The sequence below is a fragment of the Vicia villosa genome, linkage group LG2, assembly GCF_029867415.1.
Source record: "Vicia villosa cultivar HV-30 ecotype Madison, WI linkage group LG2, Vvil1.0, whole genome shotgun sequence".
Taxonomy (NCBI): Eukaryota; Viridiplantae; Streptophyta; class Magnoliopsida; order Fabales; family Fabaceae; genus Vicia; species Vicia villosa.
Window position 1 is genome coordinate 131,785,337 of NC_081181.1, and position 69,140 is coordinate 131,854,476.

General features: G+C 33.8%; 5 protein-coding genes across 5 annotated transcripts; all 5 read left to right on the forward strand.

Moving 5' to 3' along the window:
* The first annotated feature begins 17,100 nt into the window (after window positions 1–17,100).
* Window positions 17,101–18,773, forward strand: LOC131646820 (probable galacturonosyltransferase-like 1). Its single transcript, XM_058916775.1, has one exon. It carries the CDS (start codon window positions 17,252–17,254, stop codon window positions 18,314–18,316), a length of 1,065 nt encoding a protein of 354 aa, XP_058772758.1. The 5' UTR covers window positions 17,101–17,251; the 3' UTR covers window positions 18,317–18,773.
* Window positions 18,774–24,808: 6,035 nt separating this feature from the next.
* Window positions 24,809–25,678, forward strand: LOC131650037 (uncharacterized). Its single transcript, XM_058919778.1, has one exon. The coding sequence runs from the start codon at window positions 24,809–24,811 to the stop codon at window positions 25,676–25,678; it is 870 nt and encodes a 289-aa protein (XP_058775761.1).
* A 10,992-nt stretch (window positions 25,679–36,670) lies between these two features.
* LOC131650038 (uncharacterized) lies at window positions 36,671–37,540 on the forward strand. The gene has a single exon (XM_058919779.1). The coding sequence runs from the start codon at window positions 36,671–36,673 to the stop codon at window positions 37,538–37,540; it is 870 nt and encodes a 289-aa protein (XP_058775762.1).
* Window positions 37,541–42,745: 5,205 nt separating this feature from the next.
* On the forward strand, window positions 42,746–43,615 carry LOC131650039 (uncharacterized). Its single transcript, XM_058919780.1, has one exon. It carries the CDS (start codon window positions 42,746–42,748, stop codon window positions 43,613–43,615), a length of 870 nt encoding a protein of 289 aa, XP_058775763.1.
* Window positions 43,616–48,819: 5,204 nt separating this feature from the next.
* LOC131650040 (uncharacterized) lies at window positions 48,820–49,689 on the forward strand. The gene has a single exon (XM_058919781.1). It carries the CDS (start codon window positions 48,820–48,822, stop codon window positions 49,687–49,689), a length of 870 nt encoding a protein of 289 aa, XP_058775764.1.
* The last annotated feature ends 19,451 nt before the right edge of the window (window positions 49,690–69,140 follow it).

The window sequence follows — 69,140 nt, forward strand, 5'->3', positions numbered from 1 at the left end:
AAACTTGTCTAATAAATGAAATAATAAAAATTAGTTGAAAAAAAAAGTTCCAAATGAGTAGTAACGTTTAGTTAATCAATAAAATACTAAAAATTGAGAAAAAATCCATTAGCAAGAGTTGTACCCAAGTTTCACACTTCATAAAAGACTTGCTTACCCAGCTTGCACAGGTCAAAAATCGGCTCTGAATATAAATTTAGCAAAAGGAGAAATGTTTCTAACCTAGAACTGAAAATTGAAGACATATCATCACGTAAATCATGTGGGTTAAATATCTTGGGTTTGTAATACAAAACGAAGGAGAAATAGAAGAGGATGTAAATCATCGAATTCAAGCGGGATGGCTGGAATAGAGGAGAGTTACAGGGGTTTTAAGTGACACAAATGTACCGTTCAAGCTGAAGGGGGAATCTTATCGAACTATGGTAAAACCTTGATGTTGTACGAGATAAAATGTTGGACGGTTAAGAATCAACACGAGAATAAAGTAAGCTCAATAGATATGTGGATGTTGTGTTGAATGTATAGTAAGACTCGACATGATAAGATTAGAAATGTCAACATTAGAGAGAGTGTTAGGGTAGCACATATAATAGAAAAGATTGTGGAAAAAGACTTAGGTGATTTGCGCATGTAGAGAGAAAACATGTAAATTTTGTGATAAAAATAGTATATCAAATGGAGAGTAGTCAAATATTAAGAGGTGGGAGAATTATATTATATAATGACTATAATTGCATTTGGATGAGTATCGATCAATTAAAATAGTCATTCCTTCCCTATATCTTTCTTTTTAGGAGGTCTCCTTGTCCTTAAACTCAAGGAACTGTTATATCATTTGGCGTTTTCAACTAATCATTCCTCGTCCTCTCGTGGATTTCTTGACATTTGCTAACAAGACATTCCTAGTGTCATTTTATTTATTTATTTACTTTAAATTCACGTGGATTTTTTATTTTATTCTTTTAATTATTGTTTCTTTCAATTAAAAAAGTTTAAAAATAAAAAATTAAAAATCCACGTAATTTTTTTAAAAAATTAAATAAAATGACACTTGGACTACCACGTCAACAAATGTCAAGATTCTAGGTTGACTAGTCAACAAAGGAGCCTTATAAACAGAATTTAAATATTATAAAAGGAATCAAAAAAACTTACAAGAGATAAACTGAAACTCGCTAACATTGTAGGAGATATAGTATATTTAACCCTTAAATAAATTGATAAAGATATTGGTTTATTTATATTGTGATAACAATAATTAGAAAACCTTGGAACAATGATTTCTCACCAGGCTCGACCATGTGTAGGAGCAACAAGCTCTACAACACAGGGCCTCATATTTTGGAGGGCCCCCAAATCTTGAAAAGTTCAATTTTTTTTACATTAATACTAATAAACATAAAAAATATTATAAAAAAATCCAATAAATCAAAAAAATAATATGATAAAAAATCAATACGTTAAAAAAATGAGATTGATCAAAGTCAAAATAACTAAATTAAATATCTTTTATTGATATATAATTATATTTTTGATGTGTTATTTTTAATTATTACTAGTATATAACCCGCGCAACGCGCGGTTAATATTTATAGGATTTCTTTCTAATGAATTTATTTAAACAACTATTATTATGAGTTTATTATAAGATTTGAAAATATGTTGAATTTTACAGAATAATAAAAAATCAATTTAATTGTAAATAATTTAGAAATTACATTATATTTTATTGATTAGTTTGTATCTTAAAAATTTAATTATTTTAATGCGTAAATATCTTTAGATGATAATATTTTAATAACTTCCGACCACTATAAATTTACAATTAAATTAAATAAAATATATATAAACTTGAAGAGAGGGAAACCGAGATTGCCTTATGTGTCATCCTGAAAATGTTTATGATTTTTAAATTCATTTTTAATATTTATTTTATCACTTTATTTGTATTTATTTTAGTTCTCATTTTTAATATTGTATTTTAATATAATACATATATAGTTTATTTGACCAAACACAAAAAAGAGTCATGTATATTAATTAATAGTAATATCATATAATATATATAAAATAAAAGTTTAATTGAGAAAATCTCTTATATATCACTGAAAAAGATAAATGAAAAATAAAGATAAAAAAAAACATATTTGAAATTTCATATATTTTTTATTCTTTCAATTAATTATAGCAATGAAAAAGAGAACTCAAATAATATATTAGTCTCTTCACCCACCTCCTAACCTTCTTGCCCACCCCTGGTGAATTTACAACATTACCCTTTGTTTCGGAAGTTCATTTCCGAAACGGTACTTTTTTTTTGAAAAAAAGGTGTTTTCGGAAATGAACTTCCGAAAACGTGTTTTTTTTAATATAAAATATTGGTTTCGGAGATGCATCTCCGAAATAAAGTTACATTTTCAGAAAATGTGGTGTTTCGGAAGTTCATCTCCGAACGCACCCCCTTGGAGAATTCGGAAATGAACCTCCGAAAATATGTCTGGACAGAATAAAATGAAAAACAACAACAATTCGCTTTATTTAATCGGGTGAAGATTACAACGATAATATTACATAAAATTAAAGTTACATATTGTTGAACACGGGTAGGTGGGGATGAGAGAGTGGTGGGGAGAAAAAAAGGCTTCCAAATTTCAAAAGGTGTACTACTGTAAGTAACAAATGACGGAGGAGGTGTAACCGGGGCCGGAACATATGACGGAGGAGGTGGATGTCCGGAGGAAGAAGAACCGGAGGTACGTCCACCGCGAGACAAAGGAGCCAATCAATGTAAGCTATAATTTATCATTATCATCAGGGGACGTCATTACAAAAAATTGGGAAAAAAATCTTATTATTTTTAATCTTGATTTTTTAGAAATGACGTCCCCAGATGATAATGATAAACTATAGCTTACAATGATTGGCTCCTTTGTCTCGCGGTGGACGTACCTCCGGTTCTTCTTCCTCCGGACATCCACCTCCTCCGTCATATGTTCCGGCCCCGGTTACACCTCCTCCGTCATTTGTTACTTATAGTAGTACGTATTTTTATTAACATGATAAATCCAATACAAAAACATTGTGCGATACAATCTGAAATCCGAACAAAACAAAACAAAACACGTCAAACAAAACAAAAACATGTTATTCTGCCCGACGAGCGTTACAAAATACACATCAAACAAAATAAAAACACGTTATTCTTCTCGACGAGCGAACTCCTCCGAATGAAGATAATTATACCAATCTTCATCCCACTCAGAATCAGAACCATCAGCGTTGATCATGCCTGAAGGCTGAGCCTGCGCGTCCGAGCCATGGACTCCCAGGGGACGAGAAGCAGAACCAGTCAAAAGCTTCTTCTTCTCCTTCACCTCCTTCACCTCCTTCACCTCTTTCACCTCCTTCTTTGAAGAACCCTTTCTTCCCTTAGCGCCCTCTTTAGAAGACGCAGTCCTGCGTGCTTGTTGGTTGTCTGACATGTTCCTGTAAACAGTTGAAATCGATTAATATGCGAGACAAAATAAAAAACAAAAAAATTTGAACTTCTGATACAATTTGGAAGTTCATTTCCGAAAACTGGGAGGGAGGTGTTTTCGGAAATGAACTTCCGAAACACCCCTGCGATGCACTTTTCTGCAACTTCCATGGCAGACCCCTAAACCAAACTTCAAACCAAATCAAAATGCTTCTAAACAACCTAAATACTACTAACAACATAACCATATATCATTTATGCAATTAAAACCCTAAATAACATGCATTTGAATAATAGATCTAAAAATTTCAAAACTTACAAAGTGTTAGGATTGAGGGCTTTTGAATGTTGTTTAGCAGTGTGATTGGAGCCTTGATGCAGCTTTGGAATTCTGTTTGCACAAATTTTCGCCTTTGCCACTTTTTGTTTTGATTTAGGGTAAATGATTGGGGGAGGGGGAGTGTTTTGATAAATCTGCAGAAATCGCAGTATTTCGGAAGTTCACTTCCGAAATGATGTTTTCGGAAATGAACTTCCGAAATAAGTCAATTTTTTCAAAAAAAAAACGCTTTCGGAAATGAACTTCCGAAGCAGGGGTATTTTGGTATTTTCGCTGGGGGTGACCCCCATAGGGAGGTGGCCAAAGAAATTTTCTAGTCTAATTCTATGATACACGTTTTCAATCTAAAATTCATTCTTATAATCCAATGAGATTTATCAACTCACCTTTTTCTCATAAAAATGTGATTCAACCTAAAAATTCAAAAAATAATGAAATTATAATTATGATAAAAAAATGACTTTTATATATACATAAAAAATGAATAGAATAATCGTTAACTATCCTATCTTTTTCATATAAAATTTTCTCAATTTTATTACGATTAATGAAAGATTCCATCAAACACAATTTATTTTTTAATTAATCCCAAGCTTTGGCATGTTGTTTAAATATCATACAATTGAGCTTGTTTTAACTTTCATCATTTTGTAGTTGCTCCTCCACTTACTTCACATGGTGACGATCATCTACTTTACCTGTGTTATTTTAGAAACTACTTATATATTCATAAAAGTGTGATATATATTATTTACATCCCCAAATAAAATACAATGCTCAATAAAAACATACCTAAATTATCTATACTATCTAAATAAAACATAACACTTAATCAAGATTTTGACATTATATATAAATATATAAATTAGAATGGATAAGAGTTATAAATTATAATTATGAATGAGATACAAATCCATAATACGAATATATAATAAAAACAGAATTATAAATTACAACTATGAATGCGATACAAATGCATAATACAAATACAGAATAAGAATATTTTCTTCCACCTACAAAGTACAATCTCTTTGATCAAAACATTCTCATATAGGCGGAGATGTTAAAGAAAAGACATATTTATAGTCAATCATCATTTTTAATTTTGTTGGAATCGAAAAGTCTAATTTTTTGGTCATTACTAATGACATAAAAATGTAGGTTTCAATTTTTATTACAATTGATTATAGGAGTTATACAAAATAATTTTATACAATAATTATTATTTTAATTTTTTCATTATTATAATTGTATAATTTTTAACATTCTCTGTATTTTTAATATAAAATAACATGAAAATGTAGGTTTCAATTTTAATTACAATTTATTATAGGAGTTATACAAAGTAATTTTATGCAATAATTATTATTTTAATTTTGTGATTATTATAATTGTATAATGTTTAATTTTAATGTATTCTGAATATAAATTTTAGTTCTTAATTTTGAAAATTTATTCTTAACATAAGGAGTTACTTTTTACTATTAATATTCATATTTATTATTATTATTATTATTATTATTATTATTATTATTATTATTATTATTATTATTATACTTAATAATATTATTTATATTTAATGTAGTATCAAATCAAATTATATCATCATTTTTAATTTGATTGTAACAGAAAAGTCTAGTTTTTTGTCATTACTAATGGCATAAAAATGTAGGTTTTAATTTTTATTACAATTGATTATGGGAGTTATACATAATAATTTTATGCAATAACTATTATTTAAATGTTGTAATTATTATAATTGTATAATATATTCATTGTATTCTTAATATAAAATGACATAAAAAACATACTTTTCAATTTTAATTACAATTTATTATAGGAGTTATACATTGTAATTTAATGCATTAATTATTATTCTAATTTTGTTATTAATATAACTGTATAATATTTAATATTTATTTTTATAATTCATTTAAATTTTCGTTCTTGATATTTTTTAAATTTGAAAATTTATTCTTAACATATTTATTTATTATGATTTATATTTAATGTAGGATCAAATTAAAAAAGTTAAATTAGGGTTTGTATAAATTATATTATTTATACAAATAAAATAATTTTTATACAAATAATTTTAACACATAATTTTATAAGTATAAAAATATAAATAATTATATTAAATATACAAATAAAATCATTTGTATAAAAATAATTTTAACACATAAAATATTAAATAATAAAATATACACATAGAAAATACATACATATAAAATTTAAAAATATATACATATAAAAGTTTTTTTATCTAATATTTACTTTATAAGTAGATTATATTTGAGAGTTACAAAATATTAAATAATAAAATACTATTAAAAATATAAACATTAAAATACATACGTATAAAAGTGTTTCATCTAATATTTTTATATTTTATATTTGAAATATATTTGATAGTTACAAAACATTAAATTATAAAATATTGTTATTATCATTATATGAGTAATTTGGAAGAATTATAGTTGATGTAAAATTTAATTTGTTGTCCATTAAAAATTAAATATAATTCTTATTATTATTATTATTATTATTATTATTATTATTATTATTATTATATTTAATTGGTAAAATTTAAATATTTTTATTAAAGATATAAAAATAAAAATACATACATATAAAAGTTAAAAAATATATACATATAAAAGTATTTATATCTAATATTTTTATACTTTATAATTTTAAATTTATATGAGAGTTACAAAATATTAAATAATAAAATATTATTAAAACATAAACATAATTATATATATATATATAAATATATATATATATATATATATATATATATATATATATAAGTTTTTTATCTAATATATTTATACTTTATAATTGGAATATATTTGAGAGTAAAAAAATATTAAATAATAAAATATTATTATTATTATCATTAGATGAGTAATTTGGAAGAATTTGAGTTAGTGTAAAAATTAATTTGTTGTCCATAAAAAATTAAACATAATTCTTATTATTATATTTAATTGGTAGAATTTAAAAAATAAAATATTATTGAAAATACATACATATTAAAGTTAAAAATATATACATATAAAAGTTTTTATCTAATATTTGTATACTTTATAATTAGAATATATTTGAGAGTTATAAAATATTAAATAATAAAATATTATTAAAAGTATAAATATTAAAATACATACATATAAAAGTTTTTTATCTAATATTTTTATACTTTATAATTGAAATATATTTGAGAGTTACAAAATATTAAATAATAAAATATTGTTAGTAATTTGGATGAATTTGAGTTAATTTAAAAATTAATTTGTTGTCCATTAAAGATTAAATATAATTTTTATTATTATTATATTTAATTGGTAGAATTTTAGGAGATAGAATTTTGTAGAGAAGACACATAAGCATGAGGCTATGTGAAGATGACACATAAGCAAATGCTAGGGTTTTTGTCTAGGGTTGCCATCATAACAACCTTACATTTATATTAAGTAGATAATTGTATATATATATTTTTAGTTTAGGCTCATTATTTAAATTAGCATGGTAATTCTATTTTGATTGGGCCGACCCTATTTTCATTAAGTGTATTTTTATTATAAATGTCTCATTATTTTTTAGTATAGTCAAACATCCATCAAACACAAGTGTTCTCTTTTATTTTAATAAGAAACTAGTAACAAACCCGTGCATACGCATGGTTCTATTCGGTTATGCGAATTTGGATATATCATTTATTTTAAATAAAAATATTTAAAAAATTTAGATAATAATTGATTATTTCGTATATAAAAATATTTTGATCAATAATAGATTTTTTTCCGTATACCATTTTTGAATTAAAAATATTTAACCATAAATATCATTTTTTGTTTATAAAAATATTTAGATCAATAATATATTATTTCCGTATACAAACTTCATTTTTGTTTAGGTATCATTTACAAAAATATTTGGATCAATAGTAAATTTTGTATATAAAAATATTTAGATCAATAATAAATTTTTTCCCGTATATCATTTTTGAATAAAAAATATTTGGGTCATAAATACCATTTTTCGTTAATAATAGATTTTTTTCCGTATACAAATATTATTTTTGTTTAGGTATCATTTACAACAATATTTGGATCAATATTAAATTTTCGTATATTAAAATATTTAGATCAATATTATATTTTTTCCTGTATACCATTTTTGGATCAAAAATATTTGATCATAAATACCATTTCTCGTATATAAAAATATTTAGGTCAATAATAGATTTTTTTCCCGTATACAGACTTCATGTTTGTTTAGCTATCATTTACAAAAATATTATGATCAATAGTAAATTTCGTATATAAAAATATTTACATCAATAGTAGATTTTTTTCCCATATACCATTTTTGAATAAAAAATATTTGGATCATAAATAACATTTTTCGTAAATAATAATACAAATATTATTTTTATTTAGGTATCATTTACAAAAATATTTGGATCAATATTAAATTTTCGTATAAAAATATTTAGATCAATAATAGATTTTTTTTCCCGTATACCATTTTTGGATCAAAAATATTTGATCATAAATAGCATTTCTCGTATATAAAAATATGTAGATCAATAATAAATTTTTTTCCCGTATACAGACCTCACCTCATTTTTGTTTAGGTATCAGTTACAAAAATATTTGGATCAATAGTAAATTTCGTATATAAAAATATTTATATCAATAGTAGATTATTTTCCCGTATACTATTTTGAAATAAAAATATTTGGATCATAAATACAATTTTCCGTAAATAATAGATTTTTTCCATATATAAATATTATTTTTATTTATGTACCATTTACAAAAATATTTCGATCAATATTAAATTTTCGTATATAAAAAATCTTTAGATCAATAATAGATTTTTTGAATAAATTTTTCCCGTATATCATTTTTGACTAAAAAAATATTTCGATCATAAATACCATTTTTCGTATATAAAAAAATATATATCAATAATAGATTTTTTTTTATGGAAGAAAGAAGTGAAAAAGTGATGAAAGAGAAAAAATAAATAGAGAATGGAGAGAGATTTGATAAGTTTGATAAAATATAAGAGTTGCATTATTTTAATAATAAAATTAAGAACTTTATGGTGCAAAGACCAAAAAACCACAATTTTAATGTGGTGGCAAAAAATCAAATAAGGGTATTTTTGACTTTTCCACAACCATTAATTTTCTTATATTATAGATATATGTAAGACATTTTATCTATTCTCATAGATTGTATAACCAAACTTTCATATTTTTAATTTCATCATATTATTATGATATTAAGTAACTAATCATTGAAAAGAATGAAATTCAATAATACATATTTGGACTTCTAATTTTGATACTTCATCCACTTATGTCTTATTGTTTAGATAACACAATTCCTTGCCTCTTCCTTCAATTATCTACCAAAAAACCACAATTTTAATGTGGTGGCAAAAAATCAAATAAGGGTATTTTTGACTTTTCCACAACCATTAATTTTCTTATATTATAGATATCTGTAAGACATTTTATCTATCCTCATAGATTGTATAACCAAACTTTCATATTTTTAATTTCATCATATTATTATGATATTAAGTAACTAATCATTGAAAAGAATGAAATTCAATAATACATATTTGGACTTCTAATTTTGATACTTGATCCACTTATGTCTTATTGTTTAGATAACACAATTCCTTGCCTCTTCGTTCAATTATCTACTGTAATGCAAAAATCTGTGCAAGAGTGAGCAATGATAAGAATGGATCGTTCAATTATCTACTGTGATGCAAAAATCTGTGCAAGAGTGAGCAATGATAAGAATGGATTAATTTTATCTTACTCATTAGTAACAAGATTTATAAATATTTCTTACAAGACGTATATCAGAGTCCTCACTATCCCAAGATTGGGGACGCATATCACATGCTTGTTCTTGCTACCGCTTTTGGATTCTTCATATTTTTGTGTGCCCAATGATATCCCATATTTTTCAACACATTTTATTTGTATTTCTTACTAAACCATCTCATCTTTATGTCATATTGGACTCTGTTTACCTCACAACTTCATGAAATTCATCCAATGACTTCCATATGTGTTGTTCTCCAACTGAGTTATCCTACTTTGACTGAGATAACAAACTCAATGCCTTAGGTGAGCCTGAAGGTGTTTCTCCAATTGTTGAATAATGCATAGTCCAATATCCCTAGAGAACATGTGAGAGCTCTTTGACCTAGTTTCCTTTAGATCATTTGAGTTTTCTCTTCAATCCTCTCAGCAGTACCTTGTTGGAGCCTTCAGTTTTCTCGTTGTTCTAGGGGTGTTCTAGTTATGAGAAATAGGGCTTGAATTTGAGATCCTCAAAGATTCTATTTAGTTATTTTCGATAAATTGGGTCTTGATGTCGATGATAACAGATTGAGGAATTCTTTATCTTGCTAGGAAGCTCTTCATGAAGAATTTCTGAATATTGACCGTTGTGATCTTTGTTATGGCTCCCGCTTTAATCCATTTCGTAAAAGAGTCTACATAATAAAAAAATTTAGTCACCCTTAAGCCAATGGAAAAGGGCCAAGGATATCCATGCCCCATTAAGATAATGGCCATGGTGTAGTTAAGGTGCTGAGATCAGGTGTATGGACGATGTGAATGTCCCATGTTTCTAACATTGTTTGAACTCTTTAACATAATTTTGGGATCTTGAACCATCGAAGACCAATAGTATCCAACTTTGATTTTTTTTTTGCGAGGGCTCTTCCTCCTAAATTTTTTCCGAATATGCCTTCGTGGACTTAAGCAAAAACATACTTGATTTTATCTTCTTCCAAACATTTTAATAAAAGGGTGGACATGCCTCTTATGATAGCTTTCCTCCTATGACCAAATACAAACATGTTGTTCTGTTCATAAGGTTAGCCTTAACACATTCAGTCGGCAGGGTTTCGACCTTGATATATGTTATTACCAGTGTTTTCCATGAAAGGCACAAGGTACCGTTATTGAGAGTCACCACCAAAACTGATGTGACGAGGCTAGGTTTGTCTATTGTCTCATGAACGAAGGAACAAATGATGTATGTCCTTCTTGTGCTTGCAATCTTAGATATGAAATCCACCCTCGTATTTTGCTCTCAAGGTAAATGGGGGATCTCATATGATATAAATAAGGTCAAATTTTCTTTCATTATGGTAACGCACTTCTGCACTAATTGATCTATGGCTTGCGACTCCCCTTTGACTTAGGAGACAAATAACTATGAATCCGTGTGTATTTGGCTTCTTCGGCTCCCATATGCGATGCTAGAGTGAGGTCCGCGATGAACACTTCATACTCTTGATTGTTAATTGTAGGAAATTGGAAACATGAGGATACTCATATTACCAACCCTTTATTACACTCATGGATGAGCCCTTATTCATTTCCTCAACACTTTGACCACCCAATCAGGAAGACGATCCATTTTGACATGGTTCTGATGTGGCCAGTATCATTTCTACAATGAAATCTATGAAGAATTGAGCTCTTAGATATTACTTAGCTCCAAAGAGATATCAAACACTGATATCTAGATTGACCATTTTGTCATTCATCCTACTAAATTTATTCTATGGAGGACATGCCTAAGAAGTTTGTCTGTTCAAACTACTAAAGTGTTTGTCCCAAGAAGTAAAGTTGAAACTTCCTTAAAGCTATTACTAAGTCCAAAGTGATTTTCTTAATTTCCTAATAGCACATTTTGGGGCTGACTAGTACTTTTAATATGAAATATATCAGGCTCTACAAATTGCCCACCATTCTGATAAGGACTGCACTTACTATCATGATAAACTCTGCCAAGAAAAGGAACAAAGTATTTCCTACTAAGGGCCTAGACAAAACCAAAACAATAGATATGAAGATTTTTAGTATTGCAAAGGTATGCTCAGATTCTTGGGTCTAATAAAAGTATACTTCTTTCATCACTAGTTTGTAAAAGGAAAATGAGTTTTAGGATGATCTAGAAATGAACTTACTGAAAGCGGTGAGCATTTCATCGAACCTCGCTATCTTCTTCTTTATGGTTGATGTCTTAATCTTGATGATCACGTCACATTTGTTGGGGTTGACCTTGATACCTCTTTATATTAAATAGAATCTCAAGAACTTTTAGGACATAATGCAAAAGTTACACTTTCAAGGTAAAGTGCCACGTCATATTTCTAGATACGATTGAACACATTATTGAGATGGTCGTTATGCAATTGTTCTCTGCTCAATTTTGCGATCGTATCATCTGCATATACTTCTAATATCTCTCTAATTTCTTCTTTAAATATCTTAATCATCATTATTTGGTACATCACACCAACATTTTTCATGCCAAAGGGCATGATGTTATATTGATAATTATCGTTTTCCACCATGAAGGTGGTCTTGTCTATGTTTACTTAGTGCATGGGGATTTGATTGTATTTGGAATACGCCTTTATGAATGATAGTAGCTTGTACTTGACTGAATCATTTATTAGTTTATCAATACTAGGTAACATGTGTGAACCTTTAGGACATACTTTGTTGAGGTATGTGTAGTCAAACACACTTCCTCCAATTACATGTAGGCATGGCAACGGGTTAGGGCGGGTTTAAGCATACCCAGCCCCGCCCCGCCTCCGATCCTAAACCTGGTTGGGGCTAATAGTTAGTTCCCCGCCCTCGACCCCAACGATGAACGGGTTTCCGCGCCCCGCATATAATATATTTTTTCATTACCAATAAATATTAATAATTAAACTATATAATTGATTATTTTAAGAATAATCATAATGCTTGATATTTGTATTTAATTTATATTTTTAAAAAATAAATAATAATTCTAATAAACATAATATTTTAAAATTAAGAAAGAGTAAATGAGTAATAAAATCATTAAAAATAAAAATAATAAATTAAATTAGACAGGCAAGGGCGGGCGGGTACTAGCATCCCCTCCCTCGCCCCCGTAACTAAAAACTGGGTTTTCCCCATACTCGCCCCCAATTAAATCAGGTTTTGCCCGTTAAATTCAGGGCGGGTGGGGCGGGCGGGACCAGATTTATTTGCCATACCTAAATTACATGATGCTTTCTTAACTAGGATGACATTGGATAAAAACAAAATTTATAAAGATTCTCTGAACGATGTTCTTAATAGCCTTAGTTTTTTAAAGGATAATGTCTTCTCCTTTGGGCCGCATACCAGACAGAAGGGTAGGTGTTCGACTGATGACATGCTACGATGGGGTTGATTTCGAGAACGGGAAAAAGCAAAAATATTGGCATTAGCTTTAAGGCCCTTGATGATGTCTCTTTTCACGGAGTCGGGAAGGTCGACTCCTATCTTTACTATTATGGCTGAATTTTTGTCGACCTAGACGATAATGAATTTATCATCTGGAATTGGACTTGGGATCTTCATTCTTCCCTCGATTTGGAGGTCGTGCTTGTCAACCATCATGGTTTCATCCAAACACATACAAAAATCAATGATGTTGATGTCCAACCAGCTCTGATTGGAAAGGCCAAGCTTTTTCACTTTCCTTTATTACAAAAGGGTTATTTCAGTTGTATCTTTTAGTAGTGTGTCTTGTATCATTTAGGCTCTACCTAAGTCCACATGGATGATAATCGTTTTGTCATAAATGTTTTGGTATTTCATCTTTATGTGGATGGTAGAAGCGACAATTTCAAGGCTGTGGAGATGGGTCTTCGTAGGATATAATTGTAGACACTTTCATAGGGGATTGCCAAGAATTGCACGTCTACCATCCTCATGTCTCTTCCTTCTCCAAAAGAAACCTTCAACTCTATATTTCCCCAAGATTTTGTTACAAAGTCATAGAACACGTGTAGATCAGTGTCCTTGTAAGGTGATAATCTTCCCATTTTCAATCCCAATTTTTCGAAGAGACTGACATACACGATATCGCAAGTGTAACATCCCGATTTTTACTAGCTATTTTATTAATTATTTTATTTGTTATTTTTATTAATTTATTTAATTATTATGTGGTATTATAATTATTTAATTATTTAATCATATGTGTATTTGTGCTATTTAGGTTAATTTAATTATTGGAGAGAGATAACTAGTTGGGCCTAAATAGTGGTTTTGGTGGGTTAAGTCCAAAATAACATAATACTAAGTTAGAGTTTTATTGTAGTAAGAATAGAATATCATTTTGGAGAGAAAGAAGAGAAGAAAGGAAGAGAAGGGAAAAGAGGAAGTTTGGTACTAGAAGAAGAAAGAGATTCTTCAAGGTATGGGTTTGACTTCCCATTGTTATGATTCTTTGTGATTCTATGCAATGAATATGATACATGTTTAGAATTGGGTGTTCCAATTTATGGGGTTTTGGATAGTTTGAGTTTTGACATAAAATTTGGATTTGATGATGAAATAGGTGAAATCATGTGTTAGGTTTTGTACCCATAATGATCAATACATTAGGTTGTCACTGTATAATGGAATCTGGTGTTAACTTGGTGTATTTAGAACCTATAACATGTGAAAGTCGGATTGGGTTAGTGTTGGAGGTGCTGAGAAACGCACAGATTTTTCTGGTTCAGGTGCGAGCCGTCGGGCGAGCGTTTTGCTTCGCCGGGTGAGCGTTCACTTGTGATCCTTTGCCGGGAAAGACCAGCGGGCGAGAGGGGGTTTTTGGTGAACATGTTTCTGTAATAGAGCATCGAGAGAGCCATTTCCTTCGCCGGGCGAATAAGCCCTATTTTGCAAAAATTCTAAAATTCACAACTTTTGATCCGTAACTTCGTTTTATGTGCCATTCGAAGCATTAGGAAGCTAATGTAATTATCTTTGTGATAGATCTATAATTGTTAGCACTCAACGACTTAATTATGATGTTGTTGTGTGAATAATATGTAATTACGTGTATGACTTGTTGAGTTGTGATTAATATCATGTTGGTATATTGTATATGATTCATGATGTGTGCAATGAATATATGCTATTTGGATGCTCTTTGTTAAGAATGATTATTTGATGCATGTTATGCAAATTTTGGTGAATAATTCATACGAGTTGGATTATTGTGGTATGCGTATAATATTAAGATTGAGAGATGGTCTTAATTTGCATATGTTGTTGTTGAGTTGTACATGCATCATTTGTGTCAATAGGCAATAGGTGTTAGTTCTCGCGGAGAATAGTGACTTGTCCTAAGTTCAGAGAGGGGGCTTGAAAGCTTAGAGAACGGGCTTTTGCAAGTTATCTGTCTAGGAGATGGACCCGATATGTCCGTAAAGGATAACAAAGTTGGTACCACATGCATGAGTTGCATTATGTTGTTGTCGAGTCACATACATATAATTGCGTGAATGTTATGTGATGATGTGATTTGTGAATAATTGTGTGGATGATATGTTGAGCTTTGTTGCATATTTGAGTATGTGAAATAGACTTGAGAAATGCTATTTACATGACTATGCAAGGTGTGACTAATTCTTATATATGTATGTTATGCATTGCTTATTTTCACATATTTTTATGATGATGTGAATTTTCACCCTTCTGTTGGAATGATGTTCTATGCGACATCGATTAGGTACCAAAGATAGTGGTGCTTCGGAGGAGGCTTAGCTTGGAGGTTTAGATCTCTTGTAATGTGTCTTGACTAGGTAATCATATTGTACTCTGGTCAATGTAACACTTGGGATTTTGGGTTTAATATCTTTGAATTGATGTTATGAGATATTGTATTACTCATATGTAATTCCTATTTGGATATGTTATATTTTGATGTGTGGCCTTGAGCCAAGATATTGTGATACGGTGGATGATGTATGGGAATCATCCGAGTTTACCATTTTCTTGATGAGTTAATTATTCCGCTGTGATTTTGCATGTTCGTTTTTTTTAATCCTTAATTCCGTGTTACTTGTATGTGACCATAGCATGTTAGAGTGTTATTTTTGGTAAATGTGTGTAGTGCCCTCATGAGATGCATGCTTATTCACTCTAATGTATGCAAATATATGCTTTATTTGAGTAGTATAGATTTGGGGGTGTTACAGCAAGAACTTCCCCTGTGGATTCTTGACATTTAATAATTGGCTATCATGACTATTACCATTAATAGATTATTTTGTTAGGGATATCGCCTACCATTTCATTGTCTTGAAACACTAGAATGGGTCTTTCGTCTTCTGATCTCCCTTCTTCATATTTCATCTTCTGTCCTGAAGCCCGTCTCTTTGTGGCTTTCTTGGCTGATTCCTTCACAAAAGATAACCCTCTAATTATCAAAAAAAATGACGAGATGTGATTAAGTAAAAGAGGTTGGGTTGGTTTGGAAGCAACCATTGTCGACGGTTATGAAAGCACGGAGTGATGATATTGGTTAACAAAAACGATTGTGGTGGCACAATGGAAAAAATTGGATAAACTCGTTGCAAGATTTCTTGATAATCAAGAAAATATTTTCACAAATGATGTCATTATTCGGGCATGGAACATGAAATTTGGTGAGATGTTGCTGAAGGACGTCTTAGAAGCTCTATGATTTTGCGACAAGTGTCTCTAGTGGGTTGAGTGTACCTGCAAGGTTACAACTGCTCAAATCAATGAGGTCAGAGAGATACAAATTGCAAGAATAAAATGATCGTGTTTGAGTAATGATTGAAACTGTCCTCGACGAATGCTGCATAGAATAGGAGAGGTTGTTGGATTGATTCTAGGGAATATCATGAAAGTAGTGTTAGATTTTGGCATGCGGCCTCTTGATGAGCGTTTACTTATTCGTCATCTTTAAATATATGAAACTCAAATTGTACCTTTGAATTTGAACGATCTTATTGGGCTATTTGGCTGACCTGTATATGTTATTTTTCTTGTTAAAATTTTATATTATTTCTTAAATAAGTTTATTCATTGTTGAAAACTAGTTTACTTTTTTTATAGCATTTAATAGTATCAATTATAAAAAATTGTTCATCATATATTAAATAATTAAATTATGAGTATACACTGAACCAATTTTTAGAAGATCGCGTGTTCACCTTATTTTATTTCAATTAAAGTACATTCTCTATATATACATTGACTGAATGACTGTGATAATAAGGGGAGGGGGAAAGTATATGAATTTAAACTCCAAATAGTTAACCTAAAATAAAGGAGTAATAGTTATTAATTACGGATAATTGGCCTAAGCTCATAATTATCAATATTAAATAAAATAATCAGTACATCCTGTAATAATAATAAATTTCCGTGTGAACATTACACTGAACCAGGGACATCAACCAAAGAGAAAATATCATTGACTAATGACTCTGCCATAGAGTTTTTTCAAATAACCTTCTTCTCTTTCTCATCAAAAACCTCAAGTCCATTTCATATATAAATAATTAAGTCATCACTTATATTACCATAACCATAAACCATGGTAACACCCATGGTCATCACTATTTTTCTCTCATTCCTCTTCTCTATTCATCATCATCATCATGTCACATGCACCACATCAACCACCACAACCACCACCACTACTCAACGCTTCAAACAAGCACCTAAATTTTACAATTCCCCAAACTGCCCCTCACAACCCACCGACGGCACGTGCTCCGACGAAGCCGTCCACGTCGCAATGACACTCGACGTAAAATACCTCCGCGGCTCCATGGCCGCGATTCTCTCCGTTCTTCAACACTCTTCATGTCCGGAAAACATCATCTTCCATTTCGTCACCGCCGCATCGAAATCCAAAACCTCCACAGTTATTCTCAACACTACACTCACGAACTCGTTTCCTTATTTAAAATTCCAAATATACCCCTTCGATGATGCTACTGTTGCCGGTTTAATCTCAACTTCAATCCGTTCGGCACTCGATTGTCCTCTCAACTACGCGCGAAATTACATGGCTAACCTTCTTCCTGATTGTGTTCGGAAGATCGTTTACCTTGACTCCGATCTGATCCTCATTGACGACATTGCGAAACTTGCTGCGACGCCGTTTACGAATGAGGCTGTTTTGGCTGCACCGGAGTACTGTAACGCGAATTTCAGTATCTATTTTACGCCGACGTTTTGGTCGAATCCTTCGCTTTCGATGACGTTTGCGAACCGGAAGGCTTGTTACTTCAACACCGGAGTAATGGTTATTGATTTGGAGAGATGGAGGGATGGAGGATATACGGAGCAGATTCAGGAATGGATGGAGCTTCAGAAGAGAATGAGGATCTATGAGCTTGGTTCGTTGCCGCCGTTTTTGCTTGTTTTCGCCGGGAAAATAGTTCCGGTTGATCACCGGTGGAATCAGCATGGGCTCGGCGGTGATAATTTCCGTGGGCTTTGTAGAGGCTTGCATCCTGGGCCCGTTAGTCTTATGCATTGGAGTGGAAAGGGTAAACCGTGGGCCAGGCTTGATGCAAAACATCCTTGCCCTTTGGATGCTTTGTGGGACCCGTATGACCTTCTAGAAACACCTTTTGCTCTTGAAACCTAGCCCGGCCCGGCCCAGCCCATATCAATATTTACTTTTTATTTTTTTCTTTTATAGAAGCAAGTTATGATTTTATTTTTGTTTAAAATGAGATGAGGTACAAAAGAAATACTTCTCATGATGTCCCCATCTTACTATGAATATGATTATAGCTCAGATATGCTTAACTGTGGATTTCTGATGGTTTTTGATGCGATAATGTTGATATGGTCGCATTTGGAATTAGCTATAATTTAGTTGTGTGTAATATGGCAGCTTGTCATTGGGAAGTTGGCGCTGGAGTCACTCATGGCTTGGCTTGCTATATATGGCTAGTGCTTGTTGTATTGCAGTATTGTACAGCCAGTGAGATAAATCTTTGTACTATTTTCACCTTTTTCTTGGCAGTGAGTAATGTAATAGTTTACAACTTGACAATGAAATAGAATGAAATAGATTTTCATGTGTTGTCATAAATAAATTATTATTGTTTTTGTATTATTATACAATTTCTGTCTTAGTACTGTATAGTATTCACAATTTCACATAGTACTCTTTTTTGTCAGTAATATAAATAAAAAAATATTTCTTAAATTTATTGACAGGAAGATATATAATAGAAACATTTTCATCATGGAATTAATTAAGTGGTTGCATAAGATAGTGCTGCGTCGGTGACTTTAGGTTTGTTTTTTATTTCACAGTGACCTTAGGTTTGTTAATAGGCTCATATTCATGGATATGGATGGGAGTGAAAGTGATAGTTACTAGTATGTGAATATGGCCAAGTGAGGCCTTGAGTTTCTATTAAAGTTTGCTTCTGTTGTCTGGCCAAAGCCAAACATTACTTTTTCAGATTTGACTATAATGATCATGATTGTTACTATGTTTTCCTTTTGGCAATCTATGATTTTGCTGGTAATTTGAATAGGAGTCTTCTATCGTTTAAATGACAAATATTAGTTAAAAAAAATGTATGCATTATTTAAACACTTTAAAAAGTTAAGTAAAAGAGGTATTAAAATGAGATGCAATTGTGTATTTGTGTTTGAATGAACAGAAAAATTTATAGAAAAACTATGGAGTAGATCTCGAGTAGATTCTCAAGTGGTAGCTCTCATGTGTTGCAATTGTGTGCATGCACTGACATTTTAGCGAGTCTTAAATACTCTAGGAAATTGATATAACAACCATAGTATTTGAACATCTCATATTCTCTTACATCTATTTTATTATTTTATTTTCTTAGAGATTGGATCAGAGAATATCGAAATTATTAAATGTAGACTAAATATAATTCAAAGCTTTAAGAATTTTTTTAGTGATAGAATCTGATGGAATAAAAAAATAGAATGAAGTAAAATATAATTAGATTTTATTATTGAGATTGTAAATAATAGATGAAGTGAAATGAAATATGATAAAATTTATTTTATTTTATTAAATAATTTAATTTTTATTTTTTTAGTTTGAGGTGTTAACAATAAAATTAACTAATTTATTAAATTCTGTCTTATCAAATTATAAAATATATACAAAAAATTCATTTAATCATATGTATTTTTTTTTCTATTCGCACCGGTTTCGACCCACCACAGGTGGGCCACTAATCCGTCTCGTGCGTAGAGGCATGCGCACTGGCCAAGTAAAATTGTTCCACCTGAGAATCGAATTCGGTATTTCTCGAATACGTCCTTAGACGGGACTCCTTGTCAATGGAGCTCAACCGCTTAGTTTAATCATATGTCATTATGTTACACTTCATTCCTGTCTATCAATCTAAATGTAACTTAAAACATAATAACATTATCTCATTTGTGACTAAGTATAAATAAAAAATCATTTCATATTCATTCAAAAATCACAAACATATTAGTTTTTTTAATTGGTTATTGATTATGAAAAAAAAATTAAAAACAATTTATATCTAATTTTATCTTGAATTTAAAAACAATATATATAACAAAATTCATCAATTATTTTTTACTATATATAAAAATAAAAACTATATTAATTTAAACTCAATAAATCATCTATAACATTTTTTCTATTATACTTTCGAATATTTATTACTTTACTTTTAATTTATCTTTTATTATTGTAGAATACTTTTATAAAATAAATTATAATTCTTTTATATAAAATCAATTAAAATATTTAATATTCATAAAAATATTAAAACAACATATAACAAATAAAAAAGGAGTAACTATTGACAAGTTTTAACTCAAGTATAAAAAAAAAATTATTGTTAGATTGAATATCATTGTTCGAATTTAAATTCAGCCCTTGATATAAGTTTTTTTTTAATTATTATTATCAGTATCCGACTTCTAACATTAACTGATTTCATGTAATTTTTACTTAATAGAGAAATTATTTTTTTGCCGCGTATCATAACTTTTGCTACCCTACACGTACAGTCCCCACTTCATACATTAAAATCTAGAAGAAACCAATGCCAAATGCTAAAACCTCCATAGTGAAATGTATTGAAAATATAGAAGCACAAACTTTAAATGAATGAAAAACAGAAAATGTGATTTCTTATGGTAGCTAGTTATTTTTGACTCAATAATGGTAGCTAGTTTGAATGTAGATATTTGGTCACCACAAAGATATTTGAGTAATAAATGTCAGAATGTACTATACGAACTCATTAATTCGTCGTTGATTTTTTTTTTGATAAGACACGCAACTTATCCTCCAACTTCTACTTACTGCTATCATTTTCTTTTGTCATTTTTTATAATAAGTCAAATTTATAAAAAATATCCACATGACAGCATTTCAGGTGGACCAAAAACAACCAGTACTTGTAGTCCTATGCATGTAAGTAGGGGTGGCAAAACGGGCCGCCCGCCCCGCCCCGCCGCCCGCCCCGCCTTAAGCCCGCCAAAAAATGAGCGGGGCGGGCATGCCCGCCAAGTGTAATGGGCATAAAAATCATGCCCGCCCCGCCAAGATGGCGGGTTGGTGGGCGGCGGGCTTGCCCGCCTATTTTAATTTATATTTTTTTTCTTCATTTTTTTAATAGATTAATAATTTTTTTTACCTCTTAATTAAATTTTTCACTTATTTTTTAAAACAATTTTTTATAAAAGCAACTTTTTAACAAATTTTACTTAAAATAATATTACATATATTTACAAATAAATATATAAAATAAACCATTAAGAATTGAAATTACTAGAATTAACTAAAAAAGAGGGAATTTTGGAGGAGGGGCGGGCTTTTGCGGGCGGCGGGCATTGGCGGGGCGGGCATGGCGGGCGGCGGGTTTTGGCGGGGCGGGCTTTGGCGAGCGGCGAGCCTAAATTCCCAACCCAACCCGCCATTTTTTGGCGGGTGCGCGGGCGGCCCGGCGGACCACGGCCCGTTTTGCCACCCCTACATGTAAGTATGAATTTATTTTGTCGAAAAAATTCATTATTTTTTTATTTTTGTTTTGATTTTCCCTAGTAAAATTATTTATATAATTAACTATATTCATATTTTAAAAATTATGTTTATTCTTAGTATTAAAACTTCAAAGCAAAATGTTAGTGTGCATGTAAATGTAAATGTAAATGTAAATGAAATAAACACTTCATAGGGAGTTTAATAGAATAATTCAATTTTATTAGTATTTTAATATATTAGATGTTATTATATTTTTTTAAGAATATTTTTAAAATATTTTGAATTTATAATAGTTTTTTAGACTTTTAGTTATTTATCCATTAAGAATATTATATATGTAGTGTCTATGACAATTAGAAGATTTATCAATCAAATGAATAAAATGAATAATGTTTATTTTATATATTTTAATTCTCTTAACTTTTTAGTGTTTTTACTTTTTTATCGTAGAAAATCCTAATTTATAGTTTTGATAGGAAAATCTTCCAATTACAAAAGCTAGCTAGATACAATAATAAATAAAGAATAAATACATTTTTATTTTAAATAAAACATAATTTAAATCTTTCTACATATAAAGCATTTAACAATACTATTTTTAGTTTATAATTTTTGGCTTACAAATTTATAAGATCACATGCTTTAAAAAAAATTATTTGGTAACAATACTTTTTCAAAAGTTTAAAGTTTTTAAATAAGTTAATTCAAATAATATATAAACTGAATTGTTAAAAAAATCAATTAATAAACTAATTCAATTGTCAAGTTTCAAAATTTTAAGCTTCAAGTATTTTAAAAAGTTTTTATTTATAAATATTAACGATTCATTTACATTAAACAAATATTTTTGTCAGGGATTAATTTACACTTATTTAATTTAAGTTTTTTTTTTTTTAAATAAGCAATGAATATATGAATCGCACTAGGGGTGCAACCCTTACATCAAGAGAACACTAATTAGTGTTGGAACAGAGTAATGGTAATTTATACCAATTGTAAAAGTTACTCCTAAAAGTAATTTAAGGCTAAATTACTTCTAGGATCCTTTAAGTTATTTAATTTTAACGACTTGGTCCTTTATGTTTTTTTCTACAAAATGGTCCTTTAAGTTACCTAACAGCTTCATCGATGCCCTTCCTCACAAGTTCCGTTCTAAAAAGGATGATTTGTCACTAACGTTGCTGAGGTGTCCATATCCATTTTGACCTAAGAACATCACCAACATACAGACCCAACAACCTAATGAGCATCGAACCCTAACATTGCTACTATCAACAACAGACACACGTTCAGCAACAATTACTTTAGAAAATGTGAAACGTACCTCATTGTTGCCCTTGCGTCACCTTCAGTGTCGTCGTCTCCAAGTAGCTTATCCAAGTAGCGTCACCTTCTGCGTAGTCTCCAAGTAGCTCTAACGTTAACTAATTTGAGATTATGGTGTGATAATCTATTGTAGGATGTATTAAAACGCTTCAACTATTTTCATAATAAAAGAAATACATAGTCAGCAAATAGGAGTGGACACGTGAGCAACTTGAGTGACACATCATCCTTTTTTTTAATAGAATTTGTGAGGAAGAGCAACGCTGACGACGTTAGTTAACTTAAATGACCTTTTTGTAGTAAAAATAAGATAAAGAACCAAATCGTTACAATTAAATAACTTAAAAGGACCCTAGAAATAATTTGGCCTTAATTCAAAATAGAGGAAACTATAGTTAAGCTTTAGGCATTAGATAATTTTGCAGTCTTCTTTACATTTATTTCCTATAAATTATATCTAATATCTTATAACACATTTGTTATTTTTATCAAAGTTTAAATCAATTTTTTATTAATTTATTATTATTATTATTATTATAATAGTTTCAATTTAGATTTTGTACTAAAAAATTATGATTTTTGAGCTTTATAGACCGCCTTTGTTTGCTCTAATCTTGAAGAGAAAATTCATAAAATCATCTTATTAAGCAGGAGGAGTTATGTACATGTGACAGAAAGAGTTAGTAAAACAATTGGGAAGTCATTAATTCGGCTGATAGGATAGTTTTCTCGCTGATTGTTGAAGAGGCTTGGTCTGTGTGCATGAGTAGTAAAAAGGTGGCAATGTGGTGCTGAATGAAACGTTCAATATTGGTGTGAATGGGGAGGCTTATTCCATCAAGATCATAGAGGATTCTCAGGGACCTTTGAGAATAGTGCTGCCGGAAAATTTCTCAAGGGCTCCGCAGAGCCAAAATTCTTCATCGGAATCAGACGATATTGAATCTGCTTGGAGTTGGGAGCCAGTTGATATCTCGGCTTTCAAGGCGGCGGCGGATGGGGACGTTGCTTTGCGTGAAAAGGATGTAGGGTCTCTTCATGATTCGGTTGGTAGTATAGTGGCAGACTCTTTCCCAATTATCGAGGAGGTTGAAAATGTTCTTTTTGGTGTTAAGGAACCACTCTTACCACTGCCTCAGGAAAATCCTAGCCAATTAGATAAGACAATTCAAATGTCTGATACACCTAGGATTGTTGGTGCATTTAATTCATTGGCTCAGGTTATTAATGTTGCAGCAGAGGAAAAAGGTCCAACGGTGGTAGAAACTGTATTGGCAAAGGGGAAGGGCACTTCAAGGGGCTCTAGCAGTTATAGTAGAAGGCCCACTAAGAGAAAAAAGTCTTGTGGGCTTAAGGGTGGTTTATTTTTGGGCCAAATGTTGAGAGCTGGCCCACCCCTTTCAAAGAAAAAAAATCGCTCCCAAGCAAAGCCCAAGCGTTATCCAAAAAGAGTGTGGCAACAACCTCTGAGGATTCCATTCAGGTTTCTTCCCCTCTTCTAGCAAATCCAAACACCGAGATTCCAAACACCCCATCTTTGCATTCTGACTCGGGGTCTTACATTCACTACTGCGATTCAATCAACGACTCAGCTTTGGAAATGGGCAATAGAAGATTCAGAGAGGAGGAAAAGAGAGATACAGCCTCAAAACTGTGGAAAGCTATCTCAAAATTGGGGATTGTTGGGGATGAAGAAGATGAGGTGTATGTCGATCAAATAAGGGCCATGGAAAAAAGGGATTGTGACGGGCGTATGGCTCAGTTGGCGCAACAAAATCAAAGGTCTCAATGAATATTGTCTCTTACAACATTAGGGGTGGCGGTAATCCGTTGAAGCAAAGACGGATTAAGGAGTGTCTTATGAAGGGTAAGGCGGATTTATGTTTTCTACAAGAAACCAAGATTAAGTCAATATCAGGTAAAATTGTAAATTCCTTATGGAGTGATTGTGGTGTCGAGTGGTCTGCGCACGATTCTAGAGGGCAGTCAGGGGGGCTGCTAATCATGTGGAAGATGGATGTTTTTTCTCCGGTTTTTAGCTTTGGTGGTACAGGTTTGATAGGAATATGTGGTAATTTTGGTGGTAAGCAATGTTTCTTTGTTAACGTCTATTCGCCCTGTGACCTTTTATCCAAGCGAAAGTTGTGGGAAGATCTGTTATCTCTCAGAAGTAAGTGGGGTGGAGGGGAATGGTGTCTTGGGGGCGATTTCAATACGGTTAGATTTCCTTCAGAGCATATTGGCCGCAGTAATTCTCAAAGGTCTCAGGATTCACACGAGTTCAACGACTTCATTGGCCTAATGAACCTCATTGATCTTCCAACTAGCCACAGGAAATTTACTTGGTGTAAGGGAGGTGTAGGTGGTGCAATGAGAAGAATTGACAGGTTTCTCCTATCGGATGGCATGGTGTCTCTTTTGTGTGCTGACTGTCAGGTGGTTGGTCGTAAGGATATTTCGGACCATAGTCCGATTTGGCTGGATTGTAACTCGCAAAACTGGGGACCAAAACCGTTTAGAACTCTGAACACATGGCCGGAGCATCCGGGTTTGGTCGAATTTGTTGATAAAGAATGGAAGGCTTTAAGGATCAAAGGCTCTTGTGCTTTTGTTGTCAAAGAGAAATTCAGATGTCTTAAGGAGAGCTTGAGGAGCTAGAATGTAAACACTTTTGGGTGGATTGATCTACGAGTACAGGATGCGGTTAAAGAACTAAATGTTTGTGATGACAAATTTGTAACCTTTCTTGAGTCTAATGGTGCTCTAGGGGCAGTAAGTATCTCAGCAGCGTTGGAGGATTTGGCTCGGAAACATCGTGAGGCATCGGGTTCTTTTTGGAGCAATTTACAGAGGCGTGAATGCCTCCTGAAGCAGAAATCAAGAGTCTCTTGGTGCAGAGAGGGTGATCTAAACACACGTTTCTTTCATAATTCTATCAAGTTAAGGTATAGGAGGAATTTTCTAGCTTCAATTGACACGGTTATGGCAGTGTGAGCGATGTCGTAGGTGTAAAGGATGCAGTCAAACACTTCTTTGAATCTAAATACAAGGAATCGGTTATAAGAAGGCCAACGTTGGATGGAATGCTCTTCACTCAACTTGATACTTTGGAGGCTTTGGAATTAGAGGAACATTTCACGATGGAGGAAGTGCGAGATGTCGTTTGGGAATTCGACGGTAACAAATGCCCAGGGCCTGATGGTTATAATTTTAGCTTCATTCGCAAGTGTTGGAACTCTCTCTCAGGTGACATCTTTGCTTTTGTTTCTGAATTCTACAATAAGGCAAATCTTCCAAAAGCTGTCTCAGCATCTTTCATCGCCCTGATCCCAAAGGTTACTAACCTGCAATCATTGAGTGACTACTGATCGGTCACCAATTTGTATGGTGTTTTCATCAATCTCTTGGCATAAATCTCGTCAATTCGGTAACACAATGGCCCGTCTTTTATAGTTTTCGTTCTTATTTTGAAAGTTTCGTTTAAGTTGTGTGTTTTGTTTTGATGCTAAGAACTCATGTTTTTAAGATGCTTTGATGCTTGTTTTTGGTAGTGATTGTGTTTCAGGTTTATGCGTTTAAGTCCATGAGAAGAATGCAGGGCTGAACAAAGATGAATCGAAGAAAAAATGAAGATTTGGTGCATACAGTGGCCTGACACGGGTACCAGTGTCACAGGACACGGCCAGTGTCAGGAAGCAGGAGAAGGAACAAAAGAATGGAGAAATCAGTGGTCTGACACGGGTACCCGTGTCACAGGACACGGCCCGTGTCAGGAAGCCTGGGAAGAAAAATAACTTTGGGCAGTGACAGAAGGCCAACACGGGTGCCCGTGTCACAGGACACGGCCCGTGTTGGCAGGCGCGAGCAATTTTTCCAATTTTCTATTTTTTAGGGCTCCGAGTTCATTAAGGGTAGAGTGGACTTTTCGCACGTTTTGAACTTGAATCAGCAGTACTAAAACCTAATTCTGAGAAGGATTGAGGTATCTTGGATCATATTGGAGATTTCTACGAAGGAGAGAAGGCAATCAAGGGTTTGGAAAAGGGAGATCTTCAAGAGCGGAAGCAATTGAAGATTGAAGCAATCCTCATCTCTTGTAATGTTTACTATTATCTTTGTAGTTTTCCTAATTACTATGAGTAGCTAAACATATTTATGTTAGGGGGATGTCCCTGAATCGCTTTTATGTAATGAATCGAATTACCGCTGTTTTATGACTTTGAAGTTTTATGATTTAAGTTTATATTCAAAGTGTCTAATGCTTCTTTCTATTGGAAAATAGATTTTTGATATATGGTTAAGGTTAGGTCGGACAAACCACTTTAACGCTTTTTGAATAATAACACTATCAGTAAATTGCTTAGGAATGAGGGTTTAACTATAGTGATCGTCTATTCTTGTTTATGTGCATACGGTTCTTGATGCAAAATTGAGTTGTTAAGGAATTAAAACATAATTTGAGTATCAAATGATTTTCCGCTAAGGAATTAGGGAAAATAACTATTGAGAATCGATACTTAATCATATTAACGAATCTTTCATGAAATAGCGGTTACATGAATTAAAAGGCGGTTCATACATCTACCCTAGCATGTCTTCTCTTACTTTTTGCAAAGTCCAGTTTTAAATATTGCTTATTTCAAATTATTGTAATCTTTAATCAACCAACCAAATCAACCCCATGTGCTTTTTGTTCAATTGAATTATAATTCTCACTTATATTACCACAGCAGTCCTCGAGATCGATACTTGGATAATCTCCACTTTAATAACTACATCGGTAGAAAGTAGTACACTTGCTATTTTTCCGATCAAGTTTTTGGCGCCGTTGCCGGGGATTGCCATAATATAAGTGATTAATAAGTCAATTGAAATTTTGTTGCTCTGCAACTAAAATTCTATTTTTCTGCAATTTGTATTTTGATTTAATTTTTGTTATTATTTGTGCTTCCAATTAAGCATTGTCTAATCTTGTATGCGAGGTAAGGCCTCAGCTGAACTTCTTTTTGACGCAGAACCAGAAAGAACATTGCGAGCACGACTACGAGAAGTTAAGCGGAAAAGACTGGCATCGAAAGAGGGATCACCTATAGTTTCAGAATCGGAAGACGAAGAAGGACTATCTATTCCGTCCGAGCATTCAGAGTCTGAATCAGAACCTATGGCAGCGGATCCACCTCCTCCCGAGAGACTTTTAGGAGACTATGGAAGGGCTAATGCCCCGCTTGGAAGAATGACCATCGTAAACCAACCGGTCAATGTGGCACACTTCCAACTCCATCCTTCAACTATCCGACAGTTGGAGAGCAAGCCGTTTGCGGGAAGAATCAATGAAGATGCAAATAAGCATGTACAAAGATTCCTCACCACAACAACATCATTGAAGATTGAAGGCCATTCTGAAGAAGCCAAGAGACTCGTGATGTTCCCATTTACTTTATCCGAAGATGCAGAAGAATGGTTTTACTCACTTCCAGCTGCAAGTATCACGACATGGCAAGAGATGGAAACAGCATTCCTCAATGAATATTTTCCTGCTTCGGTGTTCATCCGAAAAAGATATGATATCGTAAATTTCAAACAAAAAGAGGGGGAATCATTGGGGGATGCATACAAGAGGTTCAAAAGGTGTTTGACTGCATGTCCTACTCATAACATGGACGCTACCGAGCAGATGCAGAATTTCGTGAATGGTTTGCGACTTAAGACAAAGCAGCTTATTGATACCGCTGCTGGTGGTTCAACCAATTTTGCTACAGCCACTGTTATGAAAAGGATCATAGAGGCAATTGCTGCTAATGAGCATCTTGAGTTGTATGATCGAACCATGAGCCAACTGGAGGGCAAAATTGATTTGAAGTTGCCAGAGCAGGTTGTTAAGATGGAGGATCAGATTGCTGCAGAGGTAGAGAGAAGGTTAAAAAAGATGAATATTGGAACTCAGACAGTGGCACAGGTGGAACCAGTTAAAGCGGTTCTTTGTGAAATATGTGGTGGACCGCACTTTGCTATGCATTGTGTGGCAACTCAAGAACAGGTTGAGCAGATTCATATGTTGAGGCAGAATAATCCTTACGCCAACACATATAATCCGGGGTGGAAAAATCATCCGAACTTCTCATGGAAAGACCAGCAAGGAAACGTCCAGAAGCCGGTTCAAGGCCAACAACCATATCAACCTCAGACTCAACAATATCAACCACAGCCACATCAATACATACCTCCACAACAACCACCATACCAACAACAATTCCAGCACCATCCACAACAGTTCCAAACTCAAGGTCAACAACAATTTCAACAACAGGTACCGAAGAAAGAAGATTGGGAGATCGCTATTGAAAAAATGGCAGCTCAAAACTCTCAATTCCAAGAAGAAACTAGGAGCAATCTGAGGAACACCAGCGCTTCAATCAAGAATCTGGAAATTCAAATGAGTCAGATAGCACAACATCTCACTCCACAAGCACAAGGTACTCTTCCAAGCTCAACTGTGGCAAATCCAAAAAACCAAGAAAAAATTAATGTTGTTACAACAAGAAGTCAGAAAGCGCCAGAGCCTGAAGAAGAAGAAGAAATAGATGACAACGTAGTCATAGAGGTAGATCTAGAAGTTAGAGAAAATCCGAAAGAGCCTGAAGTAGTGATATCACCGGTTAAGCCACTGGAAGCGAAAAATAAGAAAGAAACTAAACCGGTGGTCAAATTACCATTCCCCTCTAGAGTGGCCAAGAAGGATTCGAAAGAGAAGGATTTTGAGAAGTTTGCTGCAATGTTCAAGAAGTTAGAGATTAACTTACCTTTCTTTGAAGCACTTGAGAATATGCCTTTGTACAAGAAATTTATGAAAGAGGTCATTTCTAAGAAAAGACAAGTGGGAGATGAAACAGAAATTGTGACTGAAAAGTGTGGTAGAGTCTCGCCAGCAAGGAAGATCCCCATTAAGAAGAAAGACCCTGGAGTGGTGGCAATACCGTGCACCATAAATGACAGAGTGTTCAAAAAGGTGCTAATTGATTCTGGTTCTAGTGTGAGTTTGATGCCATTGTCCATCTTCAAAAAGCTGGAGATTGGAAAAATAAGCGAGAGTGAAACAAAGTTGCAATTTGCTGATCACACTATTAAGAATTCATATGGGATAGCCGAAGATGTAATGGTAGAGATTGACAAGTTTGTTTACCCAGTTGATTTCCACATCATGGACATTCCTGAGGATGAAGAGACTCCAATCCTTCTTGGGCGACCCTTTTTGCTTACTAGTCGCTGCAATTTGGATATTGAAAAAGGGGAACTCGTAGTTAAATCATTTGATGAGGAGGTAACACTGAAGGTGTTAGAAGTCAAAAAAGAAGCTGCTGGTAGGAATAATCAATCTAAAGTTGGTATGATCAGAAGTGAGGGAGCCAGAAAAAGTCCACACCATCCCGAAAAAGTTTCAAGTATCATCTCTAAGGTGGCCTCAGCTCATACACCTATAAAAATTCCTGCGGTAATTCAAGAAATCAAGAAGAAAACAGTGGAAAGTAGAGGTGAGAAGATGAAAGTGGGTAGTAACTTGAAGAGAAAAGTGGTCCATACTTCTCGACTTCATAAGGTTGTGGTTACGGAAGTGACAAGCAACCAAGTTTGGAGGAGGAAGTACCCTCCTTAATAAAGGGTATTGGACCGTCGAGCCATGCGACGTTAAACGAAGCGCTTCGTGGGAGGCAACCCACGGTTTTAATAATGCGGTTTACTTTTTGTTTTGTTTTCAGAAGAAAAAAAATGGGTCTCTCCGGTGAAAGCTAGGAAGCGGAAGCTGGAGTTGCAGTACCCTCTGTGAGTTCACCCTCACTATCTTGAATTTAAACATTGAGGTCAATGTTTGGTTCAAGTGTGGGGGGGTTTTATTGCATTCAGTTTTTAGTTTCAGTTATTTGTGTTTGTTCCTAGTATTTCTATGTTATTATGTCTGCTATGTGTTATAGATTGATGTGATTTACCAGATGATTGATGGAGTGGTAGTAAAAGGATGAAAGATCCAACCCAAGCTTGCACCCGAGGCACCCCTGAAAGTTGATACAACTGAAAGAAATAGTTGGACGCAACTTGATGACACCGGACTGAGATTGAAAGCGGGTACATACGAACCGGAAAAGAAGCGACATTACACAATAAGCACTCGGGATCCTGTAAGCTATGCCCAACATGGTGAGATCATAAAAAGCCAGACATTTATCATCATGAGAGAGTAGTCAGGTAGGACTTTATCACTTTGAATTTGCGTAAGTTCTATTCATATGACACTACATGATAACACACACTGAGGCACGTTTTTTTTGTGTTTCCCCTTGAGCCTTTTTAGCCATCCCTGATTCATGTTTACCATTTGCAAACCCCTTTGAGCCTTTACCCCGTGTTTGTTTTTTAAAACCCGCATATATTACCTCTTGGCCAAAATAAAAAAAAAAATTTCCCTTTTACCCGTGCTCGGCATAAATGTGGTGAATGTAAAAATTGTGCAAAATTCTAAGTTTGGGGTGGTGATACAAAAAGGGCAAGTGTGAAAGAAAAAAAAAAGAAGAAAAAAGAAAAAAAGAAAAGAGAAGAAAAGAAAAAAAAGATTTTTAGAACTCACCAAAACACACTTGCCCTGACGTAATGACTTGGTTACATTTGAAACACTCGAATTAGTGAGTGAAGTCGAGAGTCAATGTTAAACCCCATCGTACTAAAATAAGCACAAAGACAAGAAAGACAACATGATTGCCGAGCCCCCAAAACCTTTGTGTATCCGTTTCCTTGTTTATCCCACCTGTCCTAAGCCCCGTTTCAACCCGAAGACCTCAAAAAGTGTGTGCAAAGTGTTTGTGTATGAAAGTAGAATTTGTTCAAATTTAAAAGTTGATATTGCATATCGTGATTTATGAGTGAAATGCTTTTAACCGTGAGAGACTTGGCGAGAAGTGTGAAAAAGCTTACAGGTGAAGGAGAATTTTAACGTGAAAGTGGAGCGGAAAATTCGGGGAGTAAATGCTAGCACGATTGACCGGAATGGTGGAAGTCGAGTTGTGAAAAAGACGGTTGTATTCTGGAAGCATAAATTTAGGGGTCACTTGGTTTGATGTCTCAGGCATTGCTTGAGGACAAGCAACGAGCTAAGTTTGGGGTTGTGATCGGTCACCAATTTGTATGGTGTTTTCATCAATCTCTTGGCATAAATCTCGTCAATTCGGTAACACAATGGCCCATCTTTTATAGTTTTCGTTCTTATTTTGAAAGTTTCGTTTAAGTTGTGTGTTTTGTTTTGATGCTAAGAACTCATGTTTTTAAGATGCTTTGATGCTTGTTTTTGGTAGTGATTGTGTTTCAGGTTTATGCGTTTAAGTCCATGAGAAGAATGCAGGGCTGAACAAAGATGAATCGAAGAAAAAATGAATATTTGGTGCATACAGTGGCCTGACACGGGTACCAGTGTCACAGGACACGGCCAGTGTCAGGAAGCAGGAGAAGGAACAAAAGAATGGAGAAATCAGTGGTCTGACACGGGTACCCGTGTCACAGGACACGACCCGTGTCAGGAAGCCTGGGAGGAAAAATAACTTTGGGCAGTGACAGAAGGCCAACACGGGTGCCCGTGTCACAGGACACGGCCCGTGTTGGCAGGCGCGAGCAATTTTTCCAATTTTCTATTTTTTAGGGCTCCGAGTTCATTAAGGGTAGAGTGGACTTTTCGCACGTTTTGAACTTGAATCAGCAGTACTAAAACCTAATTCTGAGAAGGATTGAGGTATCTTGGATCATATTGGAGATTTCTACGAAGGAGAGAAGGCAATCAAGGGTTTGGAAAAGGGAGATCTTCAAGAGCGGAAGCAATTGAAGATTGAAGCAATCCTCATCTCTTGTAATGTTTACTATTATCTTTGTAGTTTTCCTAATTACTATGAGTAGCTAAACATATTTATGTTAGGGGGATGTCCCTGAATCGCTTTTATGTAATGAATCGAATTACCGCTGTTTTATGACTTTGAAGTTTTATGATTTAAGTTTATATTCAAAGTGTCTAATGCTTCTTTCTATTGGAAAATAGATTTTTGATATATGGTTAAGGTTAGGTCGGACAAACCACTTTAACGCTTTTTGAATAATAACACTATCAGTAAATTGCTTAGGAATGAGGGTTTAACTATAGTGATCGTCTATTCTTGTTTATGTGCATACGGTTCTTGATGCAAAATTGAGTTGTTAAGGAATTAAAACATAATTTGAGTATCAAATGATTTTCCGCTAAGGAATTAGGGAAAATAACTATTGAGAATCGATACTTAATCATATTAACGAATCTTTCATGAAATAGCGGTTACATGAATTAAAAGGCGGTTCATACATCTACCCTAGCATGTCTTCTCTTACTTTTTGCAAAGTCCAGTTTTAAATATTGCTTATTTCAAATTATTGTAATCTTTAATCAACCAACCAAATCAACCCCATGTGCTTTTTGTTCAATTGAATTATAATTCTCACTTATATTACCACAGCAGTCCTCGAGATCGATACTTGGATAATCTCCACTTTAATAACTACATCGGTAGAAAGTAGTACACTTGCTATTTTTCCGATCAAGTTTTTGGCGCCGTTGCCGGGGATTGCCATAATATAAGTGATTAATAAGTCAATTGAAATTTTGTTGCTCTGCAACTAAAATTCTATTTTTCTGCAATTTGTATTTTGATTTAATTTTTGTTATTATTTGTGCTTCCAATTAAGCATTGTCTAATCTTGTATGCGAGGTAAGGCCTCAGCTGAACTTCTTTTTGACGCAGAACCAGAAAGAACATTGCGAGCACGACTACGAGAAGTTAAGCGGAAAAGACTGGCATCGAAAGAGGGATCACCTATAGTTTCAGAATCGGAAGACGAAGAAGGACTATCTATTCCGTCCGAGCATTCAGAGTCTGAATCAGAACCTATGGCAGCGGATCCACCTCCTCCCGAGAGACTTTTAGGAGACTATGGAAGGGCTAATGCCCCGCTTGGAAGAATGACCATCGTAAACCAACCGGTCAATGTGGCACACTTCCAACTCCATCCTTCAACTATCCGACAGTTGGAGAGCAAGCCGTTTGCGGGAAGAATCAATGAAGATGCAAATAAGCATCTACAAAGATTCCTCACCACAACAACATCATTGAAGATTGAAGGCCATTCTAAAGAAGCCAAGAGACTCGTGATGTTCCCATTTACTTTATCCGAAGATGCAGAAGAATGGTTTTACTCACTTCCAGCTGCAAGTATCACGACATGGCAAGAGATGGAAACAGCATTCCTCAATGAATATTTTCCTGCTTCGGTGTTCATCCGAAAAAGATATGATATCGTAAATTTCAAACAAAAAGAGGGGGAATCATTGGGGGATGCATACAAGAGGTTCAAAAGGTGTTTGACTGCATGTCCTACTCATAACATGGACGCTACCGAGCAGATGCAGAATTTCGTGAATGGTTTGCGACTTAAGACAAAGCAGCTTATTGATACCGCTGCTGGTGGTTCAACCAATTTTGCTACAGCCACTGTTATGAAAAGGATCATAGAGGCAATTGCTGCTAATGAGCATCTTGAGTTGTATGATCGAACCATGAGCCAACCGGAGGGCAAAATTGATTTGAAGTTGCCAGAGCAGGTTGTTAAGATGGAGGATCAGATTGCTGCAGAGGTAGAGAGAAGGTTAAAAAAGATGAATATTGGAACTCAGACAGTGGCACAGGTGGAACCAGTTAAAGCGGTTCTTTGTGAAATATGTGGTGGACCGCACTTTGCTATGCATTGTGTGGCAACTCAAGAACAGGTTGAGCAGATTCATATGTTGAGGCAGAATAATCCTTACGCCAACACATATAATCCGGGGTGGAAAAATCATCCGAACTTCTCATGGAAAGACCAGCAAGGAAACGTCCAGAAGCCGGTTCAAGGCCAACAACCATATCAACCTCAGACTCAACAATATCAACCACAGCCACATCAATACATACCTCCACAACAACCACCATACCAACAACAATTCCAGCACCATCCACAACAGTTCCAAACTCAAGGTCAACAACAATTTCAACAACAGGTACCGAAGAAAGAAGATTGGGAGATCGCTATTGAAAAAATGGCAACTCAAAACTCTCAATTCCAAGAAGAAACTAGGAGCAATCTGAGGAACACCAGCGCTTCAATCAAGAATCTGGAAATTCAAATGAGTCAGATAGCACAACATCTCACTCCACAAGCACAAGGTATTCTTCCAAGCTCAACTGTGGCAAATCCAAAAAACCAAGAAAAAATTAATGTTGTTACAACAAGAAGTCAGAAAGCGCCAGAGCCTGAAGAAGAAGAAGAAATAGATGACAACGTAGTCATAGAGGTAGATCTAGAAGTTAGAGAAAATCCGAAAGAGCCTGAAGTAGTGATATCACCGGTTAAGCCACTGGAAGCGAAAAATAAGAAAGAAACTAAACTGGTAGTCAAATTACCATTCCCCTCTAGAGTGGCCAAGAAGGATTCGAAAGAGAAGGATTTTGAGAAGTTTGCTGCAATGTTCAAGAAGTTAGAGATTAACTTACCTTTCTTTGAAGCACTTGAGAATATGCCTTTGTACAAGAAATTTATGAAAGAGGTAATTTCTAAGAAAAGACAAGTGGGAGATGAAACAGAAATTGTGACTGAAAAGTGTGGTAGAGTCTCGCCAGCAAGGAAGATCCCCATTAAGAAGAAAGACCCTGGAGTGGTGGCAATACCGTGCACCATAAATGACAGAGTGTTCAAAAAGGTGCTAATTGATTCTGGTTCTAGTGTGAGTTTGATGCCATTGTCCATCTTCAAAAAGCTGGAGATTGGAAAAATAAGCGAGAGTGAAACAAAGTTGCAATTTGCTGATCACACTATTAAGAATTCATATGGGATAGCCGAAGATGTAATGGTAGAGATTGACAAGTTTGTTTACCCAGTTGATTTCCACATCATGGACACTGCCTCAGGAAAATCCTAGCCAATTAGATAAGACAATTCAAATGTCTGATACACCTAGGATTGTTGGTGCATTTAATTCATTGGCTCAGGTTATTAATGTTGCAGCAGAGGAAAAAAGTCCAACGGTGGTAGAAACTGTATTGGCAAAGGGGAAGGGCACTTCAAGGGGCTCTAGCAGTTATAGTAGAAGGCCCACTAAGAGAAAAAAGTCTTGTGGGCTTAAGGGTGGTTTATTTTTGGGCCAAATGTTGAGAGCTGGCCCACCCCTTTCAAAGAAAAAAAATCGCTCCCAAGAAAAGCCCAAGCGTTATCCAAAAAGAGTGTGGCAACAACCTCTGAGGATTCCATTCAGGTTTCTTCCCCTCTTCTAGCAAATCCAAACACCGAGATTCCAAACACCCCATCTTTGCATTCTGACTCGGGGTCTTACATTCACTACTGCGATTCAATCAACGACTCAGCTTTGGAAATGGGCAATAGAAGATTCAGAGAGGAGGAAAAGAGAGATACAGCCTCAAAACTGTGGAAAGCTATCTCAAAATTGGGGATTGTTGGGGATGAAGAAGATGAGGTGTATGTCGATCAAATAAGGGCCATGGAAAAAAGGGATTGTGACGGGCGTATGGCTCAGTTGGCGCAACAAAATCAAAGGTCTCAATGAATATTGTCTCTTACAACATTAGGGGTGGCGGTAATCCGTTGAAGCAAAGACGGATTAAGGAGTGTCTTATGAAGGGTAAGGCGGATTTATGTTTTCTACAAGAAACCAAGATTAAGTCAATATCAGGTAAAATTGTAAATTCCTTATGGAGTGATTGTGGTGTCGAGTGGTCTGCGCACGATTCTAGAGGGCAGTCAGGGGGGCTGCTAATCATGTGGAAGATGGATGTTTTTTCTTCGGTTTTTAGCTTTGGTGGTACAGGTTTGATAGGAATATGTGGTAATTTTGGTGGTAAGCAATGTTTCTTTGTTAACGTCTATTCGCCCTGTGACCTTTTATCCAAGCGAAAGTTGTGGGAAGATCTGTTATCTCTCAGAAGTAAGTGGGGTGGAGGGGAATGGTGTCTTGGGGGCGATTTCAATACGGTTAGATTTCCTTCAGAGCATATTGGCCGCAGTAATTCTCAAAGGTCTCAGGATTCACACGAGTTCAACGACTTCATTGGCCTAATGAACCTCATTGATCTTCCAACTAGCCACAGGAAATTTACTTGGTGTAAGGGAGGTGTAGGTGGTGCAATGAGAAGAATTGACAGGTTTCTCCTATCGGATGGCATGGTGTCTCTTTTGTGTGCTGACTGTCAGGTGGTTGGTCGTAAGGATATTTCGGACCATAGTCCAATTTGGCTGGATTGTAACTCGCAAAACTGGGGACCAAAACCGTTTAGAACTCTGAACACATGGCCGGAGCATCCGGGTTTGGTCGAATTTGTTGATAAAGAATGGAAGGCTTTAAGGATCAAAGGCTCTTGTGCTTTTGTTGTCAAAGAGAAATTTAGATGTCTTAAGGAGAGCTTGAGGAGCTAGAATGTAAACACTTTTGGGTGGATTGATCTACGAGTACAGGATGCGGTTAAAGAACTAAATGTTTGTGATGACAAATTTGTAACCTTTCTTGAGTCTAATGGTGCTCCAGGGGCAGTAAGTATCTCAGCAGCGTTGGAGGATTTGGCTCGGAAACATCGTGAGGCATCAGGTTCTTTTTGGAGCAATTTACAGAGGCGTGAATGCCTCCTGAAGCAGAAATCAAGAGTCTCTTGGTGCAGAGAGGGTGATCTAAACACACGTTTCTTTCATAATTCTATCAAGTTAAGGTATAGGAGGAATTTTCTAGCTTCAATTGACACGGTTATGGCAGTGTGAGCGATGTCGTAGGTGTAAAGGATGCAGTCAAACACTTCTTTGAATCTAAATACAAGGAATCGGTTATAAGAAGGCCAACGTTGGATGGAATGCTCTTCACTCAACTTGATACTTTGGAGGCTTTGGAATTAGAGGAACATTTCACGATGGAGGAAGTGCGAGATGTCGTTTGGGAATTCGACGGTAACAAATGCCCAGGGCCTGATGGTTATAATTTTAGCTTCATTCGCAAGTGTTGGAACTCTCTCTCAGGTGACATCTTTGCTTTTGTTTCTGAATTCTACAATAAGGCAAATCTTCCAAAAGCTGTCTCAGCATCTTTCATCGCCCTGATCCCAAAGGTTACTAACCTGCAATCATTGAGTGACTACTGATCGGTCACCAATTTGTATGGTGTTTTCATCAATCTCTTGGCATAAATCTCGTCAATTCGGTAACACAATGGCCCGTCTTTTATAGTTTTCGTTCTTATTTTGAAAGTTTCGTTTAAGTTGTGTGTTTTGTTTTGATGCTAAGAACTCATGTTTTTAAGATGCTTTGATGCTTGTTTTTGGTAGTGATTGTGTTTCAGGTTTATGCGTTTAAGTCCATGAAAAGAATGCAGGGCTGAACAAAGATGAATCGAAGAAAAAATGAAGATTTGGTGCATACAGTGGCCTGACACGGGTACCAGTGTCACAGGACACGGCCAGTGTCAGGAAGCAGGAGAAGGAACAAAAGAATGGAGAAATCAGTGGTCTGACACGGGTACCCGTGTCACAGGACACGGCCCGTGTCAGGAAGCCTGGGAAGAAAAATAACTTTGGGCAGTGACAGAAGGCCAACACGGGTGCCCGTGTCACAGGACACGGCCCGTGTTGGCAGGCGCGAGCAATTTTTCCAATTTTCTATTTTTTAGGGCTCCGAGTTCATTAAGGGTAGAGTGGACTTTTCGCACGTTTTGAACTTGAATCAGCAGTACTAAAACCTAATTCTGAGAAGGATTGAGGTATCTTGGATCATATTGGAGATTTCTACGAAGGAGAGAAGGCAATCAAGGGTTTGGAAAAGGGAGATCTTCAAGAGCGGAAGCAATTGAAGATTGAAGCAATCCTCATCTCTTGTAATGTTTACTATTATCTTTGTAGTTTTCCTAATTACTATGAGTAGCTAAACATATTTATGTTAGGGGGATGTCCCTGAATCGCTTTTATGTAATGAATCGAATTACCGCTGTTTTATGACTTTGAAGTTTTATGATTTAAGTTTATATTCAAAGTGTCTAATGCTTCTTTCTATTGGAAAATAGATTTTTGATATATGGTTAAGGTTAGGTCGGACAAACCACTTTAACGCTTTTTGAATAATAACACTATCAGTAAATTGCTTAGGAATGAGGGTTTAACTATAGTGATCGTCTATTCTTGTTTATGTGCATACGGTTCTTGATGCAAAATTGAGTTGTTAAGGAATTAAAACATAATTTGAGTATCAAATGATTTTCCGCTAAGGAATTAGGGAAAATAACTATTGAGAATCGATACTTAATCATATTAACGAATCTTTCATGAAATAGCGGTTACATGAATTAAAAGGCGGTTCATACATCTACCCTAGCATGTCTTCTCTTACTTTTTGCAAAGTCCAGTTTTAAATATTGCTTATTTCAAATTATTGTAATCTTTAATCAACCAACCAAATCAACCCCATGTGCTTTTTGTTCAATTGAATTATAATTCTCACTTATATTACCACAGCAGTCCTCGAGATCGATACTTGGATAATCTCCACTTTAATAACTACATCGGTAGAAAGTAGTACACTTGCTATTTTTCCGATCAAGTTTTTGGCGCCGTTGCCGGGGATTGCCATAATATAAGTGATTAATAAGTCAATTGAAATTTTGTTGCTCTGCAACTAAAATTCTATTTTTCTGCAATTTGTATTTTGATTTAATTTTTGTTATTATTTGTGCTTCCAATTAAGCATTGTCTAATCTTGTATGCGAGGTAAGGCCTCAGCTGAACTTCTTTTTGACGCAGAACCAGAAAGAACATTGCGAGCACGACTACGAGAAGTTAAGCGGAAAAGACTGGCATCGAAAGAGGGATCACCTATAGTTTCAGAATCGGAAGACGAAGAAGGACTATCTATTCCGTCCGAGCATTCAGAGTCTGAATCAGAACCTATGGCAGCGGATCCACCTCCTCCCGAGAGACTTTTAGGAGACTATGGAAGGGCTAATGCCCCGCTTGGAAGAATGACCATCGTAAACCAACCGGTCAATGTGGCACACTTCCAACTCCATCCTTCAACTATCCGACAGTTGGAGAGCAAGCCGTTTGCGGGAAGAATCAATGAAGATGCAAATAAGCATCTACAAAGATTCCTCACCACAACAACATCATTGAAGATTGAAGGCCATTCTGAAGAAGCCAAGAGACTCGTGATGTTCCCATTTACTTTATCCGAAGATGCAGAAGAATGGTTTTACTCACTTCCAGCTGCAAGTATCACGACATGGCAAGAGATGGAAACAGCATTCCTCAATGAATATTTTCCTGCTTCGGTGTTCATCCGAAAAAGATATGATATCGTAAATTTCAAACAAAAAGAGGGGGAATCATTGGGGGATGCATACAAGAGGTTCAAAAGGTGTTTGACTGCATGTCCTACTCATAACATGGACGCTACCGAGCAGATGCAGAATTTCGTGAATGGTTTGCGACTTAAGACAAAGCAGCTTATTGATACCGCTGCTGGTGGTTCAACCAATTTTGCTACAGCCACTGTTATGAAAAGGATCATAGAGGCAACTGCTGCTAATGAGCATCTTGAGTTGTATGATCGAACCATGAGCCAACCGGAGGGCAAAATTGATTTGAAGTTGCCAGAGCAGGTTGTTAAGATGGAGGATCAGATTGCTGCAGAGGTAGAGAGAAGGTTAAAAAAGATGAATATTGGAACTCAGACAGTGGCACAGGTGGAACCAGTTAAAGCGGTTCTTTGTGAAATATGTGGTGGACCGCACTTTGCTATGCATTGTGTGGCAACTCAAGAACAGGTTGAGCAGATTCATATGTTGAGGCAGAATAATCCTTACGCCAACACATATAATCCGGGGTGGAAAAATCATCCGAACTTCTCATGGAAAGACCAGCAAGGAAACGTCCAGAAGCCGGTTCAAGGCCAACAACCATATCAACCTCAGACTCAACAATATCAACCACAGCCACATCAATACATACCTCCACAACAACCACCATACCAACAACAATTCCAGCACCATCCACAACAGTTCCAAACTCAAGGTCAACAACAATTTCAACAACAGGTACCGAAGAAAGAAGATTGGGAGATCGCTATTGAAAAAATGGCAGCTCAAAACTCTCAATTCCAAGAAGAAACTAGGAGCAATCTGAGGAACACCAGCGCTTCAATCAAGAATCTGGAAATTCAAATGAGTCAGATAGCACAACATCTCACTCCACAAGCACAAGGTATTCTTCCAAGCTCAACTGTGGCAAATCCAAAAAACCAAGAAAAAATTAATGTTGTTACAACAAGAAGTCAGAAAGCGCCAGAGCCTGAAGAAGAAGAAGAAATAGATGACAACGTAGTCATAGAGGTAGATCTAGAAGTTAGAGAAAATCCGAAAGAGCCTGAAGTAGTGATATCACCGGTTAAGCCACTGGAAGCGAAAAATAAGAAAGAAACTAAACTGGTGGTCAAATTACCATTCCCCTCTAGAGTGGCCAAGAAGGATTCGAAAGAGAAGGATTTTGAGAAGTTTGCTGCAATGTTCAAGAAGTTAGAGATTAACTTACCTTTCTTTGAAGCACTTGAGAATATGCCTTTGTACAAGAAATTTATGAAAGAGGTAATTTCTAAGAAAAGACAAGTGGGAGATGAAACAGAAATTGTGACTGAAAAGTGTGGTAGAGTCTCGCCAGCAAGGAAGATCCCCATTAAGAAGAAAGACCCTGGAGTGGTGGCAATACCGTGCACCATAAATGACAGAGTGTTCAAAAAGGTGCTAATTGATTCTGGTTCTAGTGTGAGTTTGATGCCATTGTCCATCTTCAAAAAGCTGGAGATTGGAAAAATAAGCGAGAGTGAAACAAAGTTGCAATTTGCTGATCACACTATTAAGAATTCATATGGGATAGCCGAAGATGTAATGGTAGAGATTGACAAGTTTGTTTACCCAGTTGATTTCCACATCATGGACACTGCCTCAGGAAAATCCTAGCCAATTAGATAAGACAATTCAAATGTCTGATACACCTAGGATTGTTGGTGCATTTAATTCATTGGCTCAGGTTATTAATGTTGCAGCAGAGGAAAAAAGTCCAACGGTGGTAGAAACTGTATTGGCAAAGGGGAAGGGCACTTCAAGGGGCTCTAGCAGTTATAGTAGAAGGCCCACTAAGAGAAAAAAGTCTTGTGGGCTTAAGGGTGGTTTATTTTTGGGCCAAATGTTGAGAGCTGGCCCACCCCTTTCAAAGAAAAAAAATCGCTCCCAAGAAAAGCCCAAGCGTTATCCAAAAAGAGTGTGGCAACAACCTCTGAGGATTCCATTCAGGTTTCTTCCCCTCTTCTAGCAAATCCAAACACCGAGATTCCAAACACCCCATCTTTGCATTCTGACTCGGGGTCTTACATTCACTACTGCGATTCAATCAACGACTCAGCTTTGGAAATGGGCAATAGAAGATTCAGAGTGGAGGAAAAGAGAGATACAGCCTCAAAACTGTGGAAAGCTATCTCAAAATTGGGGATTGTTGGGGATGAAGAAAATGAGGTGTATGTCGATCAAATAAGGGCCATTGAAAAAAGGGATTGTGACGGGCGTATGGCTCAGTTGGCGCAACAAAATCAAAGGTCTCAATGAATATTGTCTCTTACAACATTAGGGGTGGCGGTAATCCGTTGAAGCAAAGACGGATTAAGGAGTGTCTTATGAAGGGTAAGGCGGATTTATGTTTTCTACAAGAAACCAAGATTAAGTCAATATCAGGTAAAATTGTAAATTCCTTATGGAGTGATTGTGGTGTCGAGTGGTCTGCGCACGATTCTAGAGGGCAGTCAGGGGGGCTGCTAATCATGTGGAAGATGGATGTTTTTTCTCCGGTTTTTAGCTTTGGTGGTACAGGTTTGATAGGAATATGTGGTAATTTTGGTGGTAAGCAATGTTTCTTTGTTAACGTCTATTCGCCCTGTGACCTTTTATCCAAGCGAAAGTTGTGGGAAGATCTGTTATCTCTCAGAAGTAAGTGGGGTGGAGGGGAATGGTGTCTTGGGGGCGATTTCAATACGGTTAGATTTCCTTCAGAGCATATTGGCCGCAGTAATTCTCAAAGGTCTCAGGATTCACACGAGTTCAACGACTTCATTGGCCTAATGAACCTCATTGATCTTCCAACTAGCCACAGGAAATTTACTTGGTGTAAGGGAGGTGTAGGTGGTGCAATGAGAAGAATTGACAGGTTTCTCCTATCGGATGGCATGGTGTCTCTTTTGTGTGCTGACTGTCAGGTGGTTGGTCGTAAGGATATTTCGGACCATAGTCCGATTTGGCTGGATTGTAACTCGCAAAACTGGGGACCAAAACCGTTTAGAACTCTGAACACATGGCCGGAGCATCCGGGTTTGGTCGAATTTGTTGATAAAGAATGGAAGGCTTTAAGGATCAAAGGCTCTTGTGCTTTTGTTGTCAAAGAGAAATTCAGATGTCTTAAGGAGAGCTTGAGGAGCTAGAATGTAAACACTTTTGGGTGGATTGATCTACGAGTACAGGATGCGGTTAAAGAACTAAATGTTTGTGATGACAAATTTGTAACCTTTCTTGAGTCTAATGGTGCTCCAGGGGCAGTATGTATCTCAGCAGCGTTGGAGGATTTGGCTCGGAAACATCGTGAGGCATCAGGTTCTTTTTGGAGCAATTTACAGAGGCGTGAATGCCTCCTGAAGCAGAAATCAAGAGTCTCTTGGTGCAGAGAGGGTGATCTAAACACACGTTTCTTTCATAATTCTATCAAGTTAAGGTATAGGAGGAATTTTCTAGCTTCAATTGACACGGTTATGGCAGTGTGAGCGATGTCGTAGGTGTAAAGGATGCAGTCAAACACTTCTTTGAATCTAAATACAAGGAATCGGTTATAAGAAGGCCAACGTTGGATGGAATGCTCTTCACTCAACTTGATACTTTGGAGGCTTTGGAATTAGAGGAACATTTCACGATGGAGGAAGTGCGAGATGTCGTTTGGGAATTCGACGGTAACAAATGCCCAGGGCCTGATGGTTATAATTTTAGCTTCATTCGCAAGTGTTGGAACTCTCTCTCAGGTGACATCTTTGCTTTTGTTTCTGAATTCTACAATAAGGCAAATCTTCCAAAAGCTGTCTCAGCATCTTTCATCGCCCTGATCCCAAAGGTTACTAACCTGCAATCATTGAGTGACTACTGATCGGTCACCAATTTGTATGGTGTTTTCATCAATCTCTTGGCATAAATCTCGTCAATTCGGTAACACAATGGCCCGTCTTTTATAGTTTTCGTTCTTATTTTGAAAGTTTCGTTTAAGTTGTGTGTTTTGTTTTGATGCTAAGAACTCATGTTTTTAAGATGCTTTGATGCTTGTTTTTGGTAGTGATTGTGTTTCAGGTTTATGCGTTTAAGTCCATGAGAAGAATGCAGGGCTGAACAAAGATGAATCGAAGAAAAAATGAAGATTTGGTGCATACAGTGGCCTGACACGGGTACCAGTGTCACAGGACACGGCCAGTGTCAGGAAGCAGGAGAAGGAACAAAAGAATGGAGAAATCAGTGGTCTGACACGGGTACCCGTGTCACAGGACACGGCCCGTGTCAGGAAGCCTGGGAAGAAAAATAACTTTGGGCAGTGACAGAAGGCCAACACGGGTGCCCGTGTCACAGGACACGGCCCGTGTTGGCAGGCGCGAGCAATTTTTCCAATTTTCTATTTTTTAGGGCTCCGAGTTCATTAAGGGTAGAGTGGACTTTTCGCACGTTTTGAACTTGAATCAGCAGTACTAAAACCTAATTCTGAGAAGGATTGAGGTATCTTGGATCATATTGGAGTTTCTACGAAGGAGAGAAGGCAATCAAGGGTTTGGAAAAGGGAGATCTTCAAGAGCGGAAGCAATTGAAGATTGAAGCAATCCTCATCTCTTGTAATGTTTACTATTATCTTTGTAGTTTTCCTAATTACTATGAGTAGCTAAACATATTTATGTTAGGGGGATGTCCCTGAATCGCTTTTATGTAATGAATCGAATTACCGCTGTTTTATGACTTTGAAGTTTTATGATTTAAGTTTATATTCAAAGTGTCTAATGCTTCTTTCTATTGGAAAATAGATTTTTGATATATGGTTAAGGTTAGGTCGGACAAACCACTCTAACGCTTTTTGAATAATAACACTATCAGTAAATTGCTTAGGAATGAGGGTTTAACTATAGTGATCGTCTATTCTTGTTTATGTGCATACGGTTCTTGATGCAAAATTGAGTTGTTAAGGAATTAAAACATAATTTGAGTATCAAATGATTTTCCGCTAAGGAATTAGGGAAAATAACTATTGAGAATCGATACTTAATCATATTAACGAATCTTTCATGAAATAGCGGTTACATGAATTAAAAGGCGGTTCATACATCTACCCTAGCATGTCTTCTCTTACTTTTTGCAAAGTCCAGTTTTAAATATTGCTTATTTCAAATTATTGTAATCTTTAATCAACCAACCAAATCAACCCCATGTGCTTTTTGTTCAATTGAATTATAATTCTCACTTATATTACCACAGCAGTCCTCGAGATCGATACTTGGATAATCTCCACTTTAATAACTACATCGGTAGAAAGTAGTACACTTGCTATTTTTCCGATCAAGTTTTTGGCGCCGTTGCCGGGGATTGCCATAATATAAGTGATTAATAAGTCAATTGAAATTTTGTTGCTCTGCAACTAAAATTCTATTTTTCTGCAATTTGTATTTTGATTTAATTTTTGTTATTATTTGTGCTTCCAATTAAGCATTGTCTAATCTTGTATGCGAGGTAAGGCCTCAGCTGAACTTCTTTTTGACGCAGAACCAGAAAGAACATTGCGAGCACGACTACGAGAAGTTAAGCGGAAAAGACTGGCATCGAAAGAGGGATCACCTATAGTTTCAGAATCGGAAGACGAAGAAGGACTATCTATTCCGTCCGAGCATTCAGAGTCTGAATCAGAACCTATGGCAGCGGATCCACCTCCTCCCGAGAGACTTTTAGGAGACTATGGAAGGGCTAATGCCCCGCTTGGAAGAATGACCATCGTAAACCAACCGGTCAATGTGGCACACTTCCAACTCCATCCTTCAACTATCCGACAGTTGGAGAGCAAGCCGTTTGCGGGAAGAATCAATGAAGATGCAAATAAGCATCTACAAAGATTCCTCACCACAACAACATCATTGAAGATTGAAGGCCATTCTGAAGAAGCCAAGAGACTCGTGATGTTCCCATTTACTTTATCCGAAGATGCAGAAGAATGGTTTTACTCACTTCCAGCTGCAAGTATCACGACATGGCAAGAGATGGAAACAGCATTCCTCAATGAATATTTTCCTGCTTCGGTGTTCATCCGAAAAAGATATGATATCGTAAATTTCAAACAAAAAGAGGGGGAATCATTGGGGGATGCATACAAGAGGTTCAAAAGGTGTTTGACTGCATGTCCTACTCATAACATGGACGCTACCGAGCAGATGCAGAATTTCGTGAATGGTTTGCGACTTAAGACAAAGCAGCTTATTGATACCGCTGCTGGTGGTTCAACCAATTTTGCTACAGCCACTGTTATGAAAAGGATCATAGAGGCAATTGCTGCTAATGAGCATCTTGAGTTGTATGATCGAACCATGAGCCAACCGGAGGGCAAAATTGATTTGAAGTTGCCAGAGCAGGTTGTTAAGATGGAGGATCAGATTGCTGCAGAGGTAGAGAGAAGGTTAAAAAAGATGAATATTGGAACTCAGACAGTGGCACAGGTGGAACCAGTTAAAGCGGTTCTTTGTGAAATATGTGGTGGACCGCACTTTGCTATGCATTGTGTGGCAACTCAAGAACAGGTTGAGCAGATTCATATGTTGAGGCAGAATAATCCTTACGCCAACACATATAATCCGGGGTGGAAAAATCATCCGAACTTCTCATGGAAAGACCAGCAAGGAAACGTCCAGAAGCCGGTTCAAGGCCAACAACCATATCAACCTCAGACTCAACAATATCAACCACAGCCACATCAATACATACCTCCACAACAACCACCATACCAACAACAATTCCAGCACCATCCACAACAGTTCCAAACTCAAGGTCAACAACAATTTCAACAACAGGTACCGAAGAAAGAAGATTGGGAGATCGCTATTGAAAAAATGGCAGCTCAAAACTCTCAATTCCAAGAAGAAACTAGGAGCAATCTGAGGAACACCAGCGCTTCAATCAAGAATCTGGAAATTCAAATGAGTCAGATAGCACAACATCTCACTCCACAAGCACAAGGTATTCTTCCAAGCTCAACTGTGGCAAATCCAAAAAACCAAGAAAAAATTAATGTTGTTACAACAAGAAGTCAGAAAGCGCCAGAGCCTGAAGAAGAAGAAGAAATAGATGACAACGTAGTCATAGAGGTAGATCTAGAAGTTAGAGAAAATCCGAAAGAGCCTGAAGTAGTGATATCACCGGTTAAGCCACTGGAAGCGAAAAATAAGAAAGAAACTAAACTGGTGGTCAAATTACCATTCCCCTCTAGAGTGGCCAAGAAGGATTCGAAAGAGAAGGATTTTGAGAAGTTTGCTGCAATGTTCAAGAAGTTAGAGATTAACTTACCTTTCTTTGAAGCACTTGAGAATATGCCTTTGTACAAGAAATTTATGAAAGAGGTAATTTCTAAGAAAAGACAAGTGGGAGATGAAACAGAAATTGTGACTGAAAAGTGTGGTAGAGTCTCGCCAGCAAGGAAGATCCCCATTAAGAAGAAAGACCCTGGAGTGGTGGCAATACCGTGCACCATAAATGACAGAGTGTTCAAAAAGGTGCTAATTGATTCTGGTTCTAGTGTGAGTTTGATGCCATTGTCCATCTTCAAAAAGCTGGAGATTGGAAAAATAAGCGAGAGTGAAACAAAGTTGCAATTTGCTGATCACACTATTAAGAATTCATATGGGATAGCCGAAGATGTAATGGTAGAGATTGACAAGTTTGTTTACCCAGTTGATTTCCACATCATGGACACTGCCTCAGGAAAATCCTAGCCAATTAGATAAGACAATTCAAATGTCTGATACACCTAGGATTGTTGGTGCATTTAATTCATTGGCTCAGGTTATTAATGTTGCAGCAGAGGAAAAAAGTCCAACGGTGGTAGAAACTGTATTGGCAAAGGGGAAGGGCACTTCAAGGGGCTCTAGCAGTTATAGTAGAAGGCCCACTAAGAGAAAAAAGTCTTGTGGGCTTAAGGGTGGTTTATTTTTGGGCCAAATGTTGAGAGCTGGCCCACCCCTTTCAAAGAAAAAAAATCGCTCCCAAGAAAAGCCCAAGCGTTATCCAAAAAGAGTGTGGCAACAACCTCTGAGGATTCCATTCAGGTTTCTTCCCCTCTTCTAGCAAATCCAAACACCGAGATTCCAAACACCCCATCTTTGCATTCTGACTCGGGGTCTTACATTCACTACTGCGATTCAATCAACGACTCAGCTTTGGAAATGGGCAATAGAAGATTCAGAGAGGAGGAAAAGAGAGATACAGCCTCAAAACTGTGGAAAGCTATCTCAAAATTGGGGATTGTTGGGGATGAAGAAGATGAGGTGTATGTCGATCAAATAAGGGCCATGGAAAAAAGGGATTGTGACGGGCGTATGGCTCAGTTGGCGCAACAAAATCAAAGGTCTCAATGAATATTGTCTCTTACAACATTAGGGGTGGCGGTAATCCGTTGAAGCAAAGACGGATTAAGGAGTGTCTTATGAAGGGTAAGGCGGATTTATGTTTTCTACAAGAAACCAAGATTAAGTCAATATCAGGTAAAATTGTAAATTCCTTATGGAGTGATTGTGGCGTCGAGTGGTCTGCGCACGATTCTAGAGGGCAGTCAGGGGGGCTGCTAATCATGTGGAAGATGGATGTTTTTTCTCCGGTTTTTAGCTTTGGTGGTACAGGTTTGATAGGAATATGTGGTAATTTTGGTGGTAAGCAATGTTTCTTTGTTAACGTCTATTCGCCCTGTGACCTTTTATCCAAGCGAAAGTTGTGGGAAGATCTGTTATCTCTCAGAAGTAAGTGGGGTGGAGGGGAATGGTGTCTTGGGGGCGATTTCAATACGGTTAGATTTCCTTCAGAGCATATTGGCCGCAGTAATTCTCAAAGGTCTCAGGATTCACACGAGTTCAACGACTTCATTGGCCTAATGAACCTCATTGATCTTCCAACTAGCCACAGGAAATTTACTTGGTGTAAGGGAGGTGTAGGTGGTGCAATGAGAAGAATTGACAGGTTTCTCCTATCGGATGGCATGGTGTCTCTTTTGTGTGCTGACTGTCAGGTGGTTGGTCGTAAGGATATTTCGGACCATAGTCCGATTTGGCTGGATTGTAACTCGCAAAACTGGGGACCAAAACCGTTTAGAACTCTGAACACATTGCCGGAGCATCCGGGTTTGGTCGAATTTGTTGATAAAGAATGGAAGGCTTTAAGGATCAAAGGCTCTTGTGCTTTTGTTGTCAAAGAGAAATTCAGATGTCTTAAGGAGAGCTTGAGGAGCTAGAATGTAAACACTTTTGGGTGGATTGATCTACGAGTACAGGATGCGGTTAAAGAACTAAATGTTTGTGATGACAAATTTGTAACCTTTCTTGAGTCTAATGGTGCTCCAGGGGCAGTATGTATCTCAGCAGCGTTGGAGGATTTGGCTCGGAAACATCGTGAGGCATCAGGTTCTTTTTGGAGCAATTTACAGAGGCGTGAATGCCTCCTGAAGCAGAAATCAAGAGTCTCTTGGTGCAGAGAGGGTGATCTAAACACACGTTTCTTTCATAATTCTATCAAGTTAAGGTATAGGAGGAATTTTCTAGCTTCAATTGACACGGTTATGGCAGTGTGAGCGATGTCGTAGGTGTAAAGGATGCAGTCAAACACTTCTTTGAATCTAAATACAAGGAATCGGTTATAAGAAGGCCAACGTTGGATGGAATGCTCTTCACTCAACTTGATACTTTGGAGGCTTTGGAATTAGAGGAACATTTCACGATGGAGGAAGTGCGAGATGTCGTTTGGGAATTCGACGGTAACAAATGCCCAGGGCCTGATGGTTATAATTTTAGCTTCATTCGCAAGTGTTGGAACTCTCTCTCAGGTGACATCTTTGCTTTTGTTTCTGAATTCTACAATAAGGCAAATCTTCCAAAAGCTGTCTCAGCATCTTTCATCGCCCTGATCCCAAAGGTTACTAACCTGCAATCATTGAGTGACTACCGTCCCATAAGTCTTATAGGAAGCCGGTATAAGATAATTGCTAAACTCCTTGCAAATAGGCTGAAGAAGGTCATAGGAAAATTATCCTCCAAATCCTAAACGGCTTTTATTCCGGGTAGGCAAATTTAGGATGGCATAGTAGTGCTGAATGAAGTGACTGATTTCGCAAAGAGGCATAGGAAGCAATGTTTGTTGCTGAAAGTGGATTTTGAGAAGGCATTTGACAATGTAAATTGGGACTTCTTGATGTATATCCTTAGACGTTTTGGTTTCGGTGACAAGTGGCTAAAGTGGATGGACTCGTGTGTTTGCCATGCATCTTTATCAGTTCTTGTCAACGGTAGCCCAACCACTGACTTTTCCATGGGAAAAGGATTACGTCAAGGGGACCCGCTATCCCCGTTTCTTTTCACTTTAGTAACTGAAGGCCTATCAAAAATAGTTAATCAAGCTGTGGCTAATGGTGTCTTCAAAGGTTTTAATCTGTCTGAAAATCTCGGCTTTGAGTTGTTGCAATTTGCTGACGACACGCTCATTTTCTGTGAGCCCTCGTGGAGTAATCTTTGGTGCGAAAAGTCCATCCTCTGGGGTTTTGAATTGGTGTCAGGGCTGAATGTAAATTTGTTCAAGAGTAGCTTATCATGCGTCAACGTCGATGAATCCTTTTTATCAGCTGCTTCTACTTTCTTGTGTTGCAAAGTCAGCAGTCTACCTTTCTCTTTCCTGGGCATACCAGTAGGCTGCAATCAAAGATCCCAATCCCCTTGGAAATCAGTGGTTCAGAAGTTGAAGAACAAACTCTCAGCTTGGAAAGGTCGTTTCTTGTCAATAGGCGGCAGAATTGCTTTGATCAACTCAGTTCTGAATTCGATCCTGATATACTTCTTGTCCTTCTATAAGATCCCCAAAATTGTGCTACAGCAAATGACAAAGATCCAACGCGAATTTCTGTGGTGTAGCGGTTCTGATAGTCGTGGTATCTCATGGGTGAGCTGGTCCTATGTTTGTAAAAGCAGGGAGACTGGAGGTTTAGGTATCAAATGCCTAAAAGCTTTCAATGAATCCCTAATGTGCAAATGGAAATGGCATTTTCTTATAGATAAAGCTGCAATTTGGCGCCCTCTCTTGGATTTTCGATACGGTTCTTTAATTGGCTGTGTGTTCAGAAATGCCTCACCTACCGCAAGATCGAAATCCTCTTTGTGGTGGCGAGACATTGTAACAAGCAGCGTGGAGGTTCTGGATAATGATTGGTTTCGCGCGGGTATTAGTTGCGTCCTAGGCAACGGTGTTGGCATAAGCTTTTGGCACACAACGTGGTTCGGCATTCAACCTTTAAGTCTCTTATTTCCTGCAGCCTATTGTTTCGCCCTTAATAAAGACGTTGTTGTCGCCGATTTGGGGTCTTTTGTAAATGACGTTTGGTGCTGGCTTCTGCAACCAAGCTCAAATGATGAAGAAGCCATTTCTGAGTCTGCACCTCTTCAGGTTTATCTTATCGGCACTGCTCCAAGGAGGGGAGTGGAGGACACCTTCAAATGGTTCAAGAGCACTTCTGGTTCATATTCGGTAAGTTCCGGCTACGAACTATTTTCTGCTTCTTCCTCTAACATCTCTTATGGGGCTGAATCTCTAGCAGCATTTAAAATAATTTGGAATTATTTTTTACCCTCAAAAGTTCATGTATTTGGTTGGAGATGTATTTTGGATAGGCTAGCCACAAGGGAGCAATTGGCAAAGCGCGGAATTCTGACAGATAGCAGCGACAAAGTTTGCGTCTTTTGCTTCATGGAAAATGAAACTTTGGCTCACCTCCTTATTTCTTGCCCTCTGTCTAGAAGTGTTTGGAACATAATCTTCTCTTGGTTAAGGGTTGCTCGGGTGGTTGTCGTCGGCGTCATGGAACATATGTTGGCTTTTTGTCGCTCTCTTAATGGCAAAATCCATCCAAGAAAGATAATGATTTTCTGGTTGGCCACATGTTGGGCATTATGGTGTATGCGTAATGCAATTCGTGTTCAATTCTGCTATTTTTAATGAGGGTGAAATCTTGCACAAGATTAAGTTACTTTCTTGGCTTTGGAATGTTATAGATTCCAATTTTACCGTTAATTGTAATTTTTATTTTTGGGCTCAATGTCCTTTGGAATCCTTAATTTCATCCCTTTGTATTAACCATGGGTGAGTACCCCTTGTACTCGTTATCGTAATATTATCCCAGTTCTTATCAAAAAAAAAAAAACTAAACAATATCACTTTACAATATAAATATCATAATTTTTGGGCTAAAATTGTGGGTTCAGAAAAATAATTAGAATAATTGTTAAAATTGATGACTAAAAATCTAAATTTTAAAATGACACGACTAAAGTTATTTGTGTTGGACTCAAACTGATTTGAAGTTTGGAACCTCATCTAGCTTGGAACCTCGTCTATTCTTGCCACATTGATCAAACGGGTGCTGATGCTTTTCTTCACCTCTTGCCATGGACATAAGTTCTTGTACAAGTCATCAAATGATGAATTTTTGGTATCAAATAAAAGAGGGAGGGAAGATCCACAACTTTGATGCTGATCACAACTCCATTTGATGGTTGGATCACTTAGATATTTAAGCTCAAAGTCATCACCATGATCAGCTTAAACACTTAGTGAAATTTCCAGCAATCTTGCCAATTCCAACATTTTGATCTCATGAATTTGGCAATCAATAACACCCATCTCAAAGATTATTTTTGATCAATTTGTTCTCCCTAATATAGTATCAAATGTCCTCTACAAGTTCAGCCCTCAAGTGTGAGAAATGAGAATTTGAGCTCATCACAAATCCTCTTGAAAGTCATGTACTTGGACATACTGAAGATACTTAGAAATTTTTTTGATTACTTGGAGTACTTTCAACTTGAAGTAGCAACTTCAACCATCAATAAATTTTGACCCAAGGCAAATTTGAAGTTCATTCCTCTTGCAAAGTTGTAGTATGAAGTAAGATCTTGAATTTAAGCCCTTACTTGCATATTTTTTTTTATATTTGAGGAGAGATACACCCATGGGAAGTCATGCTTATGACCATGCCAACTTGTAATTGAAATTTTCTCCAAAACCCTAATTTGACCAAATTTGGGAACTTCTTGATTCTTCTTGACTCCATTTGCTCAATCTTCATATTTTCATGGATAATGACTTGAAAAGATATAGGTTGACCAAAAATCTCTATCGTTGACTTTTGTCTTTGACTTGTCCATTTTTCTATAATTTTTATTGTTTCTTAGCTTTCAAATACGGATCATGGATTTTTTTACAATGATTCCATGTTAAATGATTCTATAAGTATGATGTGTGAATGAAAATATGGGTTGAAGGTAGAATTTGGATTTTTAGTTGAAGGTATGGATGAAGATGATAATCAAAACTTAAAAAAATTTTAGTGACCAAATTTTTCATAGCTAAATCGGTCACAAAAGTTTACTGTTACACGTCACTCGCCATTTCAGCAAAATTTGACGCTATTACCACCATTTAGATAGAAAAGACTAACGTGATACATTTAAAAAGTTGAAGGATCAAAATGGTCTTTTTAAAAATTAAGAGATTAAACTAGACCTCAAGTCAAAGATAAGTGACGAAAAAGATATCTTTCCTTTTTTTTTTACTATGTCCCATCAAATTCATTATAACATATAAATTTAGTAATTTAATTTTAATCTTAGTTTTCAAATAGAATTTAATGAGTTGTCTAAACTATTCTTTAATGATAAGAAAATCTATAGTAATAATTTATATCGACTTAACTAGATTTTTTCTTTTAAATAGAGAAAAAAATTATAAATGTATCCATCTACTAGCTAGTTAATTTAATTTTAAATATTAAAATTGAGTTAATATAAATTTATGTAGAATGACACCTCTAATCTTATATTACAAGTTGGTTTTATAAGATTATGTTAAACTTTAATATTAATATGATATCAAATTTCATCGATCATATCATAGACTGCATACCGTTTATAGTCATGCATCAAGTACTATTGTGTTGGGCATAATAGAGTGTGTTGAGAAAATTTCAAACTCCACATTAGTTAAACATAAAACCTAAAAAGAATTTATATAAAGTGACAGTATTCACCTTACATATTAATTTTATAAATTTGAATTAAGTCAAACTTTAATTATACTATAGATCAAACATGTTCGATTATATTGTGTAGATAGACATAACTATTAGAAATCCAAAAAAAAAAAAACATTTATATTATCAAATGAATGAATTAAAGATCAAGCCATGGTTCGATCATATATTGTGTACACATAGGCCTAACTATTTATTGAAGAATGAGCCGATTGCCCCCACAAAATTTCAAGGAGCCCAAAACATAAGAATAGTTTTAGGTATATTCTATTGCTAGATCCTAGATGACTTTCTAATTTCTACATGATTACGAAATACTAGTAGCTAGCATGTTAGTTTCAGCAACATGACAAAGTAAAATAGTAGTATATTAGTAGTGTGGATCATGTAGATATGTTCAAAACTTGAAGGTTGAAACATCAAAATCGACATGTTGTTATTAATGTTAACATCAACTAGCCTTTCTTATTTTTAGTCAACTTATGTATCAATTTTTCTACGCAATATACACTCAATATGGTGTTATAGAACGTAATCATACACTGATTACTAAGCATGCCTTCTTAAATTATATAAATATTATAATCATGGTGAATCTACTTTGAATAATTTTTTGATAAATAATATACTTATGACCGACACTTGGAAATTGCTCGTAGTACCAACACATGATGTTGTCCATGATTGAAAGTAGAAGTTCACGATTGTCAATATTCTTTTAAGTGCTATGATGATTTATAATTTGCTTAGACGAAAAATATGCATGGCTATTAAAAGATATGAAGAAAAATAAAGCAAGAAGCACATGGATGAGGTTGAGTATGGGAGTGTATATAACGCATAACATAATGGGCAATAGAAGACAAAAAATTGAAAGTAATGTGATGTGCTCATGGGGATAAACAAGTTTCCTAAAAGTTCGGTTAGAACTTAATGAAACAACAATTTCTAGGTAGAAAATTTTAATACATACAAAACATCTCATTCATCAATTAGATAATTCAAGTTCATACCGTAGTTGCAAATAATTTTTGTAATTTAGAGTTTTGTTGGATTTTTAAATGAATTTTAATTTTTGGATGGTAGAATTGATCTCTTTGAATTAATTAATTTTATAGTTAAATTTTAAAATTTTCTTTTATAAAAAAAGTTGAATTTTCAATAATTTTATAGTTAACCATCAACAGAGTACTTTCTCTCATTTTCTTGAAACTTCTTTAAAGGTGTACTAAATACTAAATGGTCGTCTTTCAACTAAAACCAATCTAATTCATAGGTTAGTGCAAAATTTAGCATCATCATTGACTCATTGTGAGTGAAAGAGTGGAATATGAATAAACGTCTACTCATTTGTTTTTGGATTTGTCTTGTTGCTGGAAAATATGAATGGGTGTTATAGTTTGGTTAGGCATTAATTGTGACTTTTGCCATGTTTTTAATTAGAAGACTTTAGAGGAAGGTGAGTAGAAGGAAACTATAAAACTGTTTGAGATTTGAGGGTTTTCACGTTGATAAGTCGATCGACTCAATTTTTCCTAACTTAAAAAAAATGAACAATCCACCATTTTACATTCAAAAATATTATTACAAATCTTTTGAGTGGAGTCATCTCAAGTTTATAAAGATTATGTATTAGTTATTCATAGTTTATTCATAACAAAATAAATAGAAATTATATTTAAGATTTTTGTAAGTTGACATTGTTGGAGGTAATTTGGAGGTCAATACAAGAAAGTATTTTACACTTGAAACACACATTTGTGAAAAACACATCGCATATTCACTCAAAATCTTAAAGAGATAGGTGTGTGGGTGATTGTATCATTGTGAATACTCTTTTTAAAGGAACACCTCCTATTCCTATACGCCGGTCCCTTCACTCGATTTACATTTGGGTAACACCTTGTGATAGACACACCACATATTTACCAAAAACTTTAAGGTGATATGTGTGGTTGAGTTCTCTCGCTTATAAAGTACTATATCTTTCCTTTTCTAATCGATATGTACTTCTTCACAATTGATTCTCAACAAACATATTTTTAATTTTTTGTCCATATATATTTTTTAAAATGATCCCTTAAATTTTTTATTTTTTTTTTATTTCAGTATGTGTGAACTTAAAATCCACGGAAAAATTTATAAAAAACCAATTAAATTTTCTACAAATTTTAATTTTAGAGATTAAAATAAAATATTTAAAAATTTATCTTAAAAAAAGTACAAAGACAAACGACGAAAATATGCTAACTTAAATAAATCAAAACACTATTTAAACCTTTAATTATTATTGAATTATATTAAATTATATGTTGGGTGGGTGCTAGCACTTTTTTATTTTCAACCTAAAATAATAGTGATAGGTACTACTGCCCAATTTAGGAGACTGGAAATTCAATCAAAGAAAAACATAGATATTTTTATAAATTTTATGGATATTAAAAAATTTGTTATAACAATAAAACTAAAAAAATTATTTATTTTTCTATAATTATTTTTATAATTTATTATATAATAAAATTTTTATATTTTCTCAATATAAATTTAACATATATTTTCTCATTATAAATTTAATATATATTTTCTCAATGCACATAGAATCCGTGCGTTTGAAAACTTTTCACATTTTAGGGATACGAATATCTCCTAAAAAGTTAAAATAAAATTTCAATCTATCTTTTAAAATTTTAGAGATTTAAAATTTAAAATTTTGATATTTTTTCTACAATATCTATTAATAATTTATTTTTCATATTCTAACTCATTTAAAAAAAATATTATTCTTTTTTATCTCCAGAAAAAATTACATAAAGCTTCAAAACACAATAAACTAATTAAGGAAGAGAAATACTTGCATGGATACGAACTTAAATCCATATTTTTAGGATACGAACTAATAAAAGTGACAAAATTAAAATTTATTTAAAATTTAATTTGGTTTTTAATTGTCATCATGGAGATAGTTGGTTTAACGGAAAAGAAGATAGTCAATTTTATTTTAATTTTTAAATTAATAAAAAAATATCATTGGTTGCATGTAAATCTATGTGTTAGTATTGTATTCATATAAGTATTTTTCATTAGGAAATGATTCTTCCAAAAAGAAAAGTTTTAAACGATTTTAACAAACTTCTAGTAAATAACTCCTGACACTACAAAAAATGTTCTCTGCAGCGACGTGGATTACACGTCGCAACGTGCAAAATCACGTGACAACCAAAAAGTAGCGACGTGAGCATGTATGTCGCAGGAGCAAGCGTGGCAACATTGTAGCGACGTGGAGACCACGTCAGAAAGTAGCAACGTGACTCCCACGTCGCAACAGGATGACATAGGAAACAGCTCCCTGCACGCACAGCAGGTGTGGCAGGTGTGGGAAAATGTGTTTGTTGACCAATGTAGCGACGTGTTTACCACATCGCTACATTAAATGCTTTTTTTTTTTAAAATTTATTCACGCTAGATTTGTTTTGTTTTATATATTTTATATAATTAATAAATATATAATAAAATATATATAATAAAATTTATATATAATAAAATTTATATAATAAAATCTATAAAATAAAATTTATATAATAAAATATATATAATAAAATCTATAAAAACTAATTTATATAATAAATTTGTATAAAATAAATTCATATAATAAACATTATATAATAAATTCAATTAAATAAAACTAAAAATTTAAAACTAATATTTTAATGAATTAAAATGTATAATAAGTTACATAAAAATAAATTAAAAACAAATAAAATACAAAATGTTTTTAAAAAGCACCATCATCCGGAAAATAATTATCCGGATTCAAATCATCAGCCACTCCGTCATCCTCCGGCTGATCTTGAGGAGGAACATTACTGTAATTCCCACCTCCTTGCATAAACCGTCTCATCTGCTCCTCCATCTCAGCTTGTTTCTTCATAATGCCCTCTATCTGCCGCGCATGCTGCTCCTCCATCTCAGCTTGTTTCTTCATAATGCCCTCTATCTGCCGCGCATGCTGCTCCTCCATATCAGCCTGCCTCTTCCGCATCATCTCCAACTGGGCCTCACTATCGCGTCTCGCCATTTGCCTTATTAATTCAGTTTGTTCCTGTGTCAGATTTGGTTGACGCGATCCACCCTCTCCATCCTGAACTCTTTGGAACAGATTACGGTCACCAGATCTATAGCTGGACGCCAAATTTCCAGCCCCAAAAAAGCAACCATTAGGCCCTTTATCTTTAATAACCTCACACCAAATGTAGTGATCAACATCCGCGTTAAGCGGCTCCCCCTCTGCTGGCATGAATTGAGGATTATTTTTCAGAAAAATGGCAAGTCGTCTATCATATTCTTCCTGCACACATATTCAATAAAAAAATTAAGTTAAATATTTAAATGCATATTTAATGATACTAAATAAATATATACATATTATAAATTAAAATATATTAAAACGTTGCCACGTGATTTTCACGCCACAACTTATGATTTGCCACATGATTTTCACGTGGCAAATTATCAATTGCCACATGAAATTCACATCACAAACTTTGTATCAATATAAAAAAAAATAAACAATGTAAATTTCACTTACAAGATACATCCTCGTGCGCTCGTCGACAACACCTCCCGATCTCCTTGTCCGGGTCCTCGAAATCAGCTCAGGCATCAATGGTCTTCTCCCCAACTGCTTAGCCTAAATAATATAATTAAAAATAATTAGTAAATTATATTATGAATAAAGATGTAACTTAAAAATTTTAAAACTTTTACCAATCGTCGGGCATGCTCGGCGGTGCTAATACTTCCAACTGTGTTGACACAACCGCCCTTTTCAGATGCCCTCATCTTCTTAAAAGTTTCTGATTTAGCCCGAAATTCTGGAGTCCTCCAATATATTACAAGCTCCTGAAAAACCTCCTCGCCTATCCAGCTAGGACGGATGCCGTGAAGCTCATAATTCTCCCTTACTCGCCGCAACATATCAGACATTCTTTTAGAGCATCTGGTATTGAAAACTTTCTGAACGGCTTTTTCACTCAATGGATCCCACACGCATTTCTCCTGCAATAATGTTTTGTATGACATCAAAATAAAATGTTAAGTAATTATAATGAGAATTTCATTTAAATAACCATAACTAAAAAAATAAATTAAATGCACAACTTAAATAAATAACAATACCTTAAACATTCTAAACCATTCATCTTTATTATCGACGTCCCCATAGCTCTTAAAAGCTGATTTATACATCAAACAACGGCGTATTCATCTCATTCAACAACTGATAAAATTTCTGCGCTTCCTCATTCGGCAACTCTTCCCCACCAAAATCTTCAGGCTCATCATAGGTCACGTTCACACCAAAAGCATCCTCAACCATGTCACCAATCAGATTAAAGTTTTCCTCATATTCCACAGGCGGCCGACTACTTGAAGCATGAGAATTGCTAGTCTCTGGTACGTTACTAGGCAGTTCTTCACCGTTAAACGTCCAAACCCAATAATTTGCAATGAAACCCCTTCTATGCAAATGAGCTGTTATTTTCTGTGGGTCACTAATTATTGGTCTACATTCACATTTAAGACAGGGACACCTAACTCCTCCTTCGCTTCGACATAATTCCTGAGCAAACGCCCAACTGATAAACCCTTCAACTCCTACTATAAAATTGGGTTTAAGTCCCATTCTTCCTGGAAATGTTCTATCGTACATCCAACTACGATAATACCGATAATATTCCATACTGCACATTTATACAATCATTGTCATTTTGAGTTAGAATACTAATCAACTTAATATTATTCTTAGACGTATACTAGTTAATATTTACTATTCTAAAAAATATTATTTAGTAACAGTACTACTAATATTTTTAACTACACATGTTATATTGAACCTATGTTAACCATAAAGTTACTATTTTATTAACTACACATTTTAAGCTACACATATTGAAAATATTCTTTAATAAAAATACTACTTTTAAATATTTACTATTACTAAAAATATTATTTTATTTTAAATTATAATATTTTATTTTTTATTTTTAAATATTAATAATATATTGTAAACATAACTTTTACACTCATTAAGATTAATATGTATATTATTTTTAATAATAATTTCTATTTTTAAAAACAATAATATATATTACATATAAAACATATTCTATTAGATTTTTTTTTTAATAAAACTATTTTTATCAAATATATATAAAAATGATGTATTTTTAAATATAGTTTGTTTATCTTTCTACTCTTCAAAAAAATAACTTATTTTATATAAACATAAAAAATTCATAACTTATATGTATAAAATTATTTTCTATTTAATATTTTATTTTCATAATCCATAATATAAAAATATTATCTTTTTATTATAAACATAAAAAATTAATTTCTATATATGTAAAAATTAAATTTATAATAAAAATTAAATTCTATATAAATATTTTAATAAATATTCTATTTTTTTAAAATAAAGTATAATATACCTAATAAACAAACATATATAATAAACACATCTAATAAACAAATATATATAAATATAGTATAATAAACATATCTAATATATATTCTTTTTTTTTAAAATATAGTATAATATTACTCATTATAATAACTAATATATATAATAAAAATTAAAAATGAAAACTTTATAATATACCTAATAAATAAACATATATATATATATATATATATATATATATATATATATATATATATATATATATATATATATATATATATATATATATATATATATATATATATATATATATATATATATATATATATATATATATATATATATATATATATATATATATATATATATATATATATATATATATATATATATATATATATATATATATATATATATATATATATATATATATACACACACTAGAACAAATACAAACACAATATATATACTATAAATTTTTCAACAAACACAATATAACAAACACAATATATACAAACACAATATATACTAGAATTTTATAAATTTTATAACAAACACAATATATTTTCAACAAATACAATACCTATTAAACAAATTTTATAAACAAATTAACATATATACCTATTAAATCTATTTAATATATACTATAATACACAAAAATAACTTACCTCTTCTTCAATCTACTCCTCCTTCTTCAATCTACAACCTTCTTCAATCTACTAATTAACCTATACAAAAAAAAATCAAAAATTAACAACAAAATATATAATAAAATTATAAGAAAATAAACAAAATATCAAAATAATCTTAACTACCTTTGAAATTGAATTGGGATTGAATTAATTTGGGAGAGAAAGGTTGGATTTTAGGAGTAGATGATTTTGGGAGAGAAATGGGTTTGGTTGCAGAGAAGATAAGGGTTTTGATTTTGGAAGAGAAGGTCTGTTCGTGAATGGTGGTGGGGGGAAGTGAAATGGGTGGATTAATACATAATGTAGCGACGTGGAAGGCACATCGCTACTTGCCACGTGATATCCACGTCGCAACAAATCAACGGTCACTTACACAACTGCAAAGCTGCCAATGTGTCAGATCATATTTCCCACCATTTTGAATTATAAATGTAGCGACGTGACAATAACGTCACCACCAAATTTTTCAAAAATTTGAATATTCCCCCATTTGAACGTTATGGGGTGTGATGAATTAATTTATGTCATTAATGTAGCGACGTGCTACCCACGTCGCAACTGTTATTCACAGCCCCCCATGTCTGACTCCCAACCACTTTAATACTGCAAAGTTATTTAATAATAAAATACAGGTGGCGACGTTGGATTCACGTCGCAACTAACATTAATTAGCCACGTTGTTCACACGTCGCTAATTATGTCGTTGGATTAGAGTTTTTTTGTAGTGTGATAGAGCAGTGTATTTGTTTAGAAAATAAAAAATAAAGTACTAAAAAAATTATTTTGAAATAGTTTTGGAAGAGATTTTGAAAAACTTCCATTAAATAATCTTCTTTATTTAATATATTTATTTAAAAATATAAAAATTAAGTTGATGGAATTTTTTTTAAAAGAGTTATATATATATATATATATATATATATATATATATATATATATATATATATATATATATATATATATATTAATACGCACTATCAAGATTAAATTTTTTACATGGTCAGTGCATTAAAACCATTCACATGTCTTATTAATATGATAGTTATGATTAATTGACAGTATAAAATAATTTTATAATGTCAATGTATTTTAATTAAATCTTTCAAAAAATTAAATCCTTCAAATATTATATATATTTACAACGCGGCTCAATAATATAGAAATATATGAAAAATTATGCGATTTTGATTATGTTTTGATCTTCTATAATGTATATTTATGTTATTGCATATAAAAATTAATTTTGTAATTTATAAAAAATAAATTTCAAATATTTTTTTTTGTAATTTGAAGAAGGTATTTTAAAAATCATTTTTGAAAATAAAAAGAATAATTAAAAAAAACTAAAACAAATGGGACCAAAGACCATGTTCCGTTTCACATTTGGAGTGTTATTGGTTAATTCTGAATGTATAAAATAGATTTTGACATGTCCAACTGCTTAGGAGTAGAATTAGTTTTTCTTATATAATTTATTATAACTTGTAGTAGAGTTAATTGCCTTCTAGTTAATATTTCAAAATAGAGAAAGTACTTTTTTAACCGTGTTTTAAAATTTGACCCAAATCGGTTAGACCGGGAACTAACAGGTAAAATGGCATGAGATTATAGTGATAATTTCTTGTCCTATCATGATTGCAGGTCCATACATCAGAATCTGATTGTATCTAAAATGGTGTCCTTGAAAGATACAAGCTGGTAGCAGACCGAGTTATCGACGAGTTGGTCGATGTTTAGGAGTGGATATGAATCTTTTAGACATGCGCGATTAAGATCAGTGTAAGCGATACACATCTTTCACTTGCTCGAGGCCATTTAACCAGAACCACATTAGATAGGCATTTGGTATACTTCGCTTCTGAAATAAACTTGACATCTAACAAACCCCTTATTGTTTTCTCCGTAGCCCACTACTACGGAAAACACAAACAATAACAGTTGCTAAACACATACAATGACGAGAGCGCGTCCGTTGTTAGGTAGCATGTAATTGTATGTAAATTGGTTACCACAACAGGCGTGTGACCGTTGCTATAAATTAGATAGCGCACTACTGATAACTATGGTTTTTGCAAACAACCGTTGTGAAATAGTCGAAAGGTCTTGGGTTCGACTCCTACAACGTCATTTTTGGATTTTATTATTCATCTTATAATAACGGTTGAATTAACAACCTTTGTGATATTATTTATTATTCATACCAGAATCAACAACACACTCATCTGTAAATTGAATATCAAAACTTGTATTACATCAATGATACAATTCCATTAAGAACCAAACAACCTACAATATACACATCATTACATCAAATTATGTGTAAGAAGGAGTGGAATGAATATTCAAAAAGGGAAAAAAATTTGAAAAGACAAAAAGATGTAATCATTCATTAGCTCGAGGTAGCAAGTAAACCAGAAGATCTTTCCAACTTCTAAGAGAAGAAAACATAGAGAATTAAAGAAACAATAATGAGGAAACTTGACATGCGTGAAATCTTTTGGCTTTTAGACTCTCAAAGAGAACAGGAAGAATCATAAGAATCAATATAAAAACGGAAAATATCTTTAAATCAAAACACAAAAAGAACTTCATCCAAAGAAATAAGAGAAGGGAAAGAATCAAAATGAATATTTATGCTGAAACTTTCAACAATAGTGAGAGAACAGAAGTTGTTGTGGCTGTAGAGGTCCAAGTCATTGAAAAAGACCCTAATACCGAATCTTTGACATCCAGGAAAACTCTCAGGAATAAGAGATCAAGAAGAAGAAGGGTGAAAGGCCAACCATCATCAATTTTGAAGATGATGATGAAGCAGATTACACTTGGTCAAACTTTCTCTCAACAAGAGGATTTAGATATGATTTATAAAAAATACTTTTTGTAAGTTTTCAGCTTAAGGTTTATTTAATGAAATTTTTACTCTTAGAAATGACAACTTATAGTAAATTATTAATGAAGTATAAGCGCGAGAATTTACACATAAAAATTATAACTTACAATAAATTAACTTGTTGTCTTTCCCATATTCCTTCTTGATGTTTTTCACATGAAGTAGGCACCAGATTTTACACATGGAAGATACAAAAAAGAGATAAGGGATAATTTGAGTAAAAACATAAATAGATTATTATCCACAATATCCAAGATAGTCAAAGTTAGATTCTTTACGCATACTCTTCAAGGCAGTGTGTACGTTAACCAAGATTTCTTCTTATAAAAACAAACATTTGCATAACCATTATTCTTCTTATAATAGTCAAAGAAAGATGCCTGGATCGGAACAATCCGGGGAGTTCTTCTTTTATGATGGTCGGGTCTATGAAGGTGGGGCCAAATTGTCGAGGACATGGTTGGCACAAAATAACTACATTGGAGATATTATAGATATGGAGGATGATGGAAAATTTGGTTTCCGATCTATTAGAGCTTTACTTGGATGTGGTGAAGAGCTATGTTACTTGGTTTGGACGCAGATATATGGTGATGTTTATCTAAACAGTCAGTTGCATTTCAAGGTGATCTATGATATAATATCTAAAATTAGAATTTTATTCCGAATATCTAACTTGGGAGTTTAAGATCATGAGAAATGAATGATGACTCTTGATATAAGTTACATATTACTTCTAGATACAGTGTCTTATTGGTCTTGTTGTCCAGTAACCTTAACACCACTTTTTTCCCACTTGTGGTTTCTCTATCTATGTTTGTGAGTAGACATAAAATGATTGCAATTGGTTTTGTTAACAACAATCAATGGGTTCAGGTGGGTTGAGATTCGATTGTCCATTACCTCTTGTCATTGACCGCTGGGGACAAAACTATAGTGAATGTGCAAGAGCATGGGACATAACATATGTGGAACGTATAAGGCATTGGAAAGAAGTTAGGAAGTCAACATAATTTAATTTATATTTATATTCTTAATATTGTGATTTTATATATATATATATATATATATATATATATATATATATATATATATATATATATATATATATATATATATATATATATATATTGTCAGATTGTGATTGTATTGACACTTTTGTATGTCATGTTATGTTACTTCTGTTTATAACCAGTGGGATACCCGTGCGTTCGCACGGGTATCGGTATGGTACGCGCATTTGTTCCTAAAATATAATACTCCGTAATAATTAAATTAAATATTTTAAAATAGTCAATATATAAAAATATTTGAATAAATAATATAAATATTATTTTTGTTTTAGAATTATTGTCAAAAATATTTAAAGTAAAGTTGTTGTATTAGTATTCAATATTTTGATCAGTAACTTCGTGTTCCCGTTTTTATTCAATATTTTGATCAGTAATTTCATGTTTATGTTATTATTAAATATTTTGATCAGTAACTTCATGTTCCCGTTAATACTCAATATTTTGATCAGTAACTTCATGTTCTCGTTAATATTCAATATTTTGACCAGTAATTTAATATTTCTGTTAATATTCAATATTTTGATGAGTAATTTCATGTTCCCGTTAATATTCAATACTTTGATTAGTAACTTTATGTTCTCGTTAATATTCAATAGTTTGATCAATAACGTCAAGTTCCTGTTAATATTCAACCGTTTAATTAGTAACTTAATGTTCTCATTAATATTCAATAGTTTTAACAATAACTTCATGACTTAGGAATATTGGAACAAATAGTTTAGTATGGTTACCCGTGCGCTCACACGGTACTGGTGTGTTACCCGTGCACTCACACAAGTATTTGTGTGTTATGCGCATTTGTTTTCAAAGATATAATAAAAAAGATATAGTATAAAGCAACACATTTATCTCGTGTATGGATTAATACCTTATTTTTACTTTGGTTTTCTTTAATTGTACAAAAAATATAATAACCTGTGCGTTCGCACGGATTTTGGTATGGTTACCCGTGCGTTCACACGGTACTGGTGTGTTACCCGTATGTTCACACGATACTGGTGTGTTACCCGTACGTTCACACGGATATTGGTGTGTTACACGCATTTGTGTTTAAAGATACAATAAAGAAATGAAAAAAGACAAAATTGTGTAATCAAAATAATTTATTATTTTTAAAAGAGATAATAAATTGGTTTCTATAATTTCTTTCGTATATAAAAACTATTTGAATTAACAATATAATTATTCATTTATATAAATATTTTTGTTTTGGAATTATTTATAAAATGTATTTAAATCTATAGTAAATTTGTTTTAGTTATTATTCAATATTCAAATTAATAGTATAATATCAATATTATATCGCGTATTATATCAGTCCTCGTTTGTTCGCACGGATACTTAAGTGGTATGCACGATTTTGTTTTTGAAATGTGATAAACATTTAAATAAGAAAAACAAAATTGTTTTACCAATTTTTTAAATTATTTTTAAAAGAAAAATATATTTTAACTTATGTATACATTATACATGTAATTCCAACTATTATATTAAAATTTCTATTGAAAACTTAAATCAATTTAAAAATTTCTATTAGAAAACTTAAAATTTCTATTAGAAAACTTAAAATTTCTATAGAAAACTTAAATTAGTTTTAAAATTTCTATTAGATTATAACTTAAATTAAAAACTCATAGTTTTATGAGGATCCGATATTATTCTTTTCTAGATAAGCACATTGTAAAGAATTACAGTGTACAATAATAATAAACTAATTATATTTATCGTATACAAAACTGAATTGCGAATTAAACAGTTACAGATCGAAAGAGTCAGTTAAATTATATTCATCGTATACAAAAATAAATAAGTTAGAGTCGTTGAATTGAAGACTAATTAAATGATGAGTAATATTACCCAAAAAGAATAATGAACAATAAATTAAAATGTTACTTATTGAATGAGTCAATTAATTTATATTGATGGTGACTTTAAATTTGATATTATGTATTTACATATTACCTGTATTCAACTTTATAATAAGTTTACAATAAATTAATATAATGAATGATTTTGGATTTGTGATTTTTTAAATACACATGTACAATATAAATAAATTCAAATGTAAAAACATAATCAATATAATTTTGTTTATGAATATTTTTATTTATTTTATATTATATATTTACTTATTAATATGCTCACCTTTAGTAAAGACAATGAGGTTGCATTTTAAAAAGTTATTTTCTATATTTTATTTAAGATCGAAGTGTTAAAAATCTATTTAAATTTAAATTAATGAATTGAATTTTGAATAAATAAATATTTGGGACAAATTAGTAAATGAATATGACTTATCAAATATTTATTCAATAAAAAATTAAATAGTTGGTTTGATATGGTGATGAATAATTTTTTAAAATATAATAAAATTAAAATAAAATAAAAGATAAAATTACCTAAGCAAAAAAATTTATTATTTTTAAAAGAGATAATGAATTGGTATCTATTTTTTTTTTGGTAGTATGTAAAAATATTTAAATCAAACAATATATTTTTCTCCTATATAAATATTATTTTTATTTTTGACATTATTAATAAAAATATTTAGGTGAATAGTAAATTTATTCTCGTTATTATTTAATATTTTAATCAGTTGCTTCATTTCTTAATTTCATATGATTTTTATATTAGGATAAAATAAACTTTATTAAAATTTTTAATAAATAGATTTTTACTGATTATCTATTAAAACTTCAAGCAAACATCAAATTTTAACATTTTAAATATTTAGATTGGATTATTTATAAGAAAAATGTGAATAAACATAAATGTTTTAAATAGATGTGAATAGTTTTATTGGTCAATTTAAAATAATTGGTATCAGTAGTACATATTTATTAAATCATTATTTCAATGGCATAGACTTCAATAAGTAATATATTTTTTTTTCATATTTAGATCAATAATAAACACCACCTTCTATTTTTCTCTTATTTTGATCATTATTATGTTTTTGTCATATAGGTAAGATATTGTAATTTTTTTCCCGTATAGGTAAGTTATTGTAATATATATTTACTCTATTTATTTTAAATGTTTTGAAAAATCAATTTTATTAAGATTTATCAATTTTAGACTTTAATCTAGTAATAATAATAATTTTATAAATAACATTCTTAACAATTGAAACAGAAAATTATATTTTTATGTCTCTCTTCTTTATAATTTAAATTACTTGAATAATAACACATAAGCAATATCATTTTTCCTTTGTATATTTTTCTTATTTTCACTTTTCACTTTTCATCTTTCTGATTTGGATTTTGTTTGGAATTTTTATTTTTATTTTATTTATTTAAATTATTAATGATCTCTTTGTGATATAATGTATTCAATTTGATTTATTTTTTTTCTACTCAATCACATTAAATGTGTGACTTATCAAAGTTTAGAACAAAATATCAAAGTTTAGAACAAAATTAACAGATAGGACTGAGGATTCTTTGTGTGACTTATCAAAATTTGGAACAAAATTAACGGTAATGAAGAAAGAATAC

Coding starts and splice junctions, on each gene's coding strand:
- LOC131646820 (XM_058916775.1), top strand. CDS start 17,252: ATGGTAACACCCATGGTCATCACTATTTTTCTCTCATTCCTCTTCTCT.
- LOC131650037 (XM_058919778.1), top strand. CDS start 24,809: ATGAATATTGTCTCTTACAACATTAGGGGTGGCGGTAATCCGTTGAAG.
- LOC131650038 (XM_058919779.1), top strand. CDS start 36,671: ATGAATATTGTCTCTTACAACATTAGGGGTGGCGGTAATCCGTTGAAG.
- LOC131650039 (XM_058919780.1), top strand. CDS start 42,746: ATGAATATTGTCTCTTACAACATTAGGGGTGGCGGTAATCCGTTGAAG.
- LOC131650040 (XM_058919781.1), top strand. CDS start 48,820: ATGAATATTGTCTCTTACAACATTAGGGGTGGCGGTAATCCGTTGAAG.